This window comes from Myotis myotis, unplaced genomic scaffold (assembly GCF_014108235.1).
Source record: "Myotis myotis isolate mMyoMyo1 unplaced genomic scaffold, mMyoMyo1.p scaffold_m19_p_12, whole genome shotgun sequence".
Classification (NCBI taxonomy): Eukaryota; Metazoa; Chordata; class Mammalia; order Chiroptera; family Vespertilionidae; genus Myotis; species Myotis myotis.
Window position 1 is genome coordinate 61,181,511 of NW_023416316.1, and position 72,089 is coordinate 61,253,599.

Sequence of the window (72,089 nt, forward strand, 5' to 3'; positions counted from 1 at the left end):
TGTGGCCTCTGGCAGCCAGAGTCAGGGCTAAGCCTTGCTAATCTTGTCAACTTGGCATAAGTCATTTCAACTCTCAGTCCTGCTTTTTTAGTGGCCAGATGAGGAAAGGACAATGGTTAAAATCTACTCCGAGGCACATTTGCAAAACATGTTAAGATAGAGAACCAAGATGGCGGAATAGGTTAACGCCGGAGTTTGCTGCCTTGAACAACTACTTCAAAAGTGAAACCAAAAAACGGAAGGGACATCACCCAGAACCACAGGAACGCTGGCTGAGTGGAAGTCCTACAACTAGGAGGAAAGAGAAACGCATACGGACACTCAGAGGAGGCACAGTGCTGAAGTCAAATTCTGAGGTGCGGAGTGCACAGAGCGGGCTGGCGGCGGAGGGCGCGGTTGGCGTTTTCAATCGGGAGGGAGTCGCAGACTCTGAGCTCCAGATACAGGCGAGTCTTTAGGGACCCAGACTCAAACGGGAGAAGCGGGACTGTCTGGCTTCGGTCAGAGCGAGTGCAGCTTTCTCTCCGAACTTTGCAGCGGGTGCTGGGACTCAGAGAGGCAGAGCCCCTGGGGACAGGACTGAGAGCCGCCATAACTGCTCTCTCCGGCCCACCTTGTTGATCCTGTGCGACCCGCCCCGACCAAGCCCTGCACGGAGCCATTTGCCAGATAGCCTCAGGCAAACGCCAGATTAGCACCTCCCTAGAGGACAGAAGTTCTCTCACTGCAGACACAGCTGATTCTCATAGCCACTTGGCCTGGAGGTCAAACCCTCCCTGGTATTAGCTACAACAATCAAGGTTTAACTATAAGACTGCGCACAAAGACCACTAGGGGGTGCACAAAGGAAGCATAACAAAATGCGGAGACAAAGAAACAGGACAAAATTGTCAATGGAAGATATAGAGTTCAAAACCACACTTTTAAGGTCTCTCAAGAACTGTTTAGAAGCCGCCGATAAACTTAATGAGATCTACAAGAAAACTAATGAGACCCTCGATGTTATATTGGGGAACCAACTAGAAATTAAGCATACACGGACTGAAATAACGAATATTATACAGACTCCCGACAGCAGACCAGAGGAGCGCAAGAATCAAGTCAATGATTTGAAATGCGAGGAAGCAAAAAACACCCAACCGGAGGGGCAGAATGAAAAAAGAATCCAAAAATGCGAGGATAGTGTAAGGAGCCTCTGGGACAGCTTCAAGTGTAACAACATCAGAATTATAGGGGTGCCAGAAGATGAGAGAGAGCAAGATATTGAAAACCTATTTGAAGAAATAATGACAGAAAACTTCCCCCACCTGGTGAAAGAAATGGACTTACAGGTCCAGGAAGTGCAGAGAACCCCAAACAAAAGGAATCCAAAGAGGACCACACCAAGACACATCATAATTAAAATGCCAAGAGCAAAAGATAAAGAGAGAATCTTAAAAGCAGCAAGAGAAAGAAACTCAGTTACCTACAAGGGAATACCCATACGACTGTCAGCTGATTTCTCAACAGAAACTTTGCAGGCCAGAAGGGAGTGGCAAGAAATATTCAAAGTGATGAATACCAAGAACCTACAACCAAGATTACTTTATCCAGCAAAGCTATCATTCAGAATTGAAGGTCAGATAAAGAGCTTCACAGATAAGGAAAAGCTAAAGGAGTTCATCACCACCAAACCAGAATTATATGAAATGCTGAAAGGTATCCTTTAAGAAGAGGAAGAAGAAAAAGGTAAAGGTACAAATTATGAACAACAAATATGCATCTATCAACAAGTGAATCTAAGAATCAAGTGAATAAATAATCTGATGAACAGAATGAACTGGTGATTATAATAGAATCAGGGACATAGAAAGGGAATAGACTGACTATTCTTGGGGGGGAAAGGGGTGTGGGAGATGTGGGAAGAGACTGGACAAAAATCGTGCACCTATGGATGAGGACAGTGGGTGGGGAGTGAGGGCAGAGGGTGGGGCGGGAACTGTGAGGAGGGGAGCTATGGGGGGGAAAAAGAGGAACAAATGTAATAATCTGAACAATAAAGATTTAATTAAAAAAAAAAAAAGATTCTTCTAATGCAGTGGTTCTCAACCTTCTGGCCCTTTAAATACAGTTCCTCACGTTGTGACCCAACCATAAAATTATTTTCGTTGCTACTTCATAACTGGAATGTTGCTACTGTTATGAATCGTAATGTAAATATCTGATATGCAGGATGGTCTTAGGTGACCCCTGTGAAAGGGTCGTTCGACCGCCAAAGGGGTCGCAACCCACAGGTTGAGAACCGCTACTAATGGAATTTGTTTTCCTACAAAGTGCAAAACACAAAATTACATGATCTAAGCTATGTTGAGGGATATATATATATATATATATGTATATATATACTATTTATATATATATAATATTTATATATAATATATAGTATAATAAACTTAATACATTTAAAGAGGCACTGCTATGTTGAGGGAGAAATTTTATTTATCATATACATGGCATATTATTTGATGCCAGTTGAGACTTCCCTTAAAACAAACAAAACAGTCAGCCCTAGCTGGTTTGGCTCAGTGGATAGAGCATCGGCCTGCGGACTGAAGGGTCCCTGGTTTGATTCCCATCAAGGGCACGTACCTCGGTTGCAGGCTCAATCCCCAGCCCTGGTCAGGGCATGTACGGGAGGCAACCAGTTGATGTGTCTCCCTCACATCCATGTTTCTTTCTGTCTCTCACCCTCCCTGCCACTCTCTCTAAAATAAATTTAAAAAAATAAAAAATCAATGGAAAAATACCCTCGGATGAGGATTAACAAACAATAGTAGCAACAAAAAAGTCAATAAGATAGAGATAGCTGTATGGTTCTAGGTGGGAACTGAAAAGATCAAGGGAACACTGTGTAAATTAAATGATCATCTAACCACTATGCTGTACACCTGAAACTAATACAAAATAATGTTGAGATTAAACTACAATTAAAATAAAAAACAAAACAAAAAAGCCCCATAGTATTTTAAATATATTTTTAAGAAAGTGAATTAACGTAGAAAGGGTTTAAAGATTCATTGAGGTAGAGGATGGTTTGTAAATGAAGCTTGATTTCGTGTGAAGTTTGTAACACTTAATCTGAACAAAGGTACGGGAAAGATTCTCACAGACCTCAATTTTCACAGCTTACCTGCATTTTCCCCAGGCAGTGGTTTTGATTTTCATTAAAGTGATCATGAAGTGAAATACATGGAAGTGTCTGCTGCCTTATGGGAAAGGGAGTTTACTTCTCAAAGCTATGGGGCTTTTGCTGGGATTTAATCTCTACATAAAGTGCACGGTTAGAATATATTCACCTCTCATTGGCCGCGTCTAGCTGCAAGGTTCTATTACGCTTTTGTCCCCCAAATTATTCCTAGGGCATTCCCACAGAAAAGTTTGGGGGAAAATATACTCTCATTTGCTTCTTCCCAAAGACTGATTGTTTGAACCCACAAATCAGGATTCATGGCTTCTTCTGGGCCAGCTGCCTCCCCCCCCCCCCCCCCCCCCGTGTCACGCTTCTCTGAATTAGTTATGTGTGTGCAGGTTGATTTCCTCCACTGGACTGTAAGCTCCTTGAGGCCAAAATCTGTGTCTTATTTAAATGTACCCTTTCTACCAATATTTACTATAACAACAGGCCCCCTAAAAGCAGAGCACTGGCAACAGCTATGCACATAGCGGCTCTCCACATTTGTTCAACAAACTTTAGGTGTAACACAGAAGTTGAAACTGGGTTCCTCAGAGGTGGGCATAGCTCAGCAGCAGTCTCTGTTTTCTCCCCAGCCCATGACACCCGAACCAGCCTGTGCCAGGTGTGGTTCTGAAGCCAGCACAGCTGTCTCTGCTTTGCATCTGCCCATCTGTCAGGGGCCTGAACCACACGCCAGAAAAACCCTCCATTCATTTGTACCTACCACCCCAATTTAAGCCAGGTGCCCTTTCCCTGGGCAGTCTGAAGATGGGGGGCTGGTTCCACCAGTAAGAGCAGGTTTTTGATAGCAAAGCCCACTCTTCCAGAAATACTTGGTTGCCTCTCAGCAACTTTTGTTTTGTAACAGCCCCTTCTTCTGTGGAAATATATGCATCCCCTTTAGCCCTTTCCCGGTGTGTTAAGATCTGATTTTACTTCATTATCAGTCCTTAAAGGCGCTGCCAAACTAGACCGAGCTCTCCTCTTAAAATCCTACGCCACTTGCGAACCTTTACAAGTAACACAGAGGTGCCTAGAAGATTGATCGCTCTTCCATAACCAAATAAGAGGTCACAATTTTCAAAGAATGGATTCGATTTCCTAATAAAATCTTACAGTAAAAGCCAATGATGTTTAATTGCCCCAGGGTGTGTCCAGACACTTCTTATGATAAGATGTCTGCTAAAAGCTGAAAACAATTTTGCATCTTTTCCCTTGTGGACGAACGGGGCCACACGCTGACCTGACAAGCTCAGGGAAGGCCTGCGTGGCAGCCTAGCAGACTCAGAGACCTAAAATAACCACAAAGGATGGTCTGAAATTAAACTTCAACTAAAAGCAGTTATGGTGGGCAGTTATGTCCGTGGGCAGTTATGTCCTAGGCCAGTATCTTCACTGACAAGATCAACTTTGATCCTTACTGAGCCCATTTGCCTTTTCGCCTCTAAGATAACATTCCCTTGAAATGTCTGGGTAACTTGTAACTTCCCTTTTTCTGGAGCCCCTGGGGCACAACCAAATGTTCTGGGTGCCAGGACAGATACTACAAATTCCTTCATTATCATGTTAATTGATCCTGCACCCACCTAAGTATGTGTCCATCATTTTACTTTTTATCCTATCACAGAGATTCTCCCCGCCCCCCGCCCCCCCCCCCCCCCCCCCCCCCGCTTCGCTTAATCCCACCTCCTTAAATCTGTCACCAATGAATTTCATGTATAAATACGAATGTAACCCTGCCATTCTCCGGAGCACTATCTCAATTCATTGAGGTTCTGCTTCCCGGCATATGTCGACAGTTTGGCTCAAATAAACTCACAAAAATTCTTTACAGGTTTCAATGGTTTTTTTACGTTAACACCCTCAAGCCATTCTCCACACAAAAACGCAAACTTGATCACAGTAGACTCTCCTCCTTGAAACCCTTCAACGCTCCGTATGCCCCAGAGAATAAAGCCAGAACTCCGTGGTGCGTTATATAAAAGATCTGAGACACACATGCTGATGGACGAGGGGGGGGGCGGGCTCTGGGACAACCTGGAGGCACACGTTGTGCTTTGGTGCTGTGCGGGGAATGAAAGCAGTATTATTGCAAGACCATCCAAATTTTCTAGAAAGCCTGGGAATCCAGGTTTTTCCATGTAAAACCTCCTAAATTTTAAATGTGGATGCCTTGTTTTATAGAAATGCTGAGTGAACTGAACAACACCCATCAAATTTCCAAACTCAGTCCACGGGCCCCACTTTGCAATGCTCGACTCTGCCGTTCACCCACCTGTAAGACTTCGCCACAAACTGCACCGAAACACCTCCCTGTGCTCTGTTCAGAGTCGGGTAACGGTAGCGCTGGCTCTCACCTCCGAGCCTTCAGGAACTGGCTCCCCAGCCCGGCCTTCAGTCACCTGTTGACAAGCCCCTCCTGGCCCCTCCCCCCTTTTTAACTTCTTGCCAGATTCAGCTGTAACCAGGTTGAGCAGACAGGAGCTCAAAGGACGAAGGTATCCAACTGCAAAGAAGAAATCAACACGGAATTGCCAAACAGTGATATAAGCAACGGCCCAGCCTCCCTTGCAGAGGCAGCGCTTTGGCTATGAATCCCGTCCCCTTTGCTCATTGTAAGTAAATAAAACTCCCGGCCACAGCAGTGTCTCCTTCTGGAATAGAGAACCCCAAGAGGCCAACCCCTTGAGTGCGGTAGCACCAACGCATAGTCATATTTCATGATTCAACTCCAGGGCCTTGCCTCAAGGCATCCCTCACCCCCGCCCAGGCCATACTCACCACGCTGTCCCGTGTCCTCCATTTCCCGAGCTCTATGCAACTTCCCAATTACACCTGTAATATTTTGTTCTTTTTTATTTACCTGACCCCCTAAGATATTCTCAGCTCCCCCAAAGCGGGGACAGTATCTCACCAATCTCTGTATTCTCAGGCCCTAAGGCAGTGCCTGGTGCATCCTCAGCATTAGCGCATGTAATACTGTGTTCCTAGTGCTGCACGAGTATGAACTTGAACTTTCACACCAACCCTACACTCTCGTCTTCATTGCACAGATGTAGCAGCATGTAACACGATTCAACACCAAACCGAAGAGTCAGAGCCCATGCTTCTACACCACATTTCCTCCCCTACGGAGCTGTGTTCTCCCAGTGGTACGCCACCAACTTTCTTTTTTAAAAAAAATATATTTTATTGATTTTTTACAGAGAGGAAGGGAGAGAGAGTTAGAAACATCGATGGGAGAGAAACATCGATCAGCTGCCTCCTGCACACTCCCAACTGGGGGATGTGCCTGCAACCAAGGTACATGCCCTTGACCGGAATCGAACCTGGGACCCTTCAGTCCGCAAGCCGACGCTCTATCCACTGAGCCAAACCGGTTAGGCCGCCACCAACTTTCTTGTCTTCTCTCATTCTCCCAACATATCCTCTGACAAAACAGGCTGGACAGGAAAGGATGGACATTCCAGAGTGAGCTAAGCTTGCCAGCAAGGGCCAGATAAGAAACCCAAGGACTTCAGCTAAGAAAGGGGCTTGCACTAAAAAGATCCAGATGGCACCCCAAACCCTTTCCCGAGGGACCTCTGAGGAACTTCCACTCTCGAGCCTGCTAAAGATCATGCCCAGTGGAGACAACATTAAAATGAGAAATGCGATGTATGGCCAGGCATGTTCCAAGCATGTTTAGGAACTGTGCATGTCCCCCACAATGCAAAGTCTCCACTTTTTTCTTGGAAATCCATACTCCTGAACCCACAGGCCTCCCACCAATCCTTGAGGACTTCTGATTTCCTCAGACCGGGGCGAAGGTACCTGTAGAACAGCGGTTCTCAACCTGTGGGTCGTGACCCCTTTGGGGGTCAAACGACCCTTTCACAGGGGTCGCCTAAGACCATCAGAAAACACATATAAAATTACATATTGCTTTTGTGATTAATCACTATGCTTTCATTATGTTCAATTTGTAACAATGAAATTGGGGGTCACCACAACATGAGGAACTGTAAGGGTTGTGGCATTAGGAAGGTTGAGAACCACTGCTGTAGAGCATAAGCTCATCCTTCTGCATTCTTTGATCTAAGAATAAAGTTTCTGCTCTGCTTTACCAAATACAGTCTCGTTCTATTGGTGCGAGTGACACTGAGCAAAAGGACCTTATTTTGGGGTCCCTGACCCATAAGGATTGAAGACATTATTCTTTGGAGGTAAAATTAAATCTCAGGGTCATTTCCTATAGTTGACGACTCTTCGGTATTTCTAATTCCTTTCTTATGTCTCTTTCAGTTGCTAGCCAAATAGAAGGGCTTGGAGACTTTTGCCAGAAAGGCAAAACTTTACTTAAAAAGTGGTATTCTCAGAGCCTAAACCCACCTAGCTATCTGAATTCTTCTGCCCCTGACTCGGGCCTGGTGAAAACAGAGTGCAGCCTGACCCAGTGATAACCCCATTAGGGAGTTTCTTTGGGTGCAAGCAGCAATTTAAGCAAACAGGCCCTTCTGCTTTTTCTAGCGCTCATTGTTATTGTAGCAAAATCCATGTTGGGTTTCACATGGGAAATCAAACAGCCAAAGGCAGGGGACTTTTCATTATGCGCAGAAATGCCACCGAATGCTTTTTATTCCCATTCAAGCAGTTATTATTTATCTCCTGGCTAAGGATAAAGAATGTCTGAAAAAGACATCAGTGTTAGGCGGGCGGGCCTCTGCCCCTTCACCCAGAGGGAAGTTTCACAGGCCTGTTTGAAGTTTCAGGGCAAGTGTCACTCAGAAACCAGTGGGTCTGCATTTTCCTTTGCAGTTAAAGTACTCAAACAAGAGACATTGTTCCTGCTTTTAATCTGATTATAAATATCCAACTAAAGCAGTTAAGTGTTTAGAAAAGGTGAAGACCTGATATATGTAGGAGACGCTGAGTTACTCTGTTGACACTTAACTAAGGTAGCCAAGGACAACGCAAGAAGTCAGTCATTCAGTGCTATTAATCAGTAATCTGAAAGCATTGTGTCTGCGTGCGAATGTCTTTCTCTTGGCTGACGTCTGTGAATTGATCGTTGAGAAATCTGATAAAGATACATTCTTAAAGTACACAGCAAAATCCAAATGATTTCCATCAATTACAGCAGCTCCTTTTTGTAAGTCTCAAGCTTGATATTTTAAAACATTTTAGTTATCACCTTGCTTCAAAATGAACAAGGTGCCTTTGTACCTATGGTTAAATTTCCACCTTACTTTCATCAAGATATTTGAGTCCTAAAAGGCTTGATCCCCTACTTAAAAACTACCCATCGGTTTTTTAAATAAAGATTTCATGCCCAGATAAGCTTTATTTCCCCCCCAAACTTTGTTCTCTATTCCTGACCCTTGAAAAGTGCTGCCATCTGCTGGCCACTGGTATGTACTACATAAACAGTTTGGGATCCTTGAGGAAAGAACGAAGAAAAACCACACGCATTGTCCTAGAAGCCACTGCAGTAAATTACAGTACAGTTGCCTTTTAGAGTCGACCTTTACTTTATAACACCCATCTCTTCTCTTTCTTTCTCTCTTTTTTTTCTTTTTTATATGAAGCCAATATGACTCAAGCATTGGACAAAGTTGACTTGGTTAAAAAACAAAAAAGGCAAACATTTGCTGCCCCCTGCTGTTCAAGTTTCTTAGCGTTCCTGGTCTTTCTTTTGCTTAAACCTAAAAACAATGAACGTGTTTTTTTCATTCAATGAGTGAATATAAGCCATACTATGCACCTATAACCATGCTCTATGCAAGATGACTGGGACCTATAACGGACCGCTGTGACAAGGAAAGAAAAACGAAGAATTTCAAGGCAAAATCACATGAAAATCTATTCTAGTGTCCCCAGAATTCATAGATTTGTTTGTACCAAATCTTTGACGCCAGGGCTTAATAATAGCCTGAGCTTGAAGACAGGGAGAGGGAATGGAAGGGGAGAACAGGCAAGGAGAGGGAGGTAGAGAAGGAGAGAGAGGGCAGGCACAGTGAACAGGATGTAATCCCGTCCTACCAGTCTGAAGGGGACAACTTGCTGCGCTTTTAAATAAAGGGCTAAATGAGTTTAATAGGAGTATCTTTCTTTTGGAGCAAGGTTTGTATTTAACGCTTTAATTCTGGCAATTATTGTCAGATGGTCCAGAATAAAATGTTGCATCTGGTGCAAGATCTCTGGGGAGGCCTATATAGCTCTGACCTCTGCTCCTATTGGCCAGCAAGAGATATTTTCACAGTTTAGACAGATTCTCACAGTTTAGAGATATTCTCACAGTTTGATCAGAAGCTGCCTCAGCGATCACCAATACTTCAGACCTCCTCTTCAATCCAGCCACTTGGAACATAGGGCGATACCATAGAGGTGCCTTATCTCCATGAAATATTATGCCTCAGCTTAAAACTTGACACTTACCTCCCCTTTCCTCCTCCCTCCCTAATTTACAGAGCTGACTGGGATCTGTCTTTCAGAACCCTGATTACCTCCTTTGGAAGTTCTTTCTGGATTTTCCCAATTTGATTAAGAACTCCCCTCTTCCATTTTCCCTCAGCATTTTGTAAATACACTAGAGGACCGGTGCACAGATTTGTGGGGTCTCGGCCTGGCCTGTGGGGGTTGGCCGAAACTGGCTCTCCAACATCCCCTGAAGGGTCCCGGATTGTGATCGGGCTCAGGCCAGGCTGAGGGACCCCACTGGTTCACAATCGGGGCCAGGGAGGGATATGGGAGGGCTCTAGGGCATGTCTGGCCCGTCTCACCCATTCCTGATCTGACGGACCCCAGCAGCAAGCTAACTCACCAGTCAGAGCATCTGCTGCCTGGTGGTGAGTGTGAATCATAACAACTGGTCGAACAGACACTTAGCATATTTGGCTTTTATTATATAGGATTTTCCACTGCACTCTGTGAAATGGTTGTTTCATCACTAATAAGCTCCTCTCCAACCTCAACCTCCTTCCAGATCACCTGTTCCATCTCCTTGACTTTACTGAAACCTAGTCACCATTTCCCTCCACAGGTTTCTCATGGGGAGGCTGACAGGCCTCACATGAGCCTGTGGTGGAGGGTGGCATCCTCCTGGTTCCTCGTTGCCAGTTCCAATGGTTGTTTCCATGACCTCTATAAAACTGTGACTATTGTGAGGCTCTACCTCTCTGTGTCATCTCTGACCATCCTTGTGGCTTTGATTGCCAGGCCCTCCAGCAATTGGATCCTGAGTGACCACTGTCCTCTTTCTCGCAAGCCCTGAATGCAGAAAATACACAGGAGAAAAAAAAAAAAGAAATAAAACAGCTTCCACCTTATCTGATTATCTAATCCAGTTACTCACCTCCTGGATCTTGCCATAACTTGGGGTTGCAATTCTTCTAAAACCTTGAGCTTTATTATCACCCTCCAGGACCTTCCCTCCTTCCATCTTTCACACCCCTTCACCTCGCCATCACTGCTCTTAGATTTCCCGGAGACTTCTACCTCCCCAGTCCTTCACTTTCACCCATCACCCAGCTTCTTCCTGGCGTGTTTGTTCGCTAGAAGGCTGGACTCTCGTGGTTGATAATATAAACTAACCTCCCCAACACCTTTGTTCCTTGAACCCCTAACTAATTAGTCAATCTCTACTGACTAATCAGGGAAAATATTAAGGGGTTCAGAGCAAACCTCCCCAAGAAGAGTTTCCCCTCTGGGTGGAATAATCAATGTATTTTGTTTTTACATTTAATATTCCAGAGTTGAAGGCATGCGGATTTTTTTTTTTGAGCTGATGGCAATAGAGACCCTGTGGGCTTAAGAGAAATGTCTGTCCCCACCGTAACTACCTAGAAATGTTAAATCAGGGGCCTGGCCCATAATGAGTTATTACCAGAGCTAACTTTTTATGACCTACCTCTATGGCAGGGCAAACATCTAATCACTGAACATCTGCTCTTCTTATCAAACGACCAATTGTCCCCCTCTTCTCTATATCACATTCCTTAGCTCAGGGTGTTATATATTCCTTATTTTACCTTTCTGTCTCTGAACCGCTCATATACATGGAGTTCCCATATATATGCAAGTAATTAAATTTGGTTATTTTACCTTGTTAATATGTCTCATGTGGATGTAATTATTAGACCAGCCAAAAGAACCTAGAAGGATAGAATTTCTTCCTTCCCCACTATTGTATACCCTTGCAGATAGGTACTATTTCAAATCCACATCCATAAGCTGACATGGTTCCACAGCCATCCCAAAATTTACCATCTATCCTCAAACCCATTATGCAACCCCCACTTTCTGGAGAAAATTAGGCCATCAGGAGTGATGGCCTATAGGTTCACAACACCTACTCTTTATATACATTTGTATTGATTTCAGAGAGAGAAAGGGAGAGGGAGAGGGAGATAGAAACATCAATGATGAGAGCGAATCATTAACCGACTGCCTCCTGCACACCCCCCAAAGGGGATCGAGCCCGCAACCTGGGCATGTGCCCTTGACCAGAATCAAACCCGGGACCCTTCAGTCCGCAGGCTGATGCTCTATCCACTGAGCCAAACCAGCTAGAGCCACAATACCTACCTCAGATTTATCTAGAGCCCCCTTCTTACCTCTTTCCTTCCAGACTCATGTCTCTGTCCCCTGATATATGACCACGTCCCTATCAGTGCTTCTGATACCATTCCTCTGGGATCCTCTGGGGTCCTGCCTCATGAGCCTTCTCACTCTATTAGTATCTCCCAGTTTTCCTTCTGTGTGAACTTCACTCTGTGTTTACAAATCTATTAAAAACATTGACTTCCTATTTTTTCTTATCATGTTCCAACTTTCCTCCTTCTTCATCCAAACTTCTTGAAGGAGGTATCTACTATCTCTTTTACTCACCTGCAGACTGTTCCTCATGCTCTCCAGTCTGGCCAGAGTTTCCTCTCTCGGTGAAATAATCAATGTGAATATTTTGCTTTTATGTTTAATATTCCAGAGCTGAGGTTTCTGTGTGTATTAAGAAGTGTTTAAAAGCTATTTAGTTTAAAATTAGTGTTCAATTTATTAAGGTCACAAAATTAAAAACAAGTTTTCCTTCAATATTTAATGTCAACTTACAAATTTTTCTATTCTATTTTAACTTGAGTATGATGAGAAATATCATAAGTTTTTCATTGATGATTGGATTAATATTTCTATATTGAACAGAATTATTTCCCTCAGTTCTCTTTTGTAATCATATTCAATTAAATATTTCAAGCGTTTTTCAAAAATTTCTTTCATTTTTAATCATTTCAAAATCCTGACGGACAGATTTACAACACTTATTAAGCAAAACATTCCCAAGAACTCAAATATTTTTTGAAAGAGAATTATTTATATACTTACAAAATTATGTGTTTTTCAGAAATATAGAGAATAATTTTCCCCATAGTTTACTACTGTCAGGCCAGCAAGGGAATGCAAGGACTTCCATAATGGCAGCTGCTATTATACCCAGATACTTCCTAACTCTATCTATCCTTTCCATGAGGACAATTATTACTTTTGCACCATGAATAGTTGCAAGAACCATTGAGCTCTCTCTGAATTTATAACCAGCTAATCACAAAGATCCTCTATGGCATTCTTTAAGTTTGTCCAAAGCAGAATACAAATCATTGAAAATCCTCCCTAAGATTGTTTCTTAGGAAACCTGTTTATCTGGTAATTGTTGTCAAAAATAGTGTGGTCACCACTAATGAGTCAAGGCACTCAACCAAGTTAAAGGGACAGCCCCAGGTGTGCCAACACAAAGAGCAATGGAATATCATGATAGAAAACCAAGTATTCATGTAAATCGCTCTGTGAATGTCTTATAAAAACTGTGGAGTCTTGCCATGTGAGCTGTAAATTACCACACCTGAAGTAAAGTGATTTGTTCATCACTTATAACTGGGCATCCTGAACCTTCAAAACCCTTCTCCCCCTTGAAGCCAATGACACTCAGACAGACCCAGGAATGCATTTGGCAGCCGTTCCTCTGATCCTGACTCCCCGCCTCAAGTCCTACTTGTCCAACTCCCTTGTCTCTGCACCGTAAATTTACTAGTCCATGATGACACTGAGGTGTTTAAGCCTGAATTTTCACCAATTCACACATCTCCGAGGATGTTATGCCTACCTGGGAATTTAAAGGGGCAGCAATTTTTACATTTTATTATTATTACTATTAATTTTCTTATTGTCCTCTTAAGATATTTTTTTGACAATGTTCTGCTCTATCCAGAGTGGCTGCTTGTGAATAGAACTTTTAGCTTTTCCCCTCAGCTTCCAACGCCACGCTCTAATCCACTGACAAAGTAGTGGCCAAATGTACCATTGTACCTGCGATCCAGGAGGATAGTGTGTGTGTGTGTGTGTGTGTGTGTGTGTGTGTGTGTGTGTGTGTGTTGGAGGGGACCGGCCAGTGTGAAATGATGAAGACAGGAGCCTGGAGCCTGAATCTCGGGGGACTGGATGCTGCCCAGTGGCAGGGGTTAAAGATGGTGCTGGCCCTGTCATGTCAGGCTGGGAGCTAGGCGCGGTCTCAGCGTATTAAGAGCCTGCCCTCCAACTAGAGATGAGGAAGCCGTAGTCCGCTCCCTCTGCCGCTGGTGCACCCCCTCCTTCCCCCGCGAGAGCTGAGCGCAGGCCAGCCTGATTTTACAGAGGAGCCAGCCATCCTTGGCAGAGCGGGGGTGCTGCTCTTCCTTGTGGGGCTCCTGTTAAAGTTAACGCGGCTGGTTAAAGTGCACAGCAGTCTGGCACCCTACCAGCGCTCGGTAAACGGTCTCCACTGCTATCGTTGTTATAAACCCGTTAGTTACCTCGGCGATGGGGAAAAACACAAACCCACGGGGAACCGGAAAAGTCTGCACTTGGGCGGGACGCGGGAACCCCGATTTGAGGAGGGGGGCGGCGGGGGAGATCCCGCGCCAGCAGCCAATCCAGCTGTCCCGGGGAGGAAGAGGAGGAGTCAGAGCCACTCCGGACCCGCACTGCTCGGTCCCGCGCCGCGCGCTCGATCCGGCTCCGCGTCTCCCCCCGTGTGCCCATCCCGCAGCCTCCTCCCCGCGCAGACATGGCCTCAGGAGCCACCCCCCCAGCCGTGAAGGTGAGATTAGCCGGCCTGGCGGCTGCGGTCCGCCCCTGCCCGCTGCGCTCTCGCTCCCGCCCGGGGGGGACCGCGCATCGGGGGCGTGCGCCCAGCCTGGGTGCCCTGCCCGTGCGCCCCCGCCGAGGCGGGAAAGGGCTGGGGCACTGCACCAGGACCGGTTCGCCCAGCGGGCGGGGGGGAGCGGGCGGGAGGGAAAGCTTGCAAGCTCGCTCCCTCCACCTTTGGTCTCAGCTGCGCCCTCACCGTGCAGGGTGTGGGCAAGCCCTTGGGAGAGGGGCTGTGGGCAGAGCTCCGCCGCGCGCCAGCCTTTCCCGAGTGGGACTGCTTTTCCCGGAGATGCGCTCGGCTGGGGCTAGCAGCGTGCGTGCTTCCGCTCTGATTCCGCTTTCTGCCCGCGGCCCACGTGGGAGAACTAACGTGCTTGCTCTTTTACAAGCTTCCGGCTTTTTTTTTTCTTCCAAACGTAGGCCTTCCCCTGAAGTGCCCCCTGCAGCGCGTTGCTTCAGGCATTCTGACTTGTGCAGCGCGGACCTGGAGTAGAGGCGGCTCCCTCGGTGGAGGCCTCTGGCTTTAAACTGCTTTGTTTGCGATCTTGAAAGTCAGAGATCGGTTTCAATCAGCGGTTCTCAACCTTCTGGCCCTTTAAATACAGTTCCTCATGTCGTGACCCAACCATAAAATTATTTTCGTTGCTACTTCATAACTGGAATGTTGCTACTGTTACGAATCGTCATGTAAATATCTGATATGCAGGATGGTCTTAGGCGACCCCTGTGAAAGGGTCGGTCCACCGCCAAAGGGGTCGCGACCCACAGGTTGAGAACCGCTGGCACTTGTAAAGTCTCCGCACAAGACACCTTTGTGCGGTGGGATCCTGAGCCAGAGGAGGGTACGAGTTCTGAGGGGTGCCCTGAGCTTCCCTGAGGCTTACGCACTTCTGGCCTGGCTGGCGTCCTAGGAGAGTGTAGAGTTACAGTGCTTAAGGGGAAATCGATAAAACTTAAGATCTCCTCTCTGTTTATGATTGGCTAGGAAGTCAGATAACTTCAGACATGCTTGGCCTCAGGGGTCGGGAGGAGGCCCGCCTCCTTTACCCAGGTATCTCTTGGTTCCTCGCTTTGTGTTCACTTCTCCCGGGAGAAGGCAGATCTCTGCGGGCTCCGTGTTACCGGTCACAGTGATTATTCGTTTATTAGGCCCTTGCAGCTTTTCATGCGACAGTTAGGACCGGGAGTGGGGTGGGGAGTGTTGTAGGCACACTTAGATTTGAAACTCTGTTGGTCATTTTGAAAAGAATATTGCATTCAAATATATCTGCAGAACACTGTTCCCTTACCAGTAGCGGGAGGGGGGGGAAAGGCAGAAAGAGTTTTAATGAAGCTCATGTGCTAAGCGAGTTCCTGGTGCCCCATCTATAAAATGGGGGTTTGCTGCAGGGTTTGCTGGGGTGTTGAAACTTGTTCAGTGTGAGTGCTTTTAAGTGGGGGAGCTGAGATTCGTTTTGAATATCTTTTCTCCAACAATTAAATAATGATAGGTGTCATGGCCACCGCTGTCAGTGGGCAAGCAGGAAACCCGTCCCTGACACTTAGAGAAATAGTAAAAACAGGGAGGGGTGGTATTTAAAACAATCTCACGTGAACCTGGTTCAGCGTTCTCCTCGCCACACGGCCTCCCTGTAAAATTGGTGCAGTGCATTTGAGTGCACAGTGGGCACTGCAGGGCACTGTGGCGAGAGCCTGATGTAATATGGAATGATGCATATTTTTGGCCTTGGCGAGCTGCTGAGTATAAACTGAAGAAGTACGCATTGTGCTAGGCCTGCCTGCTACTTGCTGTCTCTGAGGTTAGAAGGGTAAGGTAAGCCATTGCCGTGGAGAATCCGTGCTGCCAACACCAACGTCCCCAGGCTCCTGAGGCAACATCCTGTGTAGACAACATGAGGTGCTGGTGTCCAGAGCAAAATAGGCTGATAAAAACCATATCCTGCCCCCAGATCATGGAATGCAGAGCTGGAAGGTTCCTGAAGATGCGAGAGCCACGCGAACCCCTTTTTATGGATAGGACGCCGAGGCCCATAAAGGTCAGCTAAGGTGCCCAGCATCATACAGTCAGACCTAGATAGTAGCTGACATTCTACCAACTAGATGTTGTGAGACATTCCTGAGTCCCACCTGTGGGCTCTGTGCCCTGTTTTATTGTGGGACTAAAGAGATCATGCAGCTTAAAGGAAGAGCGATTGTAGAGGGAGTGCAAGAAGCCAGCTGCCTCCCTCTGCCCCTGGGCGCTCGCCCCTGGGACTGATAACAGCCGTGTCTGGGAGAACCCCAGCATCAGCCGTGGGCAGGTGGTATGCTTCACCATGCAGGGGCCTGAACAGGTCTTTGGCACCCAGACAGGGCATTTTGGGGGCCTCCTTCAATGGGAGTGTGGGGGTCCCCCAGGCAGTTTCCCAGCTTTTGTTCTGGGGGATTAAAAATAAGTCTTGTTTATTATGGTTGCTATGACAGGGAGGGGATATGGTCCCACTGTAGGTGGGTTAATGAACTGTTCACAAAACGGCGTTAAGGGCGATGGAATGTAGACTGGAGAATGGGCTCCTTACGCTCACCTCTTGGCTGTCTGTGGCTGGCCAAGGCCTTCAGATCCAAGGTCTTGAAGTGACTCTCAGAAACTGGGGGACAACCTACATGCCCCAACTGGGAATGACCCATGAGCCTGTACTTTTTGCCCAGGGACACGGGGGCATTTTGGTCAGGATAATTCCCGTCTTTGTAGGACTGTCCTGAGCATTGCAGGACATGCACCCCTGGGAGAGCAGTGCACACCTGGCCGAGGGACCTGGGCTAAGTCCCTGAGGCAGAGTCTGCCTGGAGAGGAGATGGAGCAGCACCAGGCTCTGTCCGGCCCACACCGAAAAGCCAGGTTAAGGGCTTTTTTTGTTGTTGTTGCTTTGAGGAAGTTCATTTGGATTTTGTTTGTTTTCGCTAAAGGTGGGAAGGTGTACAAGGACAGTGACAGATATTAATGCATTATTTTCATTTGATCCTTATAATTCTATGGATTTCTTCCCTTCCCTTATATTGGCATACCTCAGAGATAGTGCGGGTTTGGTTCCAGACCGCCACAATAAAGCAAGTTGTAATCTGTTTGCTGGCGGAGGGTCTTACCTTCCATTTGTTAAAAACAAAAAACAAACAAACAAAAAAACCACAACAAACCTACAATATCTGTGAAGTGCAGTAAAAAGGAGGTGTGGCCCTAGCTGATTTGGTTCGGTGGATATAGCCTCAGCCTGTAGGCTGAAGGGTTCGATTCAGGTCAAGGGCACATGCCTGGGTTGTGGACTCAATCCCCAGTAGAGGGCGTGCAGGAGGCAGCCAATCAATGATTCTCATATTGATGCTTTTATCTCTCTCTCTCTCTCTCTCTCTCTTCTTCTCTGAAACAAATAAAAATATTTTTTAAAAAAGGTGTGCCTGTAGGTACAGGTGAGGAACCGTGTGCAGTGGACCCTAGATCGATAACTGTGGTTATAATTATGGTATTCTAGTCTGTGCTACGGAAGCTTCCAAAACCGTGGTTCCCAAAGGACTCAGTGCCTCTGCACCCACCTGGGAATATGTTAGAAATGCAGGTTCTTGGCCCCCCCCCCGCCCCCCAGTCCTGCTGAATCCGGAGCTCTAGGGGGCGGGGCCCAGCCATCTGGGTTTAGAAGGGCCCAAGTCTAGTCAGGTGCCCACTAAGGTGTGACAACCACTGCCCCAGGGAGCTTTGAAAAGGCTGAGCAGCTGCCGGTGATTCTTAGTGTATTGGTTTCCTGTGGCTGCCTTAAGGATGACCACAAACTCGAGGGCTTAAAACCATGCAAATGTGCTCTCTGACAGTTCAAATCAAGGTGTCTGTAGGGCAAGGCAAGGCAAGTCCTCTTGGAGCATTGAAGGAGGAATCTGTTTTTCCAGCCTCCAGAGGTCACTGGCGTTCCTTGCCCCTTGACCTGCCTCACTTCCGTCATCACATCACCCCCTTCCTCGCGTGATCATCTTACAAGGACCCTTGTGATTGTATTCAGGGCCCGCCCAGATAATCCGGGATAATCTGTCCATCCCCAAATCTTTAATCACATCAAGTAATGATGGCAGCTTCTGGGAATTAGGACGGGGCAGATAGGATCTTTCCCAGAGGCCATTCTTCAGCCTGTGACCCTCGGGGAGCCCTGATTTTAGACTTTCACGACCCGGGTCCTAGAGCAGGTGCTCGGTTCTGGCTGCGTGTGAGGTCCACCTGCGGAGCTTTAAGAAAACAGCCTGTGCCTTGGCCAGTTCATCAGCATGTCTGGAGTCTGTGGCCTGGGCTTTGGTATTGAAAGCTCCCCGGTGAGTCTAGTATCTAGCCCAGGGGTGGGCAAACTTTTTGACTCGAGGGCCACAATGGGTTCTTAAACTGGACCGGAGGGCCGGAACAAAAGCATGGATGGAGTGTTTGTGTGAACTAATATAAATTCAAAGTAAACATCATTACATAAAAGGGCACGGCCTTTTTTTTTTTTAGTTTTAGTTTTATTCATTTCAAACGCGGGCTGTAGTTTGCCCACGGCTGCTCTAGCCGCTGACCCAGGGGACACACTGGGAGGGACCCTGCTGTCCTCAAGGGAAGGTGAGCTTTAAAGAGTACAGTAAGCTTCCCGAAAAATCCTCAAAAAATAATGGACCGTTTCAGGAGGAATGTCTACCCATTAGAATAATAGCATGACTTTGCACAGGGAGGTTGATTAAGTAAAAACAAAGGATGTTCTGAACACAGTGTTACTTATTTGCTTGCTGGGGCTGCCATAGCAAAGTACCACAGACTGGATGGCTTAGGCAGTGCTGGAGGCTGGACGTTCAAGATCAAGGTGTCAGCAGGTTGATTCATCTGAGGCCTCTCTCCTGGGCTGGCAGATGCCATTTCCTTGCTGTGACTATATGGTCTTCCTTCCGCGTGTCTGTGTCCTAGTCTTTTACGAGGTCACCAGTCATAATGGACACCCCCCTGCCCACCAGAGACCTCATTCAACCTTATCTCTTCAAAGAGCTTATTTCTAAAAATAGTCACATTCTGAGGTATCAGGGGTTAGGACTTCACGGTATTGGTTTGAGGGACACAGTTGAGCCCATAACCATCACCCGCAGGGGTGGCTTACAGATGGGTTATCTTGTCAGATGGAGCCACCAGCTCCATCCGTGGACAATATCGCAGGTTTTGAACAGGCCTCCCAAGCAGACGTTTAGCCACTTTCTCCTCACACAACTGGACTTCTGGGATTTTGCAAGACCCTGGGAGGCCTCCAAGCCAGTTTGGCTCAATAAGAAGGGCACTGTCTGCTGCACTTGCCAAACTTGTCAGTGGCGACCAGAGCTGAAGGACTGAAGCACTCAGATCAGAGTGCTGCCCGGCTCTCTTGCTTCGAGAGCGTGAGAGGCAGCCCTCCGCCTGGCAGGAGGTAGTCTCAGCTGCTCGGGGTTATGGTGTTTTGAGATGCCATCCTGGAGGACTGGGTTCCTTAGGTAGTATGTCCTGGCTTCAGTGTGATGGTGCCTCAGTGTGAAACCAAGGTGGGTATGTGAAATCTGGGTCCAGGCACCAGGGGAAATAGAGGGGAGGGGTTCATACGAGCCCTGTCAACATTGCTGGAAGTAGCCATTCTGCCCAAGTAAGCCAACATGTCAACAAAATGCTTTCGTCTCAGAAAGTCCAATCCTCTCTTACAAAGATTGGCTTGGCGGTGGGTCAGTGGGAGAGTGTGGGATGACACTAAGCTATGAAAATCTGGCGATGATCTTGATTGATCAGGGGGCCCCTATTCAGAACTTTATCTTGTGTCATGAAGTCCTGGCTGGGGAGAATTGGCCCCAAAATCCCATCTCAGCCCCGGAACACATTTCCTAGGCAGCCTGGGACTGCCTGCATGGGGGCTGATGCTTCTGGCCCAGGAGGCCCAGTAAGGTCTTGCCGGTGCTTCCTGAGTGTGGATGAGGTCATTGATGGAGAGCTGCCCCACCCCCAGCCCTCCCAGGGGGTTCACTTAGACGCCCAGAGTCAGTTTCTAAGCGTGCTCTGTGACCTTCGGCCAGAACTTGACCTCTCAGAGCATCAGTTTTCTCATAAGATGGAGAGAAAACTTTTCTACTAGGGCAGTGATGGCGAACCTATGACACGCCTGTCAGAGGTGACACGCAAACTCATTTTTTGGTTGATTTTTCTTTGTTAAATGGCATTTAAATATATAAAATAAATATCAAAAATATAAGTCTTTGTTTTACTATGGTTGCAGATATCAAAAAATTTCTATATGCGACACGGCACCAGAGTTAAGTTAGGGTTTTTCAAAACGCTGACACGCCGAGCTCAAAAGGTTCGCCATCACTGTACGAGGGTATGATGTTATAAAGATTCCCAAGGGGGTATTGGGAGGTAGCACGTCTTAGTACTAGAGTATGATGTTATAAAGATTCCCAGGGGAGTATTGGGAGGTAGCACGTCTTAGTACTAGGGTATGATGTTATAAAGATTCCCAGGGGGGTATTGGGAGGTAGCACGTCTTAGTGGTCAACGTGAAAGGCCTGGGTTGCTATTCCAGCGTGGCTCCTTGTGATGAGCTCTTGGATAAGTCTCTTCCTTTTTATGCTTTCTCTTTTCAATTTTGTAAAATGGGTGTAATACGATGGCGTCTGTTCCGTAGGACTGAAGCGCCTACCATAGTGCCTATGACATGTAAGTGCTCAGACACAGTATTTTGCCGTGGAGCCAGCAGGTGGCGACATTGCCACATCTTGGCACTGCTGGCCTCAATCTGCCCCTGCAGGAAATGGTTAGAAATCCCGGTTCCCGGGAGTGGCAGTATTCAATTGGCTGTACTTGTTCTGTGTCCCTTGCAAGGTAAGTGTTTCCATGAACAATCAGAGCCAGTTGGGTGAATGGATGGACACTCCTGCAGATAGTCCAGGGCCAGAGACCACATGCTGGGCTTTCTGGCTAGCAGTAGCAGCTCTTGCTTCCATGCCCAGTACTTACTACCTGTTCCTTGCTGAGGACCTGAGGACCGAATTACCAGCTACCTAATGCAGGGTTGTCATGGCATCAGGGTGGTGGGGACTGGAGCTTGGGAGTGCTGAGGGGGAGCTCAAGGGCACTGAACTTCAGCAGGATCCGCATTAGCATTTCTTACGAGCTTCCTCAATGCTGGGCTAGCTTGCCTAAACTGAGAGCAAGGTTTCAAAACATGTTCGTTTTGTACATATGACTCTGAGAGTCTAATGTGAGATGCTATGGCCCAGAGATCATCCAGAAACAGCCAAGTCAAAGTGGTCATAAGCTTTTTGTTGTTTTGGGGCTTGTTTGGTGTGTGTGTGTGTGTGTGTGTGTGTGTGTGTGTGTGTGTGTGTTTTGGGGGGGGGGGTGTTTTTGCAAAATGGAAGTTTTCATCGGTGATAAAATCCCTGAAGAGCAGACTGAGAGTAATTTGAGTCAGCAGTTCAATTCTGTGATCTGGGGTGATGATGTGTTAGTCCCCTGTGTTGTGTGTGTGACCACAAGTACCTTTAGAGGTATTTGAAATGAAGGGTAAAATGGAGAAGCCAGGCAGGTGAAGGGTTAGGATTGCATAAAACAGTGTGATTTAAAAGGAAAAAAAAAATTCTATTGAACTGGCATGATTTAAATGTATAATTTAAGGGAACATTTCTGTTGCTTTGAAACGTGAATGTGAAACTGTGATTTGTAACCGGCAAATGTGGTTAGACTTGACTACACGTAACGTGCTGTGGTTTCAGTAATGGACCACAAGGTGGCACCAACTTCAAACACTCGGTTAGCCCGGCTGGTGGCTCAGTGGTTGAGCTTTGACCTATGAACCCGGAGGTCCCGGTTTGATTCCCGGTCACGGGTCGGGGCACACCCCACGTCCGGTGGTGGGCGGATCCCCAGAAGGGGGCGTGCAGGAGGCAGCCAGTCAGTGGTGTTTCTCTTTCACCCATGTTTCAGTCTATCCCTCTCCCTTCCTCTCTCTCTAAAAGTCAATAAAAACATCTTTAAAAAAAACAGGTTTAGCCACTTGAGGACGTTGTGGGGAGGCAGAGTTCCAATGCCTGTAACGGGCAGCTCTTCAGCAAAATCTCACCAAGTTGCCCTTCTTTTCTGTTTTGTTGACTTTTTTAAAAAATATATATTTTATTGATTTTTTTTACAGAGAGAAAGGGAGAGGGATAGAGAATTAGAAACATCGATGAGAGAGAAACATCGACCAGCTGCCTCCTGCACACCTCCTACTGGGGATGTGCCCGCAACCCAGGGACATGCCCTTGACCTGAATCGAACCCGGGACCCTTCAGTCCGCAGGCCGACGCTCTATCCACTGAGCCAAACTGGTTAGGGCGACTTTTTTTTTTTTCTCCAGGGAACTGAGGGCCGGAGAGGTAACCCTTTTCCCACACATTAATTTAAATCCGCTTGTTAACGCGATCTGAAAATTATTCAGATGTTCAGTTAATCTTTAACTCGCCATTTTTTTCCCCCCTCAACGAGTTACTGTCTCCCACTTAGTGGAGACTTTACTCCAGTGACAACAGATTTAAAGCATTGAAAAAAGGCGCTCAGGTCATTCTCCATTGGGTTTCTTAGTGAAGTGTCACCTCTCTCGCCTGTTGCTGGCAATTTAAGTACTGTTTCTCCTTTAGGAAGTAGCAGCCCGGAGAGCAACCTTCCTAACGACTTCATTTCTCTAATTTTTCGTTGACTGGCCAGCTAATATTGTATTTATCTTTGAAATTGTTCTTGTTTGTGTTTCTTCATTGTCCAATCAGATTGGTTTCAAGGACTGTTAGGTTCTGGAAACGGCAATACGACACTGGAATTTTTAAAAGATTAGAACTACCTTTGAATTACTCCTTTGTTTACACATACCTAGGAATGACATTTGGGTTTCACAGATACACATGAGGCTGGTCTTTCATGCTATTCTAGACTGGTCTGTCTGTGGTCCCCTGCAGCTCCGATGTTAGTGGCTCAGGAAAGAACATGTCTTGTGTTTCTTTATCTAATGGAGGGATGAGGAGAAATTAGGAATATTTTCCATCCCAGCAGTCTTTTGAACATTCTTCATTCCACAGTCCATTTAGTGGAGAATAAAAAATCGGTTAGAGAGTGCTTTCTGCAACCGCAGTTGCCTATTTTGAGGACTGATTTCCTGCTGAAGCTAAATAGAGTACCTTTCTGTACTAATTTGTTACTTAAATTATCAGCAGTAAATGTGATAAAGTCCAAAAGGGTGACCTACGTTTGGGTTATTTCAAATGTGTGTTGAATGACTGTTCGTCAGTAGTTGTAGATTTTTAAAAAAATAACTAGCGGGAATGGAGAAGAGCAGGTGAGTAAACGAATTTGCTTCTGATCTTGTTTCTAATGGAAACTGGTGAAATATGGCACCTTTTTGTGGTCTTCCTTTAGATTGGAATCATTGGTGGAACAGGCCTGGATGATCCAGAAATCTTAGAAGGAAGAACTGAGAAATATGTGGATACTCCATTTGGCAAGGTTAGTACCCAGTTAATGGAGACATACCAGCTGGCTTGATTTTTAAGTTTAAAATAATTTTTTTAAATGGCTGTTGTCTTGTCAGCCCCGGGGCGGCCTGCCTCAGGCTGAGAGGGGCCAGGAGTCCGGTCAGTGGGTTCTACCAGCAGAGACAGTGTCTCGAAGGGCGCCCGACTTCTTATATTAAAAGCACTGCTGTTGAACATGTGCAAATTACTTCTCAATTTACATTCCTGGAAGCCACATACTCATCTTAGACATAGCAACTGTACCCTTCAGTTCTCTGCATTTAAAACATGTAAATCAGCTTCTAATCTGGTTACATTAGAAGCTGTAATGTAGGTCACGTCACACTAATTTAGGAGAAAGGCCATGAGAGGAAGCAGCATTCAAAGGAAGCCCTGGCCCAAAAGGGGATTTCGTGGGGATCCGTGACAGGATTGCATAACTGGGAATACAGTAAGACCCTCCTTTTCTATTTAAAGGGGGCTGCTCCTCGTGCTGCTTCCAAACATTGCAGTTTTCCATCTGGCTCTGAAGGTCCCTGCATCTGAGGGTCCCAACCAAACCCTCTTTTTCAGCGAGTCCTTAGGTAGACCTCAGGTCTTCCGAGTCCTGCTATATTATATTATATTCTCAACCTTCCTAATGCCGCAACCCTTTAATACAGTTCCTCGTGTTGTGGTGACCCCCATTTCATTGTTACAAATTAAACATCATTAAGGCACAGTGATTGATCACAAAACCAATATGTAATTATATATGTGTTTTCTGATGGTCTTAGGCGACCCCTGTGAAAGGGTCGTTCGACCCCCAAAGGGGTCGCGACCCACAAGTTGAGAACCGCTGTGCTATAAGCTTGGCTCACTTCTTAGCCTTATTTTTTTTGAGCCCCTAGGTTCTCAAAACCTTTCTCTCCATTACCTCAGGCCACCCCTGACCATCTTCTGGTTGATTAACAGAGCAACGGTTCCAGTGCTCAGTTCTTAATTCTCTCCCCCTCCCGCCCACGGCCTCTCACACCTGCCAGATGCCAACACAGCTGTATTTGATCAGCGAGCCGTCAGAGTCCGCCTCAGAGTCCGCCTCAGAGTCCGCCGGGGTGCCTGCTACCAATAGGTCTCACTGAACGGGATCTAGCCTGAGGCAACCTTCAAATTCCTGTGAACCTCTGTGCTTGTAAAGGCCTCTGTAAATATTTACTGATTATTCATCAAATCTAGACTCTTCTTTAAAGTGTGTGGTCCAATGCCCAAGTTTCCATGGAACCTTTCATGGTGGAACCGTTGAAGTGGCAGCTTTTTAATTGTTCATCTATGTTTTCATATCACTGAGTTGTAATCATTATTCATTGTGTGCAGCCTTCTGATGCCTTAATTTTGGGGAAGATAAAGAATGTTGATTGCGTCCTCCTTGCAAGGTAAGGTGTCTTAAGCTTTTCAAATGTTACTACTGAAGGAGAATTTAAATTTAACCTAAAACCCGGAAAGAGTAATGATGCAGATATGAGTTTTATGCTGGTGGAGCCAACGTATTTCAGTCACCTTTATTCACCACTTACGGTGTTTGGGGCAAGTTAAACTGATTTCATATCTCATCAACCTAAATGGGATCCCCTTTTTAGGTTGGGAGAGTAGTTAGAACAATCCAATGAGTGATAGGATGCATTTGACTAAAGTTGAAACTCTTTTTCTAGTTAACAAGATAAAAGAAAACTGTTTTATTCAGTGAATATTACTATAGTTCTGTTTTTGGGGAGTCGGTTTTGGGTCCCTGAAGTGGTTTCTACACCCTTGTTATCTCAATAAGTTTTGCAGGGTTCCCGGTATAGAGGGAGAAAAATCCTTGCATCGCATTAGAAAATACGTATTAGTTTTCTGTTGCTGCATAACAATTAACCACACATTTAGCGGCTTAAAACAGCACATGTGGTCTCATAGTTTCGGGATGTCAGCCATGTGGGCACGGCTTAGCTCAGTCCGCTATTCAAGGTCACACAAGGTAGAGTCAGGCCTTGTTCTCACCTGGAGTTCCAGATCCTCATTCCAGTTCACGTGGCTATTGGCAGAATTCAGCTCCTCGAGGCTGTGCGCATTCTCTGCCACATGACCCTCGGCAGGGGCGGGTCATGTGATAGCAGCCCTCCCCTGCAAGGCGGTCAGGATGGAGCCTACCCATGGGAGGGACTCCCAGCAGCTCTGCTGAATCCCATTGGTTGGCATCAAGTCTCGGGTCCACCTGCAAGGTGTCAGCAGGATTGGTTTCCTCTGGGGGCCCAGAGGGAAGGGTCTCTTGGAGGCCTCTCTGGCTTGTAGATGCCCTCTTCACTTGCAGATGACCATCTTGTCCCTGTATCTTCACACATGCTCTCTGCGTATCTCTCCAGATGTTCTCTTCTTGTAAGGGTGCCATTTGTGTTAAATTAGGGCCCACCCTAATGACCTCATTTTAACTTAATTACCCTGTTGAAGACCCTACCTCCAAATATGGTCACGTTCTGCTGGTCCTAGGGGTTAGGAACTCAGCATAGGAATGGAGGGGACCACAGTTCAGCCTGTAACATGGGTCATGCGTGAAGTGATCAGTTCTCAGATGAAACCTTCTAATGTTTTAAACGCTTTGTTAACTTAGTTGGGTGGCCGGGCAGAAGGAATGGAGAGCTTCACCTGGAAGCTTGAGCTTTTATTTCTATTCAGAGGCTTTCTTCACGGGCACCTCTTGTTTTCTGTGTCGGGGATCACAGACCAGATGCCTCTGATTGGGGGGCTTGGCGTCCTACTGGGTAGACACAACTCAGCTTCCTGGACAGGGAATCCTAAGTAAGTGAGTACCTGCTCTCGATAGGAGAATAAGGACACAGACTCTGAACTGCCCTTTAAAACCGAATGGTTTATACTTAGAGTTGGCTGGTTACGGCCCAGCCTCTTTATTCCCCCTCTGCCAACGGAAGCGCTTTGGTGGAAAGGGCTGTAAATTGTTTTTCTCTTCTGACACCATTCAAACGTGCTCCTCACTCACCGACCACATTCGCTCTTCTTCCCGCAGGCACGGGAGGCAGCATACCATCATGCCTTCCAACGTCAACCATCAGGCGAACATCTGGGCCCTGAAGGAGGAGGGCTGTACTCATGTCATAGTGACCACAGCTTGCGGCTCCTTGAGGGAGGAGATACAGCCCGGCGACATCGTCATTATTGACCAGTTCATCGACAGGTATGCCACCCTCTACACCGCGGTCGGCCCCTGGGAGACATTCCCGGCTCAAATGGACAGTGTGCGGGAACTTGGGGGGGGGGGGGGGGAAGACCCACAGGCTTTTGTTGTTATTTTTTAAATATATTTTATTGATTTCTGAGAGGAAGAAAGAGAGAGAGAGAGAGAGAGACATCAATAATGAGAGAGAATCATTGATTGGCTGCCTCCTGTATGTCTGACACTGGGGATCAAGCCCACAACCTGGGCATCAAGCCCACAACCTGGGCAAGTGCCCTTACTAGGAATCGAACCGTGACCTCCTGGTTCATAGGTTGACACTCAACCACTGAGCCATGCCAGCCGGGCCCACAGGCTTGTTTTAAGCTTTTTATTGTGGGAGTTCTTACACATATACCAAAAAGAATAAATAATCATTTCAGCATTTATCAGTTCACTGCAATTTGTAACTTTAAGAGATAATGACTCTTTAAAAAAGAAAAAGTTGCTTAATATTTCCTTAGTATTAAGTGTCCAGGCAATGTTCTCCTTTTTCCTCTTGTCTCACAAACTTTCTTTTTCTAGTTGATTTGTTCAAATAAGGGGCCAGAGGAGGCCACTGGTTACACACGAGTGTATTAATGAATCTGCTTCTTTGTCTAGAGCAGTGGTTCTTAACCTTCCTAATGCCACGACCCTTTACTACAGTTCCTCATGTTGTGGTGACCCCCAATTGCATTGTTACAAATTGAACATAATTAAAGCATAGTGATTAATCACAAAAACAATATGTAATTATATATGTGTTTTCTGATGGTCTTAGGCGACCCCTGTGAAAGGGTCATTCGACCCCCAAAGGGGTCGCGACCCACAGGTTGAGAACCGCTGGTCTGGAGGTCCCCATCCCCTTGCCTCCTTTCTCATCCTGGGGAGTCTCCCCACGTGCTGGATTTTGCTGTTTGCATCCCTAAGTGTCATTTGGCGTTCCCGTCTCCTGTCTTTGCCGGCAATCAGTGGTTAGCTCTGGAGGCCTTATCAGAACCAGGTTCAAATTCTTGGCAAAATCCTCTGCATCCTATCAGGAGGCACATAATGTCTGGTTGGTGCAGGGCCACAGTTGGTTCAGGAGCTAGGGATTTTTTTGTTATTTACACACGTAAGATATGTTTCTTTACCCCCAAAATTAAACAGTAATAGGCTGCCAAGATCCTGGGCTGCTTCTGCCTTTAGAAGTGGTGGAAGAAATCACAAGGGAACGTGGGAGTCCGGTGGGGATTCCTTCCCGCCCCTCCCGCGCCCCATTCCTGGTGGAAATAACCGCCTCCCGGGGTGCTCTGGATGGAGACAGGTGACTGCGCTCTGCACCTTCATTCAGAGTGGTGGGGAGAAGTGCCAAAGAGTGTGAGCTATTTGGGGTTCCTACCAGAGTCCCCCATTCAGTCACCTAGACCACCCTGCAGTCATCCTGCTCCTCCCCTTGTTACCTCTGAACTTACTATACCCAGAGCCTCTCCTACGTCTTCTGTTATGGAAGGGAGGTTGAGTCAGCCAGTTCTGGGTGTCTGCTGCCTTTCGGGGATTTGTTATAATTTGTCGTCCATCAGAAGGATTCTTGATTGTCCCCCTATGAAAGGAAGCTCTCAGATAGACCCGTAGGAAATGGAGCATTCTGTAAATTAGAAATGGTCGGAGATCGCAGTTTCATGTGGTTCAACCTAATATGTAACGGGTAGATTAAAATCATTACATGCTCCTCCCAGCCCCTGTCATTTCTCCTGTCATTGTTGAGCACCTGACACTATATATGTATTGCCTGTCTGCCCCTGTGATAGAGTATAAACCATCTGTGCTAAAGACCCTCCTGTTTGCTGCTTTATCCCTAACACCCACATTGCCTGGCCTGTAGTTGTTCGGTCAGTATTTTTTGAGTGATTGAATGAATGTGGTCACACCAAGGGAGAAGGAGCTGGAGTTCGTGTTTAGGGGATATCATCAAAGTCTCTGTGGCTGTCAGAGTTCAAGGGTTTGGAGATAATAGTTTAAGAAAATGGTTGTACTATGGTGGTGGTTTGATTTTTTTTAATCTTCACCCAAGGATATGTTTATTAATTTAGGGAGAGGAAGGGAGAGAGAGAAACATCCATTGGTTGCCTCCCATACACACCCCGACCAGGAATCTTACCTACAACCTTTTGGTGTGCAGGATGATGCTCCAACCAACAGCAACCTGGCCAGGGCTATAATGTGGCTGTTTAATGAGGTGAGCTTGCTCCTGGGGAACGCTTACTCATCAGGAAAGTCCCGCTGTACACAAAGTGCCGAGGGATTACTATGTCAGGTTATTCCCCCTCCCAAAGACACGGCCTTGGGCTTCCCCTTCCATGTCCCATCTGGAGTTATTTGTTCCACCCTCTAAAGCCCGGCTGGGAAGTTCGGGTGCACCCTGATACCAATGACATCATCGCTCTCGGCCTCTTGGGCAGGGTAGGCATTCGCAGTGGAAATGGGAGCTCGTGGTAAAGTTAGGCAGGAGGCCTTTGCTGAGCATTCCCCTCAGCTGCTGCGTAAACCCTTCTTGTTCTCGCAGCTTCCTGCCCGTCTCTTTCACTCTTAGTTGAGAAAGTACCTCTTCCCCAGGAAGAAAACAAGCTTCCTTCACCCCCAGCAGTGGGGGCAGCCCCTCCCTGGAGGAGGCCAGCTCCTCTGGCCTTGTGCTCTGCTGCCACTTCCCGGGGCAGCCTCACTGTGAATAGAAATGCTGGTGAGCTCCCAGTTTTGGAATTCCTAGGAGGTGCCACAGATCCATCCTGTTTGCTGCACACAAGGGTAATTTCCCCAGTTTATAGCTGAAGAAACTTCAGCTCAGAAATACTGGCCATTTGCTAGTAATTGGGACCTGTGGGGTTTGAATTCCGGTTTTTCTCCAAAGCCGATGATCTCAACCATCGCTCACACATGGACTTCTAGCTCCACCCTGTCCCTCAGGAGCCATACTGGCTGCAGGACAAGGTCCCAGAGATACCTCAGACTTTGTAGTAAAGATTAAATTAGTCCCCTTCATTGTCTTCTAACCCCACACTTCTTCTCCCAAGCCCCCCATTCTTTACTTGGGGAATTGCTAAGTTGGTGAGCCTGGCCCTGACCTGCACCCCATAGTCACTGCTGGGAGCTGTCACCCTCCGTCCAGTCTGTCTCTGAGTACTGCTCTGCCTGCCTGGAGTCCCACCCTCTCTCTCCTGTCACCACTGTCCTCGTTTGGGTCATTTCTTTATTTTTTTTAAAATATATTTTATTGATTTTTTACAGAGAGGAAGGGAGAGGGATAGAGAGTTAGAAACATCGATGAGAGAGAAACATCCATCAGCTGCCTCCTGCACACCCCCTACTGGGGATGTGCCCGCAACCAAGGTGCATGCCCTTGGCCGGAATCAAACCTGGGACCATTCAGTCCGCAGGCCGACATTCTATCCACTGAGCCAAACCGGTTAGGGCGTTTGGGTCATTTCTTGACCGAAAATCCCTTCTTCACCCTAACTGACTCCCTTCGAAGTTAGTTTCCATACTAGGCCCTAAAACTAAAATAAAAAAAGATGCAGTCAGAGGGTTCTGAAAACCATGCATCCATCTGCAGTCTTCTGTGGGGGTTTCCCCTCGAATCTGATTATCGAGTATAACGGCAGTGATAACCACCTGCTAACACCACACTTCGGCTAACACCACACTTTGGTATTTGAGGGGTAAGGGTGCCCTAATTCTTTTTTTTTTTAATTCTTTATTAGTTAAGGTATTACAAATGTGTCCTCATCCCACCCCATTAAGCCCTAATTCTTTATATAGAATACCTCACTCAGCTCTTCTTGTAATTTTTTTGTAATTTTGTCCTAGTTCCTTTTGTCGTTGATGCCGATGATCTTTGGGTGGTTACCCACCACCTGTGTCAGAGCCAGGATTTCATTCATTCTTGTACTCTGTTTATCAAGACCTGTTGGAAAATAGGCAATATGAAGGGAAACCTATGTTATCTGTTTATTAAGCACTATTGCCTCATTGGGATATAAATATCAATTTGTTTTTCTTCTTTCCTGTGGCACCATGACAGTTAGGGGCAGTCATTAGCAGGGAGTGGGAGGATCTTAAAGATGTTGGTCCAAATTCATAATCTTTCAATTCCTTCTGGTTAATAGGACAGACTCATTCAAATTCTTAATTTATTGCCATTCATGCCAAAACTCCTTCTGTCCCCACTGTAGTTTTCAGCTCCCTTCCCTTCTCTAAGTGCCTTTGTACCCTGACTCCTGAGCTGAATCTTCTAGGATTTGACCTTCACTTATGTACATGCTCTGGACGGCGCTGTCCATACATGTGTGTGTGCACACCCACACCCATACACACCTAGAAACGTCGGAGGCTCCTGCTTCATCCTGTCCATCTTGAAGTTATGCAAATTGCCTAGGGTATAAATAATCCTTTTGTTCTAACCCTGCTTGGGGGGGGGGGGGCAGCAGTGCGTGAGGCTGCCCAAGGGACGGACCCGGATCCCTGACCCGGCGGGGGAGGGCAGCAGTGCGCACGGGCAGAGCCGCCCGGGTTGGACAGGGCAGGACACCTGGCTTCCTCCCAGCCCCAGTCACTCCGGGCAGGTGAGCAGCACGCAGAGAGCCTCTGGACAGGGGAGGCAGGCCGGCGGAGGGTGGCCTGTACTCCCCACATGGCTGCAGTCGCAGCTGTGAGCGTGCCAGGCGGAGCCTGCAGGCTGAGCTGATCTGAAGTAGCGCCTGCAGGCCATCAGCGCCGAGGAGTGGCTGTGCAAATCCCGCCTCCTGTCCCAGAAGGTGCAGGATCGCAGGGACAGCCAGACTGATGTCCTCCTGGCCGCACAATGGGGGTTTTTGGATCTGCAAAGCCAGAGGCCTCCCGTGTGCACATCCTCTCCTCGCACGCCTGCAACAGTCACAGACAAAGGCGTGCACAAGTTCCCTCCGCCTCTCTGCACTTCCATCAACCCAGCATGCCTAACACCCCCATAGGATGTGCACACGTCCCCTCTGATGCGCTCACATCCTTTGGAGAGTGTCTGGGTGTTCTGGGTGCTGAGGGTGGGCGCCTGTGAGATGACAGTGAGAGGGGGGAGTGGTGATGCCCTGTTCCCACGGAGGCCAGTGCAGCTACGAGATCACCTCTGGGGGGTTAATGCAGATGCTGAGGCAGGAGCAGATGCAGACAGACACACCTGGTGGGCACAGGCGGCCCTCGCTGAGGTGCCTTCGGTCAGCGTTCAAGATCAAGAACCCAGAGGTGGAGAGGAATTCCGTCCTCTCAGTGAAACAGTGGGATAGTCGTGGCGACTGTAGAGGAGGAATGTGCACTTTGGGTTCCAGCACGCATGAGCGAAGGCTGCCCTGACTGAGCCTCGCTTGCTTGGGGCCTAGCGCACTCCTGCCAGGCAGCGGGTGACAGGACGTGCTTTTCCGAATTAATGAGAGAAAACGTTGATTCTCCCACTGCCCACGAAGGTGGAAAGTGAAGTGGGGAGACATGTGGGGAGTGAGCGAGGTTCCCTGTCTGGGGGTTCCAAATCTGCTGTTGGTTTCTTTCCCCGCTGACTAGAGATATACAGGGTATCCTCCCAATATGTATACACACTTTGAATACCTACTGATTCCAATGGTTTTAAGCATGAGAAGAAAGAAACAACAGTGGAGCTGTTATCTGTTAAAAGTGTGGACACAAACAGGCAGTTGGACATTCCCTGAGGGGTCTCAGATTGGAGAGGGTGCAGGCCAGACTGAGGGGCCCCTTACCCCCACCCCCACCCCAGTGCATGAATTTCGTGCACCAGGCTATTAAAATATATATATATAGCCAGACGTCCGCCATGATGTTCCTTACCAGCTACAGGCTGTTTTGTTGTTGGATATAGGATTTATTTAAGCTGGCCCCTGAGTGGGAAGTTTGATTGTTTTCTGCTTCCTGTTAGTATTGACTGTTAGTATTTCAGCTAACGTTTGTGTCCTGTTATCTGCGTGAACATAACTTGGATAAAGGGCCAGCAGTTTGTCACTGGGGGTCGAGGTGACAGACGCTGCTGAGAGCCCCTCTTCCCGTCAGCGCTCAGGCTTTAAAGTCGAGGGGGTTGAACAGTTTTCTTATTTTACTCAGTTTCTAAAAACTGAACTTGTCTCTGTCAGTGGGCATCCCTGTTTGAGTAGCCTTTAAGTGACTTCGCTAAAATCAGTTCCCCAAAACCAGTCACCTGCTGAGCAGCCGGCGTTGGCCCGGCTCTGCTGGTGAAATCCTTGACTCATGCTCGCTCCTGCACGCTGAGGCTTGTCATGACAACACAGCCAATCCAAGAGCCTCGATCCAGAAACAGCCCCCCAGTCTGTCTTTCTCTGGGCTTTCCCCCCGCTCTGTGTGAAAGTGCCCCGTTCCCTCCTGAGTCTGGGACTCGTATCACTCGCCAGGACACAGCATCGCTCTGTCTCTTCCATGGGCAGTTCTTTGTTTGTACACTAACTTTGCTGAGCACACATTCCTGTGTGACAACTCTGAGCAGTTTGGGGGGCACCCCTGACTGGGCCCAGAATGTGTCATGCTCTGCGGTTGGCAGGTTGGCCCTAAACAGTAGTGACAAGTACTGAGCACTTGCTTCGTGTGTGCTCATTCAGTCTCCACACGGACCGTAGAAGGTGGGTGGTATTAATTCCTCATTTTAAATAGGAGGAAACTGATATAAACTGAGGTGTAACGAGAGATCAGTGACTTTCTAGAGGCACAGAGCTGGTGAATGGACAGTAAAACCACTCAGACCAGTCAAGTCCCTCAAGTCTGGTTTCCAGTGCATGTCCCAAGCGAACAGAGAGGTGAAATCAGCAGTCACCTTGCTGAGCTGGGAGGGTTCCAATTAAAGCAAGAATTAGGGGCAGACCTTCATCATCAGTTTTTTATTATTACCCACAACCGAATTAACTATATCTTAAGCCAGATAAGCATGTGAATTAGTTTCCTATTGCTGCTGTAACAAATTACCTCAAACTTAGTGACTTAAAGAATACAAACTGATTATCTTATTCTGTAGGCATCTAAGGTAGGTGTCACTGACTAGATGTCAGCAGAGCTGCATTCCTTTCTGGAGGCTCTGGGGGAGAATGTTCCCTTGCTCTTTGCCACCTGCATTCCTTGGCTTGTGGCCCCTTCCATCTTCAATGCCATGGTGGGTTGAGTCCTTCTTGCATCTCATGATTCTGACATTGACTCTTCTGCCTCCTTCTTCCACGTGTATGGACTCTAGTGATGACATTGAGCCCATTCAGTTAATCCAGGATAGTTTTTCCATTTTATTGTCAGCTGGCTAGCAACCTCAATTCCATCTGTATCCTTAGTTCCCCTTTGCTCTGTAAAATAACATATTCACAGGTTCTGAGCATTAAGATGTAGATATCTTCGGGGGCACGGGGATGCACTCCACCTGCCACCACATGCCTCTTTGCCCCTTTCACAAGTCAGTAGGGCAGCCACCACTCTAAACTCTTGTCCTTGGTCTGGGTTGCTTCCAAGGAGTGTGGTCCTTCTCATTCTTGTCAGCCACAGCTGGAACACAGCCTCCCGCCAGGTCCAGCCAGTTTGACATTGCCTGAGGCCGAGGCACACTGAACCATGGGCTCAGGAATAGATTTCAGTTCTGTCTCTTGATGGAAGGAAGAACAGATTCCCTCAAGGGCCCCCTTATCAGGAAAAGGTCCCCCCGGGCACTGTTGCAGACATAGTTTCTTCCTCCTGGAAACTGTCTTCCATTGACCTACTCCAAATGCTTGCTTCTGCTACACCTGCCTCCATCTCTGATGTGATTTGAGTGAATACTGTGTGCGAGGTGCTTGGTCATTCTCAAGGCAATAGTGGCAATAGCTCTTTGCACCAATGATTACTGACCCCCTAAATGCAAATACCTGCCATCTAAAATGGAGATGTTATTACATCAGAGTCTCTTGGGATGTAACTGCTAGAGGGTTCAGTGCAGGTGTTGCTATTAAGTGCCTTATGAAGAAAGAACAGAAACCAGACACATTTAGTAACAAGATCAAATCAGGCATAAAATGACGTTTCTCATGTATTCTCCATATCAGTGAGAACACTCAAGATGAGAGCGGCCCTAACCGGTTTGGCTCAGCAGATAGAGCGTCGGCCTGCGGACTCAAAGGTCCCAGGTTCGATTTCGGTCAAGGGCATGTACCTTGGTTGCGGGCACATCCCCAGTGGGGTGTGTGCAGGAGGCATCTGGTCGGTGTTTCTCTCTCGTCGATGTTTCTAAACTGTCTATCCCTCTCCCTTTCTCTCTGTAAAAAATCAATAAAATATATTTAATTAAAAAAAAAAAAAAAAAAGATGAGAGCGAACCATTCGACTGGAAGAGCTGTTTGGGCTGGAAATTGGCAGTCAACGGGCAGGTCCCGTTAGTACAGGCTCCGTCAGGTGGCTGTCCCCACCGTGTGGGACCTACCTGATAAATTTACTTCTGGCATTTTGCTCAATTTTTAAAACTCTCATTTCGCTAATTAAAAACCCTCAGAAAGCCGTAGCCATTTTGGCTCAGTGGACAGAGCATCAGCCTGCGGACTGAAGGGTCCTGGGTTTGATTCCGGTCGAGGGCACATGCCCAGGTTGTGGGCTCGGTCCCCAGTAGGGGGTGTGCAGGAGGCAGCCAATCAGTGATTCTCTCTCATCATTAGTGTTTCTATCTCTTCCTCTCCCTTCCTCTCTGAAATCAATAAAAATATATTTTAAAAAAAAACAAACCCTAAGAAAGCATCAGAACTCTTAAAATTTCTCTCCTTTGCACTCTAGCATTTTTCCCTTGGGTGGTGTCATCCCTCACCGCACCTGTGACCAGGAGCCCCATTGCTCAGTGTTACTCATCACTGATCGTGTCTCGTCGTTTTATACTGTACAGGAGTATTGCCGTTTATAGTGATTTAATTAAGCCTTTCGCTGAATGTGTTGTCACTTAAGTCAGTCATACAAAGCCCCACAAATAAGTGGGCAGGCTATGTAAAGAGGTCTTTCTCATCTCTACTTTCCTTCCTGGATGAGTCCCAAAACCATGATAAATACTGATTTTAAAGTCTCTGTTTCTTCCTGGGCCTGCTTCACTTGCCCCTTTCAAGGTGGGGTGTTCTGATATCCCCCTCCTCAGCCACAGCTTGTCCTTGGTACTGGCTTCCGATTCTGTCTCTAGCCCAGACCTCATTTCTGAGCTGCTGTGGGATATCTGGCCTTCATGGTTGACTTAATCCTCATAAAGTCCTTTTAAGTGGGTGGCTAAACACTATATTTTATGATTGCCATGTCTTCTTGACTCTCCATTTTCCAATTTGCTATAAGCTGTATAGCTAGCAGTTGGGGAGCTTTGTTTAAAGAGAAAAATGTAAAATGTTCCACTTGAGAGAATTAAAACAGGAGTCAATAAGTATCACATATTTACAGCATAACATGAAGCATGAATAACACATGTTATATCTTAAGATAAAAGTTCAGAACAAAGAGAGGATTAGGTGAAGAAGGGGTGGAGATAAGAGGAGAGGACAGAGGTCGATGAGATGAGGGTGTTATCACGTGGTGTCCAGTGGCGTATAGCAACTGAAGGTTTTAATCACGGTTGTTAGTAGAGATGTTACTAACACTTGACTCATTGAAGGCTGGAGCCAAGCCAGAGCTGGAGTATGTGGCACCATTTTATTGGTCAGTTTTACAAAAAGAGAAAAACCCCTGATCACACGGGCTGGAGCAATCACTTGACCTTTTGTTCAACCCATCTGGAATTTCTTCGGGTTTAAGTTAGCTTTTCCCTTAAACCACTGACAGTGCTTCTCTCTCATCATGGATGGTTCTGTCTCTCCCTTCCCCCTCCCCTCCGAAATCAATCAAAAAATATATTTAATAGAACACTGACAGGTCTTCTTCATTCCTCCCCCGCACTGAGGTCTCATCTTTGAGCGAGGTGGCTTTGGGCTACTAGTGTCAGGGTTCAATAAATGACAATCAACTGCAAGACGAAGGCTTTTAATGGACCTGAAACTAACAAAGCAACTGTTTTTTCAAAAAGGACATTTTTAAGGACAACAGGGAAATTTGCATATGGTCTATGTATTAGCTGATACTGCGGAATTAATGTTATTTTTATTTATGTGGTAATGACATGGCAGTGGAAATAGTCCACGTATTTTGGTCCATCTGAAGTAGGGGTGCATGACAAAAGCCTGGGATTTGCCACCAGGGAAATGCTAACAGATAAAGCATATTTGACCAAATTTTGGAAATTGTTGAATCGAGGTGATGGATATCAATGGGGCTCAGTATTCGGTCCTCTACATTTACAGTGATTGGGAATATTCACGTTGACTTCTTAAGTGTTTGATCTGCCCTCCTGAGCCCAGAGTTGAGCTGTGTCTGCAAAACATTGTGCTTATCCTGTCACAGCCACCAGATCACAGGCATCTGTTGGAAAGTACGCTGCCACCAACTCAGGGCCAGGGAAGCCAAATACCATCCTGAAGCTGCGTTTTTACCATTTGCCTTCAGCTTATCCAGAGCTATTGATTCTGGAGTGAGGACCAAAATGTTGATCTATATAGAGTTGATTTCACCAGCCCCAGAGAATGGAGAGATGGCCTTTTTTAAAAAATTATTTTTAATGTGTTTTTATTGATTTTCTCTTATTATTTTTAAAAAATCTTTATTGTTGAAAGTATTACATATGTTCCCTTTTTTCTCCCATTGACCCCTTATAGCCCACCCAGGCTCCCCGCCCCAGCCCTTCATCCTATTGTATGTGTCCGTGGGTTATGTATATATGCATATAAGTTCTTCGGTTGATCTCTTCCCACACATCCCCGCCTTCCCTCTGAGATTCAACAGTCTGTTCCATGCTTCTGTGTCTCTGGATTCATTTTGTTAATCAGTTTATTTTGTTCATTAGATTCCACATATGAGTGAGATCATGTGATACTTATCTTTCTCTGATTGGCTTATTTTGCTTAGCATAATATCCTTCATGGTGTAAATGTACTGCAGCTTTTTTATCCACTCATCTACTGATAGGCACTTGGGCTGTTTACAGATCTTAGCTAATGGCTGCACCAATCTGCATTCCCGCCAGCAGTGTACTAGGATTCCCTTTTCTTTACAACTTTGCCAGTACTTGTCATTTGTTGATGGTAACCATTCTGACAGGTGTTTTAATTTGCATCTCTCTGATGATCAATGACTTTGAGGATTTTTTTATATGTCTCTTGGCCATCTGTATGTCCACTTTTGAGAAGTGTCTATTTAGGTCCTTTGCCCATTTTTTAGTTGGATTGTTTGTCTTCCTTTAGTTAAGTTGAATGAGTTCCTTTTATATTTTGGATATTAACCTTTATCAGATGTATCATTGGCTAATATGTTCTCCCATACAGTGGGCTCCCTGTTTATTTTGTTGATAGTTTCTTTTTGCTGTGCAGAAAATTTTTATTTTGATGTAATCCCATTTGTTTATTTTCTCCTTAGTTTCTTTTGCCCTAAGAGATGTATCCATAAACACATTGCTATGAGAAATGTCAGAGACTTTGCTGCTATGGCTTCTCCTAGGGCTTTTATTGTTTCACGTCTTACATTTAAGTTATCCATTTTAAGTTTATTCTAGTGTATGTTATAAGTTGGTGGTCTAGTTTCATATTTTTGCATGTATCAGTCCAATTTTCCCAGCGCCATTTACTGAAGAGACTGTCTTGACTCCATTGTATGCTCTTCATTCCTTTATCAAATATTAATTGAATGTAATGGCTTGGGTCGATTTCTGGGGTCTCTGTTCTGTTCCATTGATCCATATATCTGTTCTTGTTCCAGTAGCAGGCTGTTTTGATTACAGTGGTTTAGTAATATAACTTGATATCTGGTATTGTGATCCCTCCAACTTGGTTTTTTCTTAAGATTGCTGTGGCTATTTTGGGATTTTTTGGTTCCATATAAGTTTTTGGAGTATTTATTTTAGATCTGTGAAATATGCCATTGGTAATTTAATAGGGATTGCATTGAATCTATAGATTGCTTTGGGTGGTATGAACATTTTAATGATGTTAATTCTATCAATCCATGAACATGGTATAGTCTTCCATTTCTTTATATCTTCCTCTATCTATTTTTTCAATGTCCTGTAGTTTTCAGAGTACAAGTCTTTTTGGTTGCTATAGTAAATAGGGTTGTTTGTTTTCTTTCTCTTTCTGAGAATTCATTATTGACATATAAAAATGCCATTGATTTCTGAGTGTTAACTTTGTATCCTGCTGCATTGCCAAAATCATTTTATTAAATCTAGTATTTTTTTGGTGGAGTCTTTAGGGTGTCAATATCATGTCATCTACAAATAATGAGAGTTTTAATTTCTCCTGTCTAATTTGGATGCCATTTATGTTTACTTCTTGTCTGATCACTTTTTCTAGCATTTCCGGTATTATGTTGAATAAGAGTGGTGAAAGGGGATACCCCTGTCTTTTTCCTGTTCTTAGTGGAAATGGTTTTAATTTTTGCCCATTGAGTATGATATTGGCTGTAGCTTTGTCATATATAGCCTTTATTTATTATGTTGAGGTATGATCCCTCTATTCCCAGCTGTCCTGTTTTTTAATTTTTTTTTTCCTTTTTGGTTCTTTGATTGAGTGATTTTTTTTCTACCCTGTCTTCTAATTCACTGATCCAATCTCAGTTCCCCTAATCTGCTGTGTGTTCCTCCCCACTGTGTTCTTTATTAGTGTTATGTTATTCTTCATAGTTACTGTATCTTTTCTCATGCTCTTGAGCATCTTTGCCATCATTATTCTGAACTGTATGTCTGATAAATTTCTTATTTCCATTTCATTTAGCTTTTCTTCTGGAGAATTCTCTTGTTCTTTCATTTGGGGCTTGTTTGATTTTTTTGTCTCCCCATTTTGGCTGCCTATTTGGGTTTGTGTCTATGTATTAGATAGATCTACTATGCCTCCCAAGCTGTAATGTAAGACAGTGCCAGATGCTGTTTCTAACTGCCCCTGAGTACCCTGTTTGCAGCTATCAGCAATCCACAGCTTGTGGTTCCCTATGTGGGGGCTAGGTGCCTTTGGAAAGGACCAAGATGTGCACCAAGGCCTGCTTTTCCTAGCCCTGGGCCCCAAATTAGATCAGGCAAAGACAAAGCCTCCAGAGTTCCATGTCTGCCTGCATTCTGATTGTATTCAGTCTTGATTAGCCTCTGGCTATAGACCACACTGTGGGGTAAGAGGTTTTCCAACAGGATGGGGCAATTACTTCTGCCTGCAGGTGGATTGTTATTCTTAGTCTCTTAATGGGTCTTGGAAACTCCACAGGAAGGGGCAAGGGGTTTTCCCAATAGAGTGGGGCAACTGCCTTTCCCCAAGCAAAACCACCTAGATCCCAAAGGTCCACGGGAGAAAGATGTCCTCTGCAGCGTGAGGGAATGACTCAGCACAGCACAGAAAACCAGGGTGTCTGCCTTCTGAGGTCTAACCCTAGGGCCCCCAACCCTGGCTTCTGCTCGCACAACTCCAGTCCACTCTGCCAAGGTGAGTGGCTGCCCCCAAAATTTTGTGCATTGGCTCTTTATGAGTGTGCCAGCATTTCCAGTCATCTATTGCTGGCAGACAGCAGTCCTGCTGCTTTTTATAGCCAGATGTTATGTGAGCAACTTTCTCAGGTCCAGTGCTCTGTGAAAGGGAGCCCAGCTTGTGCTGTAGGCCCCAGAGTTCTCAGTGGGAACCCCCCACAGCTGCTGTCTATGGGAGCCCCACCAACCCTCCTTTGGTGCCTCCGCACTTCCTATCAGTCTCTGTTTGGTCGCTGCTCTCTTTCTTTTCTTTCTTTTCTAAATATATTTTTATTGATTTCAGAGAGGAAGGGAGAGGGAGAGAGAGTCAGAAACATCAATGATGAGATAGAATCGTTGATTGGCTGCCTCCTGCATGCCCCACAGTAGGGATCAAGCCCGCAACCCAGGCATGTGCCCTTGACCGGAATCAAACCTGGGACCCTTCAGTCCGCAGGCCAGTGCTCCATCTACTGAGCCAAACCAGCGAGGACCAGTCTATACTTTCTGTCCTTGGTGATCAGGGTTCTCTCCAGATTTTCTGTATTTTCATTGTAATTCCAGTTTGGTCCTGGGAGTGTGTCAGTGTAGCTTCCACTTATGTCGCCACCGTTTTTTGGAATCCACTGTTTTTATTGATTTGAGAGAGGGAAGGAGAGAGAGAGAAAAAACACATCACTGTGATAGAGGAACATTGATTGTTTGCCTCCCATATGCACCCTGACTGGGAATGGAATCCAAAACTTTTTGGTGCAGGGGAGGACACTCAACCAACGGAGCCACCTGGCCAAGGAAAGTTGGCCTTCTTTGAAACAAAACCTTTTCACTTTGTTTTGTAGGACCACCACGAGGCCTCAGACCTTCTATGATGGGAGTCACTCCTGTGCCAGAGGAGTGTGCCACATCCCAATGGCTGAGCCGTTCTGCCCCAAAACGAGAGAGGTTTGTAATCTGTCTGGAAAGTACACCAAAATAAATTGTGAGGGCTTGGGTTGGCATTTAGAGTTAGATTAATCTATACTAATAAAAGGGTAATATGCTAATTAGACCGGATGTCTTCTGGATGACCATCCGGACATCCTGACAAAGCTGGGCCCAAGTGAAGCCGCCGACCCCTGCAAACAGCCAGAGGGAGGGAAGCCCGGGTCCCGGGTGACTGCAGCCGGCTGGAGGAAGGAATCCTGGGTCCCGGGTGAAGGGCCAAGCCAGAGGTGGTTAGGGGCGATCAGGCAGGCAGGCAGGCGAGTGGTTAGGAGCCAGCCGTCTCTGATTGCGAGAGGCAATCCGGACATCCCCCGAGGGTTCTCGGATTGGAGAGGGTGCAGGCCAGGCTGAGGGGACACCCTCCCTCCCCCATGCACAAAATTCACTGGGCCTCACTAATAAGCACATGGTCCCTCTTTCTCTCAAGTTAACGTCCTATGCGAGGTTTTGTGAAAGTTGTTTCCCTTTGCTAATAATGCTTTCTCTACTGTCAGTCATTTGTAAGCCGAATCACTCAAAGTAGCAACCTACCTTCTTTATAAGTTTTGATTTTGCTGTCCGGATACTTTTTAAATAATTTAGTGTAGACTAGCATATTAGTCAAGAGTATATAGTCTGGAACCAACTGAATGACTAACATGTGTAGGTATTTATATTCTGTATATTAATTTAAAAATTGATCTCACTAGCTAGTACATCACTGACAATGCTTCTAATCTGTTGTGTTGCACCTGAATTCCAAACCTGGAATATATGAGAAATACCATGCATGGAGCAGGAGACGGACTTTTGAATTGTGATAGCCATTTTTATTCTCTGAGGGCTACGGCCTGATGCCGACTTCTGTGGGGCTGCCCCCTTTGTTCTGAGATTTTACTCTAATCCCAGAGAGAAGGCTGGAGAGTAATGGCCAAACTCAGCTCAAACGTAAATGATGACAACCTGACAGTGTATAGAACAGCAATGATAATAATTTGATTCATAAATGCAGTTACCAGTCATTGGATGTTTCTATACTAATATACATTTCTAGGTATTAACTCTTTTATCCCTCACACAGTCCTACAATGTATATGTAATTACTGCCTTCATTTTACAAATGAGGAAACTGAAGCTCAGAGGTGTAAAGTAACTTTTCCAATGACACACAGCTATTATGCTGAAGAGCAGAGAAAGTAAACTAGTTTTAACACCTGCACATGGAAAGCAGCTTTTCTATTCACCCCTGCATAACCATGTAAAACCAGTTTCCGTGGAGTCAACGGCCTCTTAACCTCACCCTATTTTAAAAAAACCCACAAACAACAAAATCTAGAATGCACGGTAAGGGGTTGCGGGGAGCCATTTGAGGTGTACCACTGTACATTCTCTCTGAGTTCTGTGAAAACATAAGTGGCAGGTTCAGTGTGTATGTATGTATTTAAATGTATATGTTTCTGGGTGGTTATCAGCAGAATATATCAGAATGCTGCCAGTCTTCCCTCTGAAACATGGGTCTACCCACACAATAAATTCGCTCTCCAGCAGAAACTAGATGTGTGTAAAATTCTTGTCCACTTCGCCCTAGCTGGTTTGGCTCAGTGGATTGAGTGTCAGCCTGCGGACCCAAAGGTGCCAGGTTTGATTCCAGTCAAGGGCACATGCCTGGGTTGCAGGCTCGGTCCAACGTGCAGGAGGCAGCCAATCAATGATTCCCTCTGATCATTGATGTTTCTATCTCTCTCTTTTTCTCCCTTCCTTTCTGAAATAAATAATAATATATTTTTTAAAAAAAAAAAAATTCTTGTCCATTTCAAAATGGGGGCAGTTTGGGAAGGAATACGGTAGACTAGGGAGAGAGTGTAGGAGATCGAAGATCTTTTCCCAGGCAGAAAATAAGTAACGTACAGTAATATTAGGGGTATACGTAGGTGGTGGAAGTGCTAGTGATGATTACAGAGCACATGTAAATGTGGTGGCTGGTGGAAGTTGCCAGTAGTAGAACGTGGCCTCCCTTGTACATTTGTGTTAAAATGTGTGTAAATAGGTAAGGAGATGAATATGAGAATATTTATGTGCGAAAGGAGTGTTTCCCTTGGGAAGGTGAACTGCGCCATGGGGACATGGGTGGAAGAATAATACCATTTTGTTCTCTGCAAATGTTACCTATTCCAAAATTAGTGTCACTTCTAGTCATTTTAGGAGGTGATTTGATAGACACTCTGAGAATCTTGACTCATGAAATGTATTTTGCCTGGTGATCTGATATTGCTAATATTTTAGAGTCAAGGATGATAGATTCAGGAGTTCCATTATGATGACTCGAGACATGGAAATGAGAGCAGCTTAACCTCAGACCCAGAAATCTCTCAGCTTGTCTTTTGTATTTCTGACACCTTAAGGTGTTGGTGCAAAGTGGTGGTTTAAGCAGAGAGGCCCCAGTGCGCATCTAGGAGCCTCTGCGTCCTCCTCCTCCTCCCGTCACGGCCCCCACCTCCCAGGGTGATGGCGAGGACCTCTTGCCTCCGCCGCTGGTAGCTATGATCTTCCTCCACTGATCTCTAGAAGCACTCTAGGTTGGCTGAGACAGACAGCTCGGTTATTTGGGATTTTAAAAGACATTTAATGAAAACAGGGCAGTGCTTGTTATATAACTTTTTTTTAATCCTCACCCAAAGATATGTTTTTATTGATGGGAGAGGGACAGGGGGAAGGAGAGACAGAGAGAAACATCAGCGTGAGAGAGGAACATTGATTAGTTCCCTCCCATACGTGCCTGGACTAGGGATTGAACCCACAACCTTTTTCATGTACGGGATGACACTCCAGCCAACTGAGCCACCCGACCAGGACTGGTTATATATTAATTTTGAAAAAAGGAGGGGAGGCATGATTTAGGCCCCTGCATTTATAACCTTTACTCTTTGGGGGAAAGCTTTGGTTACGCATAGTCTTATTTTTACCACATACAGAATAAAGAAACATGAAGTAGCATCAACTATTCATTTTCTGTGGCTTCTCGTGGTGCTAAATTTGGAATTACCAAAGCTCTTGTTAAAATTTTTTCTCCCCATTGTCATAGCATAAGTTGTTTTTTAAGGAAATGGATTAATTTACTTATGTGGTTCACACATGAGCAGGCAAGATTTTCCCTAGATTAGAGCCTTCTATTGAGCGTGAGTCACTGCATTTTATATATATTTTTTTTTCTCCCCCCCCCCTTCCCCCCAGTTCACGAATTCGTGCACAAGTGGGATCAGGCTGGGCCAGCCCGGGGGAGGGGCTGCGGGCAGTTGGCAGGCCGGCCCTTCCCCCTGGTTGAACTCTGGTCGAGGGGACAATTTGCATATTAGCTTTTTATTATATAGGATGGTATCTCAGGAAGCTTTGCCAATTATTTGGTGAACCTATAGAAGCTGCCAGTACAATAAATCCTCACTTAACCTTGTCCATAGGTTCTTGGAAACTGTCTTTATGCAAAATGATATATAACTAAACCAATTTTACCTTAGGCTGAGATAGACAAGAGTTAAGTCCTTGTGGCATATTTCCAGTGACAGAAACATCACCAAACTTCTAAATATAAAGATCCCCCAAACTCTTCTAATATTAAACATTGAAATAAATGTGAGCTATGCATACATTTAAGGAAGGTGAATCAAAACAAGTAAGATAGTTATTTCCCAGCCCATTTATTCTCGATCAGGATCGTAGGTGGCCAGAGCTTATCTGAGCAGCTTAGGGCACCAGGCGGGGCCCCCTCTGGACTGGATGCCCTTTCATCGCAGGGTGCACTCACAGGCACTCACACTCACGCTGGGACAATGTAGATACAACCTAAACTCACATCTTGGGGATGTAGGAGGAAACCTGAGTCCCTAGAGAAAACACACTCCACGCAGACAGTGGCCCATTGGGAATCGATCTTTTTTCCTCTTCAATGTTATAATGAAATAACATTGTTCAAGGACCTGCTGTGCTTCTAATAGAAAGAAGACCAGTTTAGCATTTATATGTTTACAGTGTCTCTGACACAATTCTGTGCTGTATATCCTTAGCTCATTTAATCCTCACACTGTCTCTTGAGTCATATACAGTATTATTATCCCATTTTACAGGTGAGAAAACTACGACAAAGGTTAAGTGAATTTTCAGCGGTCCTCAATAAACAGTTAAATTTAAAAGACTAATTTTTTTTTTTTTTTTTAATTAGAAAGGAATGTTGAAGCACAGGCTAAGATACGTCTATCCCTGGACAGAAAATAATCAGCATGGGCCCATTCTGTTTTTACTGTATGTCCTTGCAGAGGCAACAGGCAAAAGAGATTATAGAGTAATTACTTTCTAACCAAAAAAAAAAGAGCTTTTACAGAAGTCTGCAGACTTTTCACAAAAGAGCAATGAGAATGAATTTCTCAGGAGCTTAGAAACGGTTGTCCACACATCTCTCTGAGAAGATGTGATGAGGAGCGCCACCTGTGCTGAGCCTGGAGCTTAAAAGCTCCGTCTCAAGTCCTTGCTCACACCCCAGCTTTGTTGCTTCAAGCTGTGAAGAAGTACATGCGATTAAAACTTGTAAACACATTCCTGGTGCGTAGGAAAAGCTCACTGTTCTCTTTCGTAGCTGTGAGCTGTACGTGCAGGGGCGGGGGACACAGGATGTGTGCGTGGTTGAGGGTCTGGGAAAACTGTGACGCTCCCCGGTTCTCTCTGAGGGTCAGCAGCTACTAGGCTTTTATAATAAAGATCTTTAACGACTCAACCTTTTACATTTCAGGGGAAAATAAAATAGTAAGCTGGACTTAGGTTTGCATGTTTTGCGTTTGTGGTTCCTTCTCTTCTAGGTCCTGACAGAGACTGCTAAGAAGCTCGGACTCCGGTACCACTCCAAAGGGACCATGCTCACGATTGAAGGACCACGTTTTAGTTCACGGGCAGAGAGCATCATGTTTCGTGCCTGGGGGGCAGATGTTATCAACATGACCACAGTTCCAGAGGTGGTTCTTGCTAAGGAGGCTGGACTTTGCTATGCAAGTATTGCCATGGCAACAGATTATGATTGCTGGAAGGAGCACGAGGAAGTGGTAGGTCGAATTCTCTCCAGAGCACGTATGGCCTGACTTGCCAGGTGCCATGAGCCCCAGAAAGAAAGGATCTTCACTATGTGTTTTTATTGCATTCTTTCCAGAAAGTACCTTTCTTCCAGGTTTTAAAGTCAACTTTTAATACATCGTCGTTAAGTATTACCAGATATTTCCTATAGTTGACTTTGGAAAGTAAGGACCAGGATCTTCAGAGCAAAGAAAAAAACACTTTTATCCACGGATTAGCAATGAACTGTACATTGTAGGCATGCTGGGAATCATATTGAGATTTGGGCCTTATTTTAAGGATCAAGGTCCTGGTTGTAATTTCCTTATGCGGTGCTACTGTCTGTGCTCTTTTTTTCCATGGAAAAAAACTTAACTGTTTCTTAATATCTTTCTGGTAAGTGGGCTCTAGTCATAACTATCTTGTTTACCCTACCATGACTGGATACCATGCTGGGTGTGGGAGCAAACAAAACAAGTTGGTAAGGAGCCAGCATTCTGTGGTTTTCACGGAGAGGGGGAGGTGGGTGGTTAGAGGTTAAGCAAACGAATGTGAGAAAGCTCAGGTGAGATACAGGCGTATGAATCCACTTGACTCAGCCAGGGAAGCTTCCTTACATGATGGGGAAGGTGGGCATGCTTAAGTGGAGAGGAGGGGAGGGAACAGAAGGAAGCAGAGCTGTGGAGACTGTGTTTCAGATGGGAAGTCAGTACGAGGTTTTAGGTAATAAAAACGGCATGGTCCAGCCAGACGGGTGAGGTCAGGCTTCCAGAACAAAGACTTTCATTGTGAAAAATTTGGAACATCTCCAAAAGTAGAGAGTCTAGTATAATAAACCCCAGTGACCCATCACCCAGCCTTCCAGGTATGGGCCATGGCCCACTTTGTGTCATACATATGCCCCTACCCACTTCTTTCTTCCCTGCCTTCATAAGTAAATAGTTTTTATAAAGGCCTTTTTAAAATATATCTATACTTATAGTAGGGTAATCTACCAATTGGTTGGGACACTGTCACGTAATGACCAGTCAGCAGGAGGGCAGGGCAGCGAGCTACATGCGGTGGAGAGCTACGAATGGGCGGGGCAGACAGCTGAGGCACGCAGCAGCAAGCTACTCACGCACGGATTTGTGCGCAGGGCCACTAGTGTATATATATAGTGCATGGTGGAGTGATATTTCTTTGTGTGTCTGTATTGATTTTAGAGAGAGGAAGGGAGAGGGATAGAGAGATAGAAACATCGATGAGAGAGAAACATTGATTGGTTGCTTCTTGCATGTCCCCCCACCTCAGGGATCAAACCCACAACCCTGTCCAGGAATCAAACCAGTGACCTCTTGGTTCATGGGTCGATACTCAACCACTGAGCCATACTAGCCTGGCTGAGGGCCTCTTTTATAAAAAATAAAATAGTAAAAAACAGCCACAGGACCGTTAATGTACAAAACATATTGATATTAATTTCTTAATATACTCAAGTATTTAGATTGTTCACTTTTTCCCTCTTGTCTCATCATTTTCAACTATTCAGAGTCTCTTTTAACCTAGTATTTTTCTCTCTTCATCCCTTGCATTTCACTTAAAGAAACTGGATCATTTATTTTAAAATAGAGAAAGGGACAGAACTACAGTCATATGTGTTTATTGATTTCAGAGAGGAAGGGAGAGGAAGAGATAGAAGCATCAATGATGAGAGAGAATCATTGATCAGCTGCCTCCTGCACACCCCCCACTGGGGATCAAGCATGTACCCTGACCGGGAATTGAACCATGACCTCCTGGTTCATGGGTTGATGCTAAACCAGTGAGCCACACTGACCAGGCCAGTCAAGGAATTTTGAAGTAAAAAAGTGTAGGGGTGGCTGCTCTGAGCACATGTAGGACAAGTGACATCTTCTGCAGGGGGACCCTTCCCACTATCACAGGGCTGCTTGTTTCACCACTCAGTCTCATGTAAAACAGGAATATTCTTGCTCTCTGTCTGTTCATTTACATGGATTTTGGGACATAGATGAACACAGGTTCTGTGTCTTGCATGATGCCTTATCCTGACTCTTCAGTGTAATTAACCATGAGGATGCTTTTTAATTTAAGAGTTTTGTAAATCCTGCTGCAGCACAGTCCCTCTCATCAAAGGGAACTGCTTGGCCTCACGGTGTTAGGAAGCTGCTCCCAATGAATAGAAGACGTCAGTGTCTGCCACTCCCTGAGGACGCATTGTTGCCTGCCTGTGGCTTTCTGCCTCATCTAGGAACATATCTCTCTGCAGAGCTAACGGTGCTTTCCTTCAGTCGACCCCGTGAGGTTTGGAAAGCAGTCAGTTGGAACTACTTCAATTAAAAGCAGAGAAGCTAGGTTTGTGTAAGTGGTAAGTCATGAAGGCAAATAATGTTGAGTGCCACACGAATATATGACAGATAGCATCATCTCAGCCAGCCAGCGCGTGTGTTGTGCGTCACACCAGATGTGCAGCCTGCCACGATCAAACGGTTTTAGAGTTGCCACGCCACCTTCAAATTCCTGTTCCTCCAATTACTTGTGATACCAGGCCTGTAATTTAACAAGTTACTCTTCTGTGGGATGGAGCCAGGGCTTCAGGGTGAGGGGCGTGAGTTGTTCAGTTACACTTCTAATCTTGCTGGATTACTGGGAGAATTGAGCCAAATGGAATGTGTAGAGCAACTAGTTGAATGCTGGCTCCTAGGAGGTTGGTCACCAGGTAGTAGCAGTGATGGCAGTGGGGGTAGAAAGACTATAAAAAAATTGTGAAGGAAACTTGAGAATTGAGCTGGTCCTCCAACAGAGGGTAAGATTTGATCATGAGGAGGTTAATAGGGAGGCATTTTGGGTGGAGCCCAGTAGCAGGACCAAAGAGAACAGAAGTCAGTCTACATAGAAATACCAGTCACAGGAAGTGTAAGGACAAGAGTGAATGTAAGGTAAACCTCTTGCACGCTTTATGACCCTGCATTTCAAGGATCCACTTGAACTGTGCCCGTATGTTGGCCTGACAGGCACCCAGCTGGTCACTGCTCTGTGTTCCCACAGTAATGGGACGTCCTCTGCTGCGGTACTGATCGTTTTGTCTAACCACATCCTGGTGTTTGTGGGAGGGTTCTGGACTTTATACTCCAGGAAACTGAATGAAAGCTGTAACCGCTGTGCCCTGAGTCTTGGATTACTTCTAAGTAGAGTGAAGTGTGACAAGTACTCTTCCTCTAACCAGCCAGTGTATAGTCCACAGCTTTTTCCAGCCTTTCCTTATGAAGCAATTTTAGTTACGTACAAAAGCAGACAATACTATGGGTTTCTGTGAATCCAACGTCAACCATTATCACATCAACTTATAGCCACTCATATTTCATCTGTACTTTGATCCCTAGCTTTGTCCATCAACATGTTAGGAGGTATCTAACCTAGCCACCTTGTCCTTGTCACATTCCAGCCATAATGCCTTATCATTCCCAGGCAAAGTTCGAGTTTCCAGTTATCTCAGATGATTTCTTCCAAGTTTTCTAAAAAGAAACCAAGTGATTTGACCTATACTTTCCCACAGTCTGAATTGTTGAAATCATCTCATCAGCGTAGTTTAACCAGAGTCTCTGTCCTCTGTATTTTATGAAAATTGGTAGATGGATCTAGACTTATGCAGATTCAGGTATCCTACGTAGCATTTAGTTTTTTCATCGGAAGAGTGGGTTGTTTGTTTGGTTTGGGTTGTGTGTGTGATGTTAGCAGCCCATCCATTAATTCATTGGGAGCTGTTAAAAGAAAATCATGATATCCTGATTTCATCATTTTTCTTTATTAGCTGGAAGACTTCTCTCGAGAAATGTTTCTTTTTGGACTGGTTGGTGATCCAGTGTAGCAACAGTTTTATGGCTGGGATCCATTCTGTGGACCTGGGGAGAATAGCCACAGCTTTCTAGAGCTGCTAACACATGACACCTCTGGAGAGAGTTTCTTAGAAATCATGTTGCAAACGGTACTTTTCAGAGGTGTTTGTTTTCTCTAAGACCTCCCCCATGGGACCAAGACCATTTTGATAAATGCAAAACTTGGGCTGGGGTTGAAACTAGAGTCAACTGACTTCACAGATCGGGAAGGAACTTAGGGAAATGTTCCACAAAAAGTGTGATTTTTTAATTGCTGGAAACATCCTGTGCTGCTGTTTCCCTAGGTTTCGGTGGACCGGGTTTTAAAGACCCTGAAAGAAAATGCCAACAAAGCCAAAAGTTTGCTCCTCACGACCATACCTCAGATAGGTTCCATGGAATGGTCAGAAACCCTCCATAACCTGAAGGTAAGTATCCTGAGCCATCTGCAAGCAGACACTTCCACATCCTCAGCTGCCTTTCCTATTATGTGCATCTCACCCTTGGTGCATCTCCTCCTGTGTTTTATACTGGCCTAGATGTTTTCTGCAAGTTTTCATTCCATTTCCTTCCTTAGTAACCATTTGTGATATTGGGTAGTTAGAGCTGGCTGGTAATGCAAGACCATTGGAAGTTGAGGTGGGGAGAATCCGCCAGATTCTTGACACGGTTCTGCCCTGCAGCGTATCTCTTAAGTCCTACTTCAGAAGATGGATAGCACTGGCTCTTCACGTGGCCTACGTAGCCAAGGAAGTTGTTTTTTCTTTGGCAGATCCATGCAGAGTGGTTGCAGCCTTTTAAGCTAAAACTGACAGAGCAGTAACAAAATGGTGCCGGGGAATATCTGCTTACTCTTCATGTTGCATCTAACTAAGAGTCATTAATGATAAACATCGGGTGGGTTGCAGGTTGGTAACTTTTTCTTTTTTTATTTTTATTGGTTTCAGAGAGGAAGAGAGAGGGAGAAAGAGATAGAAATATCAATGATGAGAGAGAATCATTGATCAGCTGCCTCCTACATGCCTCCTTCCGGGGATTGAGCCCACAACCTGGGCATGTGCCCTGACTGGCATTCAAACCGTGGCCTCCTGTTTTGTAGGTTGGCGCTCAACCACTGATCCATGCCAATCAGGTGGTAACTTTTCAACTCTAGTATTATCTCCCCAAATATACAGAGTGGGGCAAAAATAGTCTTACAGTTGCTCAGTTGGAAAATAAGGAAATAATTAGTAATAGTACAAGAATAAACTCTGTGTTTTGCATACTCACAACTGTAAGCCTACTTTGTCCCACTCTGTAATTTAAACTGACTGCTACACTCAGACATGTATGATTTTCATTTGGACATGTGACTCTTGATTAACCATATTAGATAAGGAGTTGCCTCAAACTGATCAGATTTTACATTCACCTAATATCCAAAGAGGGTAGCCAGTATGTTCTGAGGTGTCCTAGGACACACCTATACTCTTAGGTCTTATGCCTGTAGTTGAGAAAGGATTTGAAAAGTTGATATAAGCCCTCCCTACCCCAATTACCATTGAGGAGCCTTGGAACAAGAGCCATAATTTTAGTGTGATGAGGATGCAATATGGTAGTGAATGATTGAAAACCCTGGGTGTGGGGAAGTCATGATTTATACTGTTTGCCAGTTTATGTGGTGTAAATGCTCCAGTATAGCTGACTTTAAGCTACCAACATGAAGCCACTGATAAGCTGGACAGGATACACATAGATGGGTTTCGTAAGCTGGTATGAGCAGGCTCCTGCACACTAGTATAATTGAGGTGCCTTTAGGACTGGCAAAGTCAAGAATATGGGATTTGTAATCTATCTTTCCTACTAGACTTTTAGGTCCATAAGGAACGAGAAACATCAGTTTGTTTCAACCTGTATACATAGGAAATAAATGTTCTTTAATGAATAAATGATAATCCCTTTCCTCCATGAAGTATTTTATCATATCTATAATAATAAAAGCGTCATTTGCTAAGTAGACCGGACAGCCAACGACCTTCCGGATGTCCTTCTGGACATAGCCACAGGGGCAGAGGCAGAGGCAGTTAGGGACAATCAGACAGGCAGGAGAGCAGTTAGGGGTGATCAGGCAGGCAGAGTGGTTAGGGCAGGGGCAGGCAAACTTTTTGACTCGAGGGCCACAATGGGTTCTTAAACTGGACTGGAGGGCCAGAACAAAAGCATGGATGGAGTGTTTGTGTGAACTAATATAAATTCAAAGTAAACATCATTACATAAAAGGGTACGGTCTTTTTTTTAATAGTTTTATTCATTTCAAATGGGCCAGATCCGGCCCGCGGGCCGTAGTTTGCCTATGGCTGGGTTAGGGGCATTGAGATAGGCAGGCGAGCAGTTAGGGGCGATCAGGCAGGCAGGCAGGCAGGCGATTGGTTAAGAGCCAGCGGTCCCGGGTTGCAAGAGAATGCAGGCCCGGCTGAGGGAGACACCCCCCACCCCATGCACGAATTTCTTTCTTTTTTTTTTTTTTTTTTTTTTTTTTTATTGCTTAAAGTATTACAAAGGGTATTACATATGTGTCCATTTTATCCCCCCACCCTAGACAGTCCCCTAGCCTCCCCTATCCCCCAGTGTCTTATGTCCACTGGTTATGCTTCTATGCATGCATACAAGTCCTTTAGTTGATCTCTTACCTCCCTACCTCCTGCCCCCCAACCCTCCCCGGCCTTCCCGCTGCAGTTTGACAATCTGTTTGAGGCAGCTCTGCCTCTGAATCTATTATTGTTCAAAAGTTTATAATGGTCTCTATTATCCATGAATGAGTGAGATCATGTGGTATTTTTCCTTCATTGACTGGCTTATTTCACTTAGCATAATGCTCTCCAGTTCCATCCATGATGTTGCAAATGGTAAGAGTTCCTTCCTTTTTAGAGCAGCATAGTATTCCATCATGTAGATGTACCACAGTTTTCTAATCCATTCATCTACTGATGGGCACTTAGGCTGTTTCCAGATCTTAGCTATGGTGAATTGTGCTGCTATGAACATAGGGGTGCATATATCCTTTCTGATTGGCGTTTCTGGTTTCTTGGGATATATTCCTAGAAGTGGGATCACAGGGTCAAATGGGAGTTCCATTTTCAGTTTTTTAAGGAAATTCCATACTGTCTTCCATAGTGGCTGCACCAGTCTGCATTCCCACCAGCAGTGCACAAGTGTTCCTTTTTCTCCACATCCTCTCCAGCACTTGTCGTTTGTTGATTTGTTGATGATAGCCAGTCTGACAGGTGTGAGATGGTACCTCATTGTTGTTTTGATTTGCATCTCTCGGATGATTAGTGACTTTGAGCATGTTTTCATATGTCTCTTGGCTTTCTGAATGTCCTCTTTTGAAAGGTGTCTATTTAGGTCCTTTGCCCATTTTTTGATTGGATTGTTTATCTTCCTTTTGTTAAGTTGTATGAGTTCCCTATAAATTTTGGAGATTAGGCCCTTATCAGATATGACATTGGCAAATATGTTTTCCCACACAGTGGGTTTTCTCGTTGTTTTGTTGATGGTTTCTTTTGCTGCCCATGCACGAATTTTGTGCACCAGGCCTCTAGTCTACACTAATAAAAGACAAACATGCAAATTGACCGTACCTTTGCTATGCCTTAAGCCATGCCCACCAGCCAATCACAGCGACTATATGCAAATTAACCCAACCAAGATGGCGGCCAGCAGCCACAGAGCTGGAGCAAGCAGGAGGCTTGCTTGCCCCAGCGATGGAGGAAGCCAAGCTTCCCTCCTGCCGCGGCCAGCTCTGAGCTCCACTCAAGGCAACAAAGTTTCAGTTATAGAATATAACTAAATCCCAGATACCTGCTTTCAGCTGGCCGTGGCCACAGAGCTGGAGCGAGCAGGAGGCTTGGGTTGCACCTGGCGATGGAGGAAACCAAGCTTCCCACCCTGCCTGGCTCTGAGCTCCACTCAAGGCTCAAAGTTTCAATTATAGAGGTAAATAAATCCCAGAATAAAAAAAATAAAATAAAATAAAGGAGAGGCTGAGAGCTTCCATCTCCAGCGGGCTTGGCCAGCCTGAAAATGGCCCTCAGCCCCTCACCCAGGCTGGCCAGGCACCCCAGTAGGGACCCCCACCCTGAAGGGGGTGTGACCAGCCTGCAAAGAGCCATCAGCCCCTCACCCAGGCTGGGCAGGTACTCCAGCGGGATCCTCACCCTGATCCGGGGCACCCTTTAGGGCAAACCAGCTGGCCCCTGCCCATGCACCAGGCCTCTATCCTATATAATAAAAGGGTAATATGCAAATGGACCCTAACAGCAGAAAGACTGGGAATGACTGGTCACTATGACATACTGGCCACCAGGGGGCAGACGCTCAATGCAGGAGCTGTCCCCTGGTCGTCAGTGTGCTCCCACAGGGGGAGCTCTACTCAGCCACAAGCCAGGCTGATGGCTGCCAGCACAGCAGTGGTGGTGGGAGCCTCTCCCACCTCCTCAGCAGTGCTAAGGATGTCCGACTGCAGCTTAGGTCTGCTCCCTGCTGGTAAGTGGACATCCCCCGAGGGCTGCCGGGCTGCCGGAGGGATGTCTGACTGCCAGGTTAGGCCCGCCTAAGCCAGCAGGTGGACATCCTCCGAGGGGTCCCAGACTGCGAGAGGGCACAGGCCGGGCTGAGGGACCTCCCCTCCCCCACACCCGAGTGCACAAATTTTTGTGCACCAGGCCTCTAGTTGAAATATAAAAGCCCTTATTGAAGACAAGAGGACTAGAAAATAATAAGAATTGGAGAATGTCAGTTTAGAAACAGTTACATTTGCCTGAGTGTAATGTGCATCTATATATATATATATATATATATATATATATATATATATATATAAAAGCCTAAGTGACTGTTACGGCAGAACGACCAGCCGCTATGATGCACACTGACCACCCGGGGGCAGCCGCTCAACACAGGAACTGCCTCCAGTGCAGCCAGAAACCGGTCTCATGGCTGGCAAGTGCAGCTGCCATGGTGGAAGCCTCTCCTGACTCCATAGCAGCACTACCAGGCGGTGGCAGCAGGCGCAGTGGGCCAGGATGAGTGCGAACCATGTGGCACCCAGCCTTGATTCGGGCTCCTCCCTGGCTGCCTGCTGCTTGGCACACTGCTACATCCCTTGGGGGTCCCGGACTGCGAGAGGAATGTCTGACTGCCATCTTGGACCTAATCCTGGTGATGTTCTCTGTAGAAGGCAGTTAGTCTGAACATCTCAGTGACTCAGGGAACTCAGGTGAGCCTTCCACTGCGCTTGACTCACCCACTCGGTGGTGTTCACAGGACAGACTGGTGGCCCAGCCTGTGTATGTGCAGCAGCTGCTGAAGCTCAAGCAGCAGACTGTGCAGCAGCAGAAGGCCATCCAGCCACAAGCCGGCAGTTTGACATCCCCTGAGGGGTCCCCGACTGCAAGAGGGCACAGGCTGGGCTGAGGGACCGCCCTACCCCCACCCCTTCCCCACCAGGGCACAAATTTCACGCACTTAGCCTCTAATAATGCAGTAAAGCATCACAACTCAAGCATGGTTAAGCAAGCCCACCTTGACTTCTTGGAACTGTGACTCATACTGCTATTTTGGTTTTTCTCAACTGTCCCAATTTGGCTGTAATCTCTTGAACTTAGATGACTTGTCAGACAATAAATTTAATATTTCCACTTCATTTCTAAGTCAGAATGCCAGATGTTAGAAATCAGTGTTTTCCTCCCCTCTGAAGCTTCTGAAATTGTGTGTAAAATTGGTGTGTAGTATTCTTTTTTTTTAATTTATTGATTTTTTTACAGAGAGGAAGGGAGAGAGATAGAGAGTTAGAGAAACATCGGTCAGCTGCCTCCTGCACACCTCCCACTGGGGATGTGCCCGCAACCAAGGTACATGCCCTTGACCGGAATCGAACCTGGGACCTTTCAGTCCACAGGCCGACACTCTATCCACTGAGCCAAACCGGTTACAGTGGTGTGTAGTATTCTATCTATACCTTTCTAAAGAGGGTATATGTAGCTTTCATCAGATTCTCAAAGGAATATGTAACCTAAAGAGAGAAAGTGAAGAATCAAGGCCTTCGTTCTATAGCACTAAGGATCACCTTACAATTTTTCCTTCTTCTCAGCTCTCTCGGCACTGAAATGTATATCATTCACTAATTGGTTTCAGAAACACTGAGTGCCCACTGTACGTCAAATCGTGGTTTGCAACGATACAATTAGACTTGCTATCATGAAGAAGATCCTATTCTCTTTGGAGATAGTGACATTAAAATTTGAAGGATTTTTTTTTCAGTGGGATAAGGTGAAAAATGGAGGTTGCATAAACAAAAATCCAGGCTGGGGCTGATGTGTAAATGTGTCCTAGCGGATATGTAAGGGATGGAGATGGTGAGAATCCAAGCAGTCCTCTGAGATAAGCATCATGAACCTTGCTCACAGGAAGGGAGAGTAAGGAATTGGTCAGGTCCAGCGGTTCTCAACCTGTGGGTCGCGACCCCTTTGGGGGTCGAACGACCCTTTCACAGGGGTCGCCTAAGACCATCGGAAAACACATATATAATTACATATTGTTTTTGTGATCAATCACTATGCTTTAGTTATGTTCAATTTGTAACAATGAAATTGGGGGTCACCACAACATGAGGAACTGTATTAAAGGGTTGCGGCCTTAGGAAGGTTGGGAACCACTGGGTTAGGAGCTCTGCAGAAATCCCACATCTGGTTAGTGATTTCTACTTTGATGAACATGCAAATTTCCTGGAGAATTTATTAAAAGTGTGTGTCTCATGAGTTTACACTCTAAAATCAAAATACAGTTTTTAACAGCATTCCAGTAAAATCATACATAAAAGCCAGTAAGTGCTTGGTTAATTATAATCTGTGCCTACTTTTTTCCTTTCAGAATATGGCCCAGTTCTCTGTTTTGTTACCAAGACATTAAAATATAGCATGACTTCCCAGAAGATAAGACTTTCTAATTCTAGTCGTTTGGGGAAGTCTTGCTTAGTCTGAAAAGCTTTCATGCCCTTGCCCGCTAAGGAAGAACATGTGCTAAGACCATGCCCGTGTGAAAGATACCTTCCGAAAGACATGGACTGCTCCAAAAAACAGCGAAGCAAATGACCAGTAAACATGTGAAAATTCCTAACCTTTAGAGAAAAGACAAGAAGATACCATTCACCCTTCCCCCATTAAATTCATAACAGTAACAGGTGGGAGGTGCAGTTTCTTATGTTGCCAAGGATATGAAGACAAAATGGGACTATTTATTGGTGGCACTGTAAATGTGTACAGTCTTTCTGGAGAGCGGTTTGGTAAATGTACCAAAAGGCTTAAAAATACTTAACACCCTTTTTGCTGGTTACTCTGCTCCTTTCATCTTTAAAAATTCATCTTTAAAAAATTAGAAATATGGTAGTGAATGATAACTGCAAAGAATTATGTGTAAAGAAGGATGTTTTATATTGTGCCAGTTTTTAATAGCAAATTTTCAAAACAATCTGAATATCCAAAAATTAGAGATAAATTATGGTTTAACTCTAATAGATTATGAAGGGGCCAACTGAAGATCATGTTTTTATGTAATATTTAATGTCCTAAAGGATTGGTTGCTGTATAATATAAAATGAAAAAAAGTGAGCATTTTACAGTACTGATTTTGTTTTAGAATTCTACATAAATGCAAAAAAGACTAGGAAGACATAATCTTTTGTTATATTTTAGGGGTATATTGGATCATTTTTAATTTTCTTTATACTTTCCTGTCTACATATTTTTTCTACATAAATATAATCAAAGAGCATAGTTGTTTTAAAAATAAAAATTACTGAGCAAGATCCAGCATTTAAATACATTATTTCTGGTAATGAAGCAAAAATTAAGATGGTAATAATAAAAGGAGTTCTTTTTGAGTTCCATCTTTATTTTATATATAAAAAAAAGATCATTAACGACTTGAACAGTCATCGAGATACTTTGCAAACAACTTCGTGAGAAGAGCTGGGCAGTTAACATTGAGATAGTCTTAAGCTATCGAAAAGACTACATACACACATTATTGTGTGCCAGATATTTTTTAAATTAACGTTTTATTGTTAACTTTAAAGGAATGGGCTTTCTTTTCTATCAGAGGCAGATCTTTTTTTCTCAGGATCATTAATTTTCACTGTGGTCTATTATACAGGGTCCTTGAATGATGTAGCTTTCGTCTGTTCAAAGTCTGTAAAGTCAGCGTGTTTGTGTCTATGAGACTGCCTTCAAGATTATAAGCTACTAATTGTAAACAGTGAAATAAACCCGTTACCCTCCAGCATTAATATTGAGCTGTTTGGGTTACATGTGCTTATGTCTTGGAATCGCTAATGCAGTGGTTTCAACTCCACTTGCACATTAGAGCCCCACAAAGGACCCAGTGGATCTGAACCCAGGATTCTCTGGCTCCAACCAATAATTGTTTTCACTCCCCTGTAATATATACCACCCCGTACTTCCCTTTATTCTTAGATGTCTGAAGATGTCAAGGTGAAAACATGGGCTTTTTTCTTGCTGCCTTCAGAAAGTACTGTTCTCCCCCACTTTTAGATACTTTTCTTAATCCAGTTGCCTTTTCTAGCAACCTCATTTCCAGACTTCACAAATGGACCATACTTGTTTTCTGTTACCCATCATTCATTGCTTATACAAAGCCTAGTTAGTTTTCCTTAGACCTTATTCTTCAGAACTTTGACCATTTATTCTTGGTATGCTTCTCTCTCTCTCTCTCTCTCTCTCTCTCTCTCTCTCTCTCTCTCTCAAACAAAATTAACATCGTGATCAGTTTTGAGCATTTGGAAGTGAATTATGGGCGTAATAGAAAAGTTCTAGCTTAGTGATTTAGGCCCTTGGAAGAATGGCCAGTTACAGGTTAGTACATCTGCATTAACTTACAAATCTTTATTGGTACATATTATGAGCTACTTATTATTTTCCTGATTTTGAGGATGGACAATCAGCATGGGTTACGCATAGCATTAACCAAAGAGTGGAGAAGGCTGGTATTGCGAGGTTACATTTGAGACCTAAGGATGTTTTGCAAATTAGCCTCAGTACTTCCTGGAATTGTTTATACGAGGCAACTGAAAAATGTGCTTGATTTCATAGGTATTTGTTGGAGAGCACATTTTTATAGAATAAAAAAACACAAAAGCATTTGATGATTTCATTTGGGGAAGATTAAAAGGAAATTGTCAGTGTTTTCAAACTATGTCCTCAGTTTTATAGATGATTCAGGCTTAAAAAGTCCACACATTGGAATGTGATGACACATTCATAAACTGCCCCTTTTGACCTCACTTTAGTTTACAAATGCCCCCTCCCCCCAATAAGAACCAAGATTACAAGGCTAAAGCAGTAATAAGAAAGCCATTTCCAAATATATACAAATCACCCAGCTTCGAGAATTATCTCAGCCATTGTCTTCTAAACTCCCACCTTCTAGCCTCCTCCCATGTTATTTTGAAGCATTTCTCATATCACATAATTTAATCCATGAATATTTCAATGTTACTTCTAAACAATATTTTTAAGATAATCACAAAACGATTAAGACGAAAAAATGAATAAAAATTCCTTAATGTCATCAAATATGTAGTGAATATGCAACAGTTCAGATGTTTCATAAATGCCATTTTTTACACATCGTTTATTTGAAACAGGATTCAGTTACAGGTCATACATTGCAAGTGGTTGACATGCATTTTGTTTTCATCTCTGTTCCCTCACCCTCTTACTGACTTTCCCTTTCTCCTCCCCCTCCTTACCTTTTATTTTTCACATTCTCTCTCCTCTTCTTACAGTTTATTTGGTGAAAGAAATCCAGTTTGTCCTTGAGAGTTAAATATAATCCAGATTCTTGTAACTGCATCCCCATAGTGTAACATAATCCTCTGTCCTCTGTATTTTCTCTAACTTGGTAAATTGAATCTAGACTTTTTTTTCAAGACTACTTTAGAGGAGGTGGTATGTTCTTCCATAGGAGGGACATAATGTCTCATCTCTTGGATATTAGCAGCCATCAGCTTTGGATGCCTTTATCATTAATTAAGTGAGTTGCAAAAAATTATTCCAGTTCAAAGTTACCTTCATGTAACCCCTGAAAAGTAAGGTGACAGCCTCCCTGTTTGAATTAAGATTAAAAACAATATACACAGAAAGAGCATTTCATACAATTGAAGTCATTAATAGCAAGTAATCAAAATCCTGCAGAATTTAAAAATGGATCAGATATACTAGTGTACTGTGAAACATATTTGATAAATGATTAGGAACAAAGCCACATGAAGAAAAAATAAACAATGAGACTACCTTAAAATACTAGGCATATTTTTTGTTGTTAATCCTCACGTGAGGCTATTTTTTCCATTGATTATTAGAGAAGGGGCAGAGAGAAAGAAACATAAATGTGAGAGACACATTGATTGGTTGCCTCCTGAATGCACCCTGACGAGGGCCCAGAATTAAACCTAAAACCCACATGCCCTTGACCAGTAATTGAACCTGCAACCCTTAGGTGCTTGGGCTGATGCTCTAACCACTGAGATACTGGCCAGGACTAGGTGGATTTTTGAAACAACTAAATGGGCCCTAGCCACTGTGGCTCAGCTGGGTGGGTGTCATCCTGAGCACTGCAAGGTTGCCAGTTGAAAAGGTTGCCAACTTGATTCCTGGTGGGGGGGGGTGTGCAGGGTGCAGCCATTCTCACATTGATGTTTCCCCCCCCCCCCCAAAAAAAAAAGTCAATACAGAATTTTTTAATGTTAAATTGAAAAAATAAATACTACTGATGAAAATTTGAATTTAAAATATAATCAATAAAACTAGAAATCTAGAATTATTCAGAACATTACAGTTGGAGAGGAAAATTGATGAGGTGGATTAGGAACTCAAGAAAAAAACCAAGATGTATAGAGATGAAAATATGATAGCTGGAAATGTAAAATATAGCACAAGTTCTAACAAATCTTATTAAAGGGAATACATGTTCCAGAAAGAGGAAATAAAGAAAATGAGGGATGTGACTGACTTCAGCATGAGGAACTCGACTCACCAGCAAAACTCCTGAAAATTATTTTAAAACAATCAGGTAAAATCTCAATATGGTTGAAGAATATATGGCAATTAGAAACATATTCAAGAAAATGTATTAACATTTTATAAGAACATTGAGAGTCTGGAATTTGAACTGAAATCACTTCTCCCAACTCAACAAGATGGGAACCAGACTGGTGCAGCCAAGGACACAGGGCCCCACCTCCTTCAGCTCCCAGGATGTCAGTGTTTCTCAACCTGCTGCCACCTGTTCCTGAAGCTAAGTTATGGTCAAGTGTAGGTGAGAGGTGGAGTTTCTCTTCTGCCTAGCCACCAAGGAGGTTCTACACTGAGCGGTGCTGCTAGCACTGAGTGGTACTGCTAGCAATATGGGGGCCCCAGACATCTTTGCTGGCTGGTTAGACAGTGACTCCATCCTGGGAGAGTCAAGCAAATCAGAGCTAAAGGTGCTGCCCCCCACCATCACCCCTGAGCACTCAGCCACTAAACTGGAGAAGCTTGCCATTGTCCCCACCTCCAGCTCCATAGGCATAACCAGAGGTGTTGCCTGGAGAGAGAGCAGGCCATACACCAGGGAGCTCCTTTTCCTAAAGGAACTGGTTTCATTTGAAACACTAAGGATGCGCTCAAAAAGAGTGGAAGTTGTAGGGAGGGGCAATTGAGTACAATATTGGTAGAATCATTGGACATAATAACTAAATTGTAGGCTGGCTCATTTTCATGAGAGAACCTGAGAAGGACATAGCTGGGAGGAAACTGTCTGGGGCCAGAACAAATCTCAACTGATTTTCAGAACTATCCCTTAAAAGGAGTCTGAATTTCATGGATTTATTGGTGAGCAATTTATGCCTTGGGCATTATCTACATTAAGACAAAGATGCTAATTGACCATACCTTTGCCACACCCACCAATCAGAGTGACTATATGCAAATTAACCCAACCAAGATGGCGGCGGCAGCCACAGAGCTGGAGCAAGCAGGAGGCTTGGTTACCCCGGCGATGGAGGAAGCCAAGCTTCCCACCGGCTGTGGCCTCCGCAAAAGGCAACAAAGTTTCAATTATAGAAGCTAAATAAATCCCAGATACCTGCTTCCAGCCAGCCACACTGGGAGCTTAGGTGGCTGGGGGCTGTGGCCAGCCTGCAAACAGCCATCAGCCCCTCACCCAGGATAGCCACACCCTCATGGGGTGAGGGTCCCTATTAGGGGGCTTGGCCAGCCTACAAACAGCAATCAGCCCCTCACCCAGGCTGGCCAGGCACCCCAACGGGGACCCCCCCACCCTGAAGGGGCTGTGGCCAGCCTGCAAACGGCCAAGAGCCACTCACCCAGGCTGGCCAGGCACCTCAGCGGGACCCCCACCCTGAAGGGGCTGTGACCAGCCTGCAAACGGCCATCAGCCACTCACCCAAGCTGGCCAGGCACCTCAGCGGGATCCCCACCCTGATCCAGGACACCCTTCAGGACAAACCAGCCGGCCCCCACCCATGCACCAGGCCTCTATCCTATATAATGAAAGGGTAATATGTAAATTGACCCTAACAGTAGAGCGACTGGGAATAACTGGTCACTATGTCACACACTGACCACCAGGGGGCAGACGCTCAATGCAGGAGCTGCCCTCTGGTCGTCAGTGTGCTCCCCTCAGCCACAAGCCAGGCTGATGGCTGCCAGTACAGCGGTGGTGGTGGGAGCCTTTCCCGCCTCCTCAGCAGCGCTAAGGATGTCCAACTGCAGCCAGGCCTGCTCCCTGCTGGTAAGTGGACATCCCCTGAGGGCTCCCGGGCTGCTAGAGGGATGTCTGACTGCCAGCTTAGGCCTAATCCCCTGGGGAGCGGGCCTAAGCCAGCAGGTGGTCATTCCCCAAGGGGTCCCAGACTGCGAGAGGGCACAGGCCGGGCTGAGGGACCCTCCCAAGTGCACAAATTTTTGTGCACTGCGCCTCTAGTCTTACCTAATAATAGACAAACATGTAAATTGACCGAACCTTTGCTCTGCTAACCAGCCAATCAGGGTAGTATGCAAATTAACCCAACAAAGATGGCGGTTAATTTGCATACAGAAGCTCCAAGCGGCGGAGCTTGCGGAGCAGTGAAGCCTGATGGAAGCCCTGTGTGTTTATGCACCCTGGAGGTGCAGAGGTCCCGTCCTAGGCAGAGGCCGATGGCACAACTTCCGACTCCGAGAAGCAGCCTGGGGACTGGAAGACGGCTCCTCTGACCACAGTGCCGCAGCTCCACCAGGAGAGGAGCAGAGAAAGGCCAGAGCCTCCCTCAAGGTGACCCAAAACCCCCACCCACACCAGGCAGGATGCTGGGTCTGTGCAGAGGACTCACCTCCAAGCCCAGCTGGTCACCCTGCCGCAGCAATGGCACTCCTGGGTGCAGGCCCCAGCGGGACGCAGGGTGGTGGCGGGGACACCATGAGTCCTGGGCTTCTTGCCTGCCTTCCGCGGCCTCCTCCTGCTTAAGGGCCTCGCCCTCCGTGGCCTCCTCCTCCCCAGCGCCCAGAGCAGCTTACTCACCGAGGGTGCTCCCCACAGGCCGAGGGGGTGAATGGAGCAGCGGGGACTCCCAGGTGAAGGGTCGCCCTGGGGAGGAGTCCTGACACCTCCACACCCCGCTCCTAGAGTGCTGCCCAGGCCCTGAGCACAGTGTGGAGCCATGCAGGCCTGGAGGGCGCGGGAGGGGGTGGGCGCACGTGTGCCTGGTGCAGCGGGACGTGCTGGTGAGCTGCCCACCTTCCAGGGCCTCCCGGGGCCTCAGGCCCAGCGCCCAATGCAGAAGGGCCGCAGTGGAGCCACCAGGCCCTGGATGCTGCCCTGGAAGCCACACAAAGACAACCTGATGCTGGAGGGCAGGTGTGAAGTGCTTCGGGAAGATGCTGGAGGTAGGGAAGGAAGGTCATGGAAGGGAGCAATTGCAAGCGGAGATCCCGAAGGTTCTGAAAGCAGAGGACCAGCTCCTTGCAGACCTGAACTCCGTGTGGGCATCTTTCTCGGCCCTATGGAAGCGGTGCGAGACACAGGAGGAGGTGATGGACGGGGCTGCACCCAGGGAAGACTCGGAGGAAGCACCGTGTGACAGGGCCAGGCGGAGCAGGCAGGCCTATGCGGAGCCCGCTGAAGCGCAGCCAGACCCCAAGGCGACCACCAAGCCAGGCCCCAGGGAGAAGCGAGCAGATGCCACTCCACTCGCTGGAGAAGACCACTGAGCAGAAAACTAAAGAAACCGATTTTACATCATTTCCGAGGTGGAGAACAGTTGGCATGTAAGCCCCTGACCAGTGCCCAGCTGCTCCTCTGTCTATCTCACTCTTAGGTACCATGTTCTTTGTTCTCTCTTAACTGCAACTCATTTTTAAACTAGTTTGCTTTTAAAAGAAGACTATATAAAGTTTCCCTTAAGTTATTTAGGCGGTGCTGGGGCTGCTGGGGGCCAGATTGGAGACACAAACACGCAGGGGAGCCCAGCACCCAGCAGCCTCAGATACAAACCAGCAGGCCCTGCACCCAGCAGCCCCAAGGCCCACCACCTTGGTGCTGGGACTGCTGGGGGCTGGATCAGAGACACAAACATGCAGGCCCGGCACCCAGCAGCCCCAAGGCCCAACATCAAGGTGCTGGGGCTGCTGGGAGTATCAGAGACACAAACACGCAGGCCCGACACCCAGCAGACCCAACGCCAGCCACCGCGGTGATGGGGCTGTGGGGGCCAGATCAGAGACACAAACCCTGCGAGCCCTGCACAGGACGGGGGCTCCGCTCCTGGCGAAGTGCTTTCCCTCCGACCCGACCCCGCTCTCCCTGGGAGTCCGGCGCGGAGGGCGCTCTCCCTGGGAACCTGGAAATCCGCCTCTGGGGCGACTGCGCAGCAGCCACGCCTGGCGAGCCACGGGGAGAGTGACCTACCCATGTGGATGTGTACGCTGGCGGAGGCCACGCAGCTGCCATAGTTGAAGTCGTCCTTGATGTAGGAGCGGGGTAGCACGGATCAGAGTCGGCCAGGTTGGCAATGGAACCCCAAGCCCCCACCGAATGACGACAGCACACGGTCCTCAGTCACTTCCTGAGCAGCAGTCAGCCCGGACCAGGGATCAAACCCGAAACCTAAGCCCTGGCAGAATGGAACCCAAACCTTTGCTGTAGCAGAGGAGCTCCGGCCCACAGCAGGGGCCAGGGCAGCCAGAGGGGTTTTGTTGAGGGGCCCTGACAGGCAGCGTGCAGCGCAGTGGGTTAGAATCTCCTCCCGATACAGCCAGGTTGCAGGTTGGATCCTGGTCAGGGCACAGCAAGAAGCAACCAGAGAGAGCCTAATAAGTGAACAGCACACTGGTGTTTCTCTCGCTCCCTTCCTCTCTCTAAAATAATCAATCAATCAATAAAAATTAAAATTAAAATGAAAAATAAACCCTCTGGCTTTCAGAGTTGCTAAAAAAGATAGAAAGTGAAGTGTCATCCCTTCCCGCTCATTCAACAAATACTTCATATGTTCCTTCAATAATCACACTGGGGATGGGTGTTTGTTGGTTTGTTTTGGTTAATCCTCACCTGAGGACATTTTTGCATTTTTTTTTTTTTTTTTTTTCGGAGAGTGGTAGGAAGGGAGAAAGAAAGAAACTCATGTGAGAGACATCAATTGGTTGCCTCTTGCTGAATCCCCGACCAGGGCCCGGATTGAGCCTGCAATCCAGGTACGTGCCCTTGATTGGAATCCAACCAAATCAGCATTTTTTTTTCTTTTTAAGTCTTCCCCTAAGGATATGTTCTTTTCATTGATTCTAGAGAGAGAGGAAGGGAGAGAGAAAGCTCCCCAAGCATTCTGCAGGGATGGAACCCATAACCTGTGTATGTGCCCTCACCTGGAATCGAACCCATTACCCTTTGGTGCGTGGGAGGACACTCTAACTACTGATCCACACTGACCAGGACCTAGAGGTACACTTAAAAAATTTTTTCAGATCTCCCTGGCCAGGTTGCTCAATTGGTCAGTCTCAACCTGTACACCAAAGGATTTCCTGTTGGATTCTAGGTTAGGGCACATACTTAGGTTTAGGTTAGATCCCAGTGGGTCAACAGGTGCTGGTATTTCTCTGTCACATGGAGGTTTCTCTCTCTAAAAATCAACTTTAAAAACATCCTCAGGTGAGAATTAAATATATATATATTAAAAAATTTTCAGATCTAAAATTTTATTTGGCTCTTTTTTAAATTTTATTTTTCATTTACAGTTCACATTCAATATCCTATCCTATATAATAAAACCCTCATATGCAAATTGACTGAATGATGGAATGACTGGTGGCTATGAACTGACCACCAAGTGGCAGATGCTCAATGCAGGAGCTGCCCCCTAGTGGTCAGTGTGTTTCCACAGGGGGACTGCCACTCAGCCAGAAGCGGCGCTCATAGCTGGCGAGTGCAGCGGCAGTGGTGGGAGCCTTCACAACAGCACTAAGGAGCAGCAAGCTGAGCAGTAGGAAGCAGCAAGCAGGTGGGCGGTAAGGAGGGAGGGGTCCTGGACTACGAGAGGGCACAGGCCAGGCTAAGGGATCCCCCACCCATCCCCAGTGCACGAATTTCGTGCACCAGGCCTCTAGTTTAAAATAAAGCAATTACATAGCAATTAGTAAACCTTAACAGCTGGCTATGGTCAGGAAATGAAACAGCCAAAGAGAACCCTATAAAAACCACTGTCCTCCACCCCACCCTCACCCCAGCTACCCAGGGAGGGGCCCAAATAGCCTTGTTCTCGGCTCCCATGTAACTTAAAGGGGAACTTTCACAATGTCCAGAGTCCTAAATGTCCTGCACATGAAAGAGGAGGATGTCTTCAAATTCCTTGCAGCAGGAACCCATTTGGTGGCACCAACCTTGACTTCCAAATGGAACAATTCAACCACAAAAGGAAAAGTAATGGCATCTACATCATAAATCTGAAGAGAATCTGGGAGAAGCTTCTGGCAGCTCGTGCCGTTGTGGCCACTGAAAACCCAGCTGATGTCAGTCATATGGTCCAGGAATGCTGGCCACCAGCTGTGCTGAAGTTTGCTGCTGCCACTGGAGCCACAGCTATTGCTGGATGCCTCACTCCTGGAACCTTCACTAGCCAGATCCAGGCAGCCATCCGGGAGCTGAGACTTCTGTGGTTACTGATTCCAGGGCTGCCCACCAGCTTCTCACGGGGGCATGTATGTTAACCTGCAGACCACTGCTCTGTGTAACACAGACTCTCCTCCGCCCTGTGTGGACATTGCTGTACTGGGCTGCATATATGGCGCTTCGGCCAGGTGGGGCACGCTATCCTAGAACACATAGATAGGAAGGTACTGACCTCAGGCCAGGCCTTGAGATATGGTCTCATGGTCCCTTCCCAGCACGCAGGCCTTCTTTCTCAGAAGGCCCGGAAGTCTCATTCCAAATTTGGGAGACAAAGGACTGGAAAAAGTATAAATAAAGAGAGTTTCCTTCATATTGGGGGCCCAGAATTTGAAAGACACATTTTTCTCTGGGCCTCCACAGAATTTAGTAATAAAATGTAACTCTTGCAGTCAGCGCTGCAGTTCAGCCTCTGTTTCGGCAGGGTGCTGTAACTGTAGTCGCTGGCCAGCTCAATAAATCTTTGCTTGCTGTTTACAACCTAATTGGAGTCGGTGGTCTTATTCTCGCGAATGTTGGCCCACAACAATTGCCATCCCTTGCAATAACAAGGGGGCTCATGCGGATGCGGTGGATTCTGGCCCAGGAAGGTCTGCACCAGTGTGGCACCATCTCCAGTGAACACCATGGGAGGTCATGCCTGATGTCTACTTCGACAGAGCTCCTGAAGAGAATGAAAACAAAGAGCAGACCACGGCTGTGCTCCAAGGGGGAACTTCAGGGTGAGTGGATGTTCTAGCTCCCAAGTTCACTGCTGCTCAACCTGAGGTTGCAGACTGGCGTGAAGGCATGCCGGTGCCCTCTGTGTCTATTCCGCAGTTCCCTACTGACGCCTGGAGAGCTCAGTCTGCCCCTGAAGACTGGTCTGCAGCCCCCCACTGCACAGGCCACTGAATGGGTAGGAATAAACTGAGTAGTTTTAAAAATTCCACAAGCTTTTCAGCAAAATAGAAATAAGGTTGAAGGAAAATAGAATTTCTAAAAATTAAAACATGCACAAAATATACTGTTAACCCACGATGACAATGGACATGACCCAAGAATATGCTCCCTGGGGAGCAATAAATATCAGAAGCTTACCAGTACAGGAAAGAAAAAGACTCCAGCCGGTTGCTAAAGAAACCAAAACAACAACAACAAAACTAGCAAATAACAACAAGCACCAGAAGGGAGGCACCAGTCCCCAGAGTTGCTACAATATATTATCTAAAATGTCCAGTTTTCAACAAAAAAAATATTAGTCATGCAAGGAAACAGGAAAGTATGACCCATCCACTAGGGGAAAAAAACAAACCAGGAACTGCCTATGAGAGCAACCAGATGTCAAATTTAACAAAGTCTTCAAAGTAGCTATTACAAATATGTTCAAAGAACAAAAGGAAACCAATGATTAAAGAGTAGAAAAGGTATGGTGAAAATGTCACAGCAAATAAAGAATGTCAATAGATAGGAATGATAAGGAAAGAATCAAATGGAAATTCTAGAATTGAAAAGTATAATAACTGAAATGAAAAACTCACTAAAGGGGCTCAACAGTATATTTGAATTAGCATAAGATAATAATTAGAAGAAAGATCAATAGTGATTATGCAACCTGAAGAACAGAGAGAAAAAAGAATTTTAAAAAAATGAATGGGGCTTCAGAGAAATGTGAGTCACTATTAAGTGCAGCATATTTGAAAAAATCATGGCTGACAACTTCCCTAATGTACTGAAAAACAGTAATTACATATCCAGGAAGCACAACAAACTCAAAGAAGGATAAAGGTAAAAAGGTCTACAAACAGAAGTATCATATGAAGAATACTGAAAGCCAAAGACAAGGAAAAAATCTTGACAGGAGTAAGAAAAAAATGACTCATCATTTACAAGGGAACCCCAATAATATTCAAACCTGACTTCAGCAGAGGCCAGAAGCCAGAAGAATAATATATTCAAAGTGCTCAAAGAAAGTGTGAACTAAGAATTCTGTTTCAGCAAATGTATCTTTAAAAAAAAAAAGCAGCCTAGCCAGTGTAACTCAGTGGTTGAGCATCTATCCTGGTCAGGGCACATGCCCAGGGTTTGGGGATCCATCCCCAGTAGGGGAACATGCAGGAGGCAGCAGATCAATACTTCTCTCTCATCAATATTTCTATCTCTCCCTCTCTGAAATCAATTAAAAATATTTTTTCTAAAAAGAAACTATTAAAGAACACAGCCATGGACATAGACAATAGTGTGGTGAGGACCAAGTGGAAGTGGGGTCAGGGGCTGAGTGAAGGTGGACAAAGGGGGGAAAATTGGGGATATCTGCTATAGTGTCAAGAATATGAAATTTAGCTGAAACCGGTTTGGCTCAGTGGATAGAGCGTCGGCCTGCGGACTGAAAGGTCCCGGGTTCGATTCCGGTCAAGGGCATGTACCTGGGTTGCGGGCACTTCCCCAGTGGGGGATGTGCAGGAGGCAGCTGATCGATGTTTCTCTCTCATCGATGTTTCTAACTCTCTATCTCTCTCCCTTCCTCTCTGTAAAAAATCAATAAAATATATTTTTTAAAAAGAATATAAAATTTAAATTTAAAAAATGAATCAACCAATGAATGCATAAATAAGCGGAACAACAAATCTCTCTCAAATTAGTTTTTTAAAAAGAATAAAATGCTTAGGAATAAACTTATGTAATGAAAACATCAAAACACAGATGAATGACATTAAAGAAGACACAAATTAATGGAAAGACAGCTTATGCTCATGGATTGGAATAATATTGTTAAAATTTCCATACTACCCAAAGTGTTCTACAGATTCAAAGCAATCCCTATCAAAATTACATTCTCATTCTTTTTCACAAATAGGGAAAGAATCCTAAATTTATATGGAAACACAGAGGATACAGAATAGCCAAACCAATCTTGAGAAGAAAAACAAAACTAGCCGTAGCCGGTTTGGCTCAGTGGATAGAGTGTCGGCCTGTGGACTGAGAGGTCCCAGGTTCGATTCCGGTCAAGGGCATGTACCTGGGTTGTGGGCACATCCCCAGTAGGAGGTGTGTAGGAGGCAGCTGATCGATGTTTCTCTCTCATTGATGTTTCTAACTCTCTATCTCTCTCCCTTCCTCTCTGTAAAAAATCAATAAAATATACTAAAAAAAAGAACAAAACTAGACACATCACACTTCCTGATTTCCAAATATATTACAAAGCTACAATAAACAAAACAGCGTGATACTGGCATAAAGACAGACATAGAAACCAATACAACAGGAAAAGGGGCCCCAAAGCAAACCCACACATATACAGTCACCTGGTTTTCAACAAGGGTACCAAAAATACATAATGGGAAAAGGATAGTCTTTTTAATAAATACAATAGAATGAAGTTGGATCATTACCTCATACTGCATACAAAAATTACTCAAAATGGATTAAAGACTTAAACAGAAGACTTAAAACTCTAAAGCTAGAATAAAACATAGGAAAAGCTTCACAACATTGGACTTGGCAATGATTTATTGTATATGATACCAAAGCACAAGTGACAAAAGTCAAAAGAGACAACACCAAACTTTTATACTTCTGTGCATCAAGGGATACAATCAATAAAGTATAAAGGTGACCTATGGAATGGGGGATGATATATTTGAACTATATATCTGATTGATAAGGGTTTAGTATTCAGCATATATAAACAACTCGTACCACTCAACAACAAATAGACAAATAACCTGATTAAAATCTGGACAAAGACTCGAATAGACATTTATCCAAAAATGATACATAAATGACCAAGAAATGAAAAGATGCTCAATATAACTAGTCATTATAGAAATGCAAATCAAAACCACACTGATATATCACCTCACAACAATTAGGATGGCTGCAATAAAAAAACAAAACAAATTAACCCAGCAATCCCACTTTTGAGTATATATGCAAAACAAACAAAACAAACAAACCCTGAAAACAGGATCTTGAAGAGATATTCAAACACCCATGTTTATAGCAGTTTTATTTGTAAGAGCCAAGATGTGGATGCAACCCAAATATCCATCAAGAGGTGAATGGGTAAACAAAATATGCTATACAAACAATGAAATATTACTGTTTTAAAAAGGAAGGAAATACTGTCACATGCTATAACATAGAAGAACCTTGAGAACATCATGCTAAATAAAATTAGCCAGTCACAAAAATACAAATACTGTATGATTATGTTATGTATCAAAACTAGTTAAACTT

General features: G+C 45.5%; 1 protein-coding gene and 1 pseudogene across 1 annotated transcript; both read left to right on the forward strand.

Moving 5' to 3' along the window:
* The first annotated feature begins 14,185 nt into the window (after positions 1-14,185).
* LOC118667587 (methylthioadenosine phosphorylase) lies at positions 14,186-58,946 on the forward strand. Its single transcript, XM_036331277.1, has 8 exons — positions 14,186-14,318; positions 23,805-23,891; positions 25,253-25,311; positions 26,937-27,104; positions 41,532-41,634; positions 46,500-46,739; positions 50,927-51,049; positions 57,531-58,946. Exons 1-8 carry the CDS (start codon positions 14,286-14,288, stop codon positions 57,567-57,569), a joined length of 852 nt encoding a protein of 283 aa, XP_036187170.1. The 5' UTR covers positions 14,186-14,285; the 3' UTR covers positions 57,570-58,946.
* An 8,301-nt stretch (positions 58,947-67,247) lies between these two features.
* Positions 67,248-68,784, forward strand: LOC118666840 (annotated as a pseudogene).
* Positions 68,785-72,089: the final 3,305 nt, after the last annotated feature.

What these genes read in the sequence shown, in the direction of transcription:
- LOC118667587 (XM_036331277.1), top strand. Translation starts at nt 14,286, where the DNA reads ATGGCCTCAGGAGCCACCCCCCCAGCCGTGAAG. An exon ending in GATTGCGTCCTCCTTGCAAG is followed by an intron (nt 25,312 to 26,936) that starts GTAAGGTGTCTT and finishes TTCTTCCCGCAG; the next exon opens with GCACGGGAGGCAGCATACCA. An exon ending in TCTGCCCCAAAACGAGAGAG is followed by an intron (nt 41,635 to 46,499) that starts GTTTGTAATCTG and finishes CTTCTCTTCTAG; the next exon opens with GTCCTGACAGAGACTGCTAA.